Source organism: Neopsephotus bourkii, unplaced genomic scaffold (assembly GCF_033783945.1).
Source record: "Neopsephotus bourkii isolate Nb327-2 ecotype Australia unplaced genomic scaffold, CSIRO-AGI_Nbou_v1 NB_960, whole genome shotgun sequence".
NCBI classification, from domain to species: domain Eukaryota; kingdom Metazoa; phylum Chordata; class Aves; order Psittaciformes; family Psittacidae; genus Neopsephotus; species Neopsephotus bourkii.
The window spans coordinates 898,186-970,274 of NW_026901454.1; the positions used below are offsets into that span (position 1 = coordinate 898,186).

The window sequence follows — 72,089 nt, forward strand, 5'->3', positions numbered from 1 at the left end:
GCTCTAACAGGGAGAAATGAAATATTAACATGCACCTTCTGCTACCTGCCTGGAAGTCACACAGTCTCAGCATTTTAATTTGCATAGTGGTTTGTATGGTGGGTATAGGGCAGGTTTGAGCTTTCAGGTGGGGGTAGCCACCCCGGTTCCCTGGTGGCCACAATTAAATGCTCCTCAAGTCCTTTACCTTAATTGCACTGTTTCAGATTGCTCCTCATTTCATAACAACAGACTAAAACGTTCAGGCATAACCTTCCAATTCACAAGAAAATCCTGCTTAGTTTGTAGCAATTGAATCAGTTTAGCAGAGCTGAGAAACGGAATCTACACAACTTCTAGAACAGTAGAGGAGCTACATGCAATGTTTTATGTGAGCACCATGATTTGTAATAGGTTTTATGGTTATTTCCATATTGCTCAATGAAGGAGTGAAGGACTGAACATAAGCCCCAGAGCCCCAGTCTTCTGCACTACTTAGCTGTTAGGTCATTCTCTGGCTGTCTCTCCATGTCTGAACTTGGATGCAGTTTTGGCAAGAAATTCCAGAGGACAGGCAGCATGGCTAAGACTACACCAAGTTTGACTCTCTTCTGCTACTGCCTCAGTCCTCTAAATGCTATCTCAGCGGCCTTGGAACCACAGAGCACTATTGCAGACCGTCTGTTTCACGTTAGAAAAACACCAGTCTGCAAAGCTGCAACATAGGCCACATTTCAGGTGCTTTGAACTAAAACATAAATGCAAAATAATATCCTGTCTTAGGATCCAACAACAGCCAAGGCCACGTACATGCAGCATGGATGCAGCCTGCTGCAGGTCTGCTGGATTACAGTGGTGTAGATGTAAGCAACTGCACCGTTGGTATGGGGCCCTAGGTTCTCTTTCTGCAGCTGAGATTGTTTAGCAGTGTACTGAGTCCCAGGCTGCCTCTGAAAATTGGTTTTATTTACGACAATGCAAGTTTTGGGATTAACGAGTAATTTTGAGATACTGAGATGTCAACAGAATTTTGGAGACAGGCTGAGAAAGTTGGGGCTGTTCAGCCTGGAGAAGAGGAGGCTGCGTGGAGACCTCATAGCAGCCTTCCAGTATCTGAAGAGGGCATATAGGGATGCTGGGGAGGGACTCTTCATTAGGGACTGTAGTGATAGGACAAGGGGTAATGGGTTAAAACTTAAACAGGGGAAGTTTAGATTGGATATAAGGAGGAAATTCTTTACTGTAAGGGTGGTGAGGCACTGGAATGGGTTGCCCATGGAAGTTGTGATGCTCCATCCTTGGTGATGTTCAAAGTCAGGTTGGACAGAGCCTTGGGTGACATTGGCTAGTGTGACATGGTTTAGTATGGTCTAGTGAGAGGCATCCCTGCCCACAGCAGGGGGGTTGGAACTAGATGATCTTATCCTTTCCAACCCTAACTATTGTATGATTCTAAGTTGATTCTAGAAAGTATTGTGTAGCTGCTGAGCAGCAGTCCTGCAGCAGGTTTGCCAAGCTGCCAAGATGAAGAACTGGTAGAGTGCTTGCTTTCGAAGGCTCAGATTCAAGAATCAAATGGGGCTATAGGACTCAGAGCACCTGGGCGACCTCTCAAAATCTCCAGATTACTGAAATAGCAGTTAATTCCAAACCAATAGCTACAAAACACTGTCCATAAACTAGCTAAACAAGCTGGGAAGATGACAGATCTTAATTAGCATCTCACTGCATGGCACTCTTGACACACCTGGCCAGCTCTATTGTGAAAACATGCAGCCCTCACAAGCATCCCAAAAGGGATTCTTGCCATGAAAATTGCTTTCTTTGGTCTTTGTAAAGAACTTAGTTGCTCTAATCATGACAAATGCCAAAATACTGGGGATAGGAGACCCACAGCTCAATGGCATGTTTTGTGGAAAAGAGACATTTGCATACTTGCTTCATTATGTCCCCACAGTCCTTGGATGAGAAGGGAGCAAACAGCTAATCTTTATTTGCTTATGCAACAAAGTCTTCAGGAAAACAGGATTTCACAAAGCCCAAACCATTCCGTTTGAAACACCACAGACTCAAGTCTATTGCCAAATTCAAGGCAGGATCCTGGGAAAACCCAGGGGACTGGCAACTCTGGAAATTGTGGTGTCCTCAGCCACAGGACAGATGTCCCCAAAGAGCAGAGAACACTGAAAGCTGGGACAAATTGCCCAACTGAACTTCAAAGACAGTAAAGGAATTTTTCCAATAAATGAGGAACTCTTCAACAAGCTCCAGTGTGACCAAAAGCTATTGTTTTCTTAAGAACCTGCAGGGCGTATTTTAAAAGGTACTTTAAGGTGCAGTCCAAAAGCTTCACAGTGCTGATCCAGATGACTCCATTTCAGACATATGGCTTTGGGTGGAAAAAAAGCATCATTTGCAGGTGCATCCCTCAATCTGACCACAGAGCAATCCTTGGTGAGTAGCTTAGACTAGAGGACTAAACTTTCAGGCTGATGAAATTAGATGACAGGAGTCCTGCAAGAGATCCAGATATTTAAGCCTGTAATTAGTCTGAAATAGGAATCACCGGGAATCACCGGAAACACTGGGAACACCCAGGTACCATGCCTCATGGAAGCATCAGTTTTAGGAACAATTAAGAGAATTCACAGCATCCAGTGCTCTGAGCGCTAAGATGCCTAAACAAGCTGTCAGAAAATAGTGAAAAGCCCACCATCCCTTTTCAGTGCTTGAAATGTGGGCAACTTACCAGACTGGACACTCTTTCTCTCAAAACACATTCTCCCCTTTGTCACATGACAGCTGAGCAGTTTCCAGGGCTGCTCAGTAACCCAGAGACTTGAGTTACATCCTTCCTCCTGCCAGGATTCACTTGTCAAGAGAGAGCTCAGAGCTCCAGGGTGCTGTGGAAGGAGCCACTGAACACATCCCTCATCAAAGCTCAGCCAGTGATGATGACAAATGAGGACAATGAAGCACCGGGACAAACTGCTGTGCTCCAGGGCCTTCAAGACCCAGCTGAAAAAGTCTTAAGCAATGTGCTCCAAATTCAGCACTGGCCCTGCTTTGAACAGGAACTTGCACCAGTTTAGCTCCTGTGATCCCCTCCAACCTGAATGACTGAATCTGCCATGAGTGTGGAAACTACTGATCCAAAGGAAAGCTACAGCAAACAGAGAGGAGCTGGGATACTCAGGGAAGGATATTTTCATTTATGCCAAACACAGAAATAACCCTGAGATCAGGAACTCAGCTTAAACTGTTGTACACCCAAACAATATAGCTAAAACTGGGCTCGTAAAGGAACTTAGATGTTATGCACATCAGCCCGATACTCATTTCTTACTATTATGAAAAAAAAAATCTAGTTAATATGGATACTCCAGATGTGTTTAAGTGCATGTTGCTGATGCTCAGACTGGCCCAAAGGTGTATGTTTGAGCCTGACAAAATCTGTTTTACCCACATTGCAGCCAGCCATGACAGACCCAAGCTGGCTCTATACTGAAATTCCTGCACGATATTTGCCAGTAGTCCAGATACTAGAGACACAGCCTAGGAAACCAAAGACAGCTGTGCATGCACCTAGTTCAGCTGCAAAGGCCTTTCTAGATCAGGATCTGGGACACAGAATGCCTGTGCTAGCTTTTCCAAACTCAAAGCTAAATCAAAGCTCATAGCAGTATAGTTGCTGTGACTGAAGTGACGAGCCCAGAGCTGGGAGCCAAACAAGACCAGCACAGGTGTCATGCCCATAGCATTCACTGATTCATCATGTAAATATAAACTGCCACTGGATAGCTGACAGTTAATAGTGTGGCACTTTTCATTTGAAGGCAAAATCTGCATTAATTAGGAGCACAAACACTACTGGATTGCATTTTATGCATTTCACAAGCCTCAGATCTGGATTAAATCACACGAGCCGTTTAATCCCTTTTGTAACACAGATGCTGTAAAATTGGAAGCTCTAAAAAAGATGGAGAGTGGGACTGCGCTAAACACTGCACAAACATTAACGCAGGCCTCAAAAAAAAAAAAAACGCAAACAGAAAAAACCTCCTAAATAAATGAAGATTAAAAAAATCACCATTATTACTGAAATTTACAGTTTATGCCTGAAATGCAGAAGCAGTAAATGGTCTGCAGACACTTATGAAGCAAACCAAAACCAAACCTCCCTAGATTAAAAAAAAACAAGGAAGCAAAAAAAATCCAACACCACACCCCATCTTTTGATATAACAGAAACATGTATGCACATAAAATAAAGTAAGTCACTTTACAGGCAAGGATCACAGAGATCAAATACTACATATAGTACTTATATAACCCAAATATAATTATGAGGAAGACTGCACAAAAGCCACAGGGAAATAGCAACAAACATACAAAAAAAGAATGTTTTTGGATAACATTTGCTAGCAGCATATGTAGGAATTACTAAATTCATAGAATCATAGAATAGTTTGGGATGAAGGAACCTTAAAAACCATGTAGTTCCCACCCCCCTGGCATGGGCAGGGATACCTTCCACTAGACCAGATTGCTCAAAGCTGCATTCAACCTGACCTTGAACACTGCCAGGGATGGGGCAGCCACAGCTTCTCTTGATAATCTATCACTCCTGAAACCTCCCTAAGTATTTTTCATGTTCACAGTTCAAAGCAGCATGACCCTCTAAGAGCAACCAAATTAAATGACTCAGCCTTTGGGAACTACCATGTTCACCCTTTAGCTGTCTACATTGCCTAAAGGAAAAGAAACCTTCATACGAATTAAATGTAGAAAAAAGAAGTAAGTAAAAAAACCCAACATGAAAAATTTAATACAGTACTCGAAATATTTTATTCACTGAAGAATGAATTATATTTGACACATTTGGGTGTTCTGGGCTACGCTCCTTCTACAGCCGTTGCTGTTACTAGATACGCAACATCTCTAGTCAGCAGTATTTTCTCTTAAAAAGCACAAATTTTATGAGTAAAATGGTACTTCTTAAGAAGCCAGTCAACAATCTTAGTGACTGCTTTGTACCAGGTACTTATAAGGAGGCCCATCCAAGACCAGGACCAAGTGTTCATGAACACAACACATCCATTTATGAGATTTTAAAACGCATGCTGGGAGGGATGCCTTTTTCCATCCCTAAGTGAAATGGTAAGAAAGCTGCCCAGCATCATGAGATCTGTGCCAAAATACAAAGTTGAAAACACTAACTTCATTAATGCACACCTCAGTGTCGTAAGAGTTGAGAAAGCTACATGGGCCAGGCAGATTGTGTAATCCAAGACAGGCCTGAAGACTGCATTCCTGCTGGCAAGGCAGGGAAACAGCCAGAGGCATTTCCATGGGGCCAGCTACACTAATAACTGCTGGCCAAGTGCCTTCCTGGACACCTAGCTGGGATCTCCTTCTCCCTGTCCAAGTGGAGGAGAGTTTGCTATGCCAGTTGTCTTCAGGAAGAGAAGAAAACCTAAGGGCCCTTTTCACAGATAACATAGATGTACAAAGCGACTGGTCAACTGGGGAGAAAAGGGTTAAGCACTACACTCAGATATGCTCCCATCATCTCACCAGAAACATGGACTATGCCAGCTGATGCAAACCCAGAGTTAAAGATCCAAGCACACCTCCTCCCCTGTGAAAGTACAGTGAATCTCTGCTTAATACACAGCACTCTCATCTTGAACTTGTGATGCAGCCAGGGCACACAGTGTAGCACCACACACCATCCTTACACAGGAGGAGTCAGGCCAAGCCATACGTAACCTGCCAAGTCCAACACATCACACCAGCTTTCAGTCAGAATTCAGAAACATTTAAGTTTCTGAATGCATAACACTTAACGTTTTTTAATCACAGGATTATGCTGTCAGTGTTTCTTGCATTTATCATATGCCCAAATTGCAACGAACACCAGCAGAACTGGAATGAGTGTTGCGATTTTCCTACCAAAAAAAACCCCAACCAAAACCCCAAAACTTTGACTCCTCAGGAAAAAATAGCGAAACTTGAAAATTCAAAGTACAGTAACACTACAACTGGCTGCCAATAATTATTTACAATAAAAATTCCTGTTTTTGCTTAACTATAGTGTCAGACTATTCTCGAAGCTTTTAAGTGGGATGTGATTCACATTTCAGGTAGAAATAGCAGTATTTGGCTTATCAATTTAATCTGCAGAATTCATTTCCACTAGTCTGTGTATATGGAGAAGTGAACGGATAGGGCTGGCTTCAGAAGATCCTTGTTCCAAGAGGCACAGTGGTAGAACTGATGCATCAAAAATTGCTTGGCATCCTCCAAGATGAAAATCCATATAAAAACTTCCCGTGAAAGTTGCAAGAGATACTGTCAAATTAATTCACTAACTAGAGCTAAGCAATGGTCCCGCAAGTGCTCACGTTACCAATTACATGATGAATAACACTGGCTTTATTCCAGTAATGCTTCTACCAGCAAGACCTGCAGACTTTGCTCGAACACCTGGTCACCACTAATGAAAAAAATACACTTGAGACTTCAGGCTCCAGAAGCAAGCACTCCCCAACTCCTACAGCACAAGCCCAGCAATGCTACTGCAATTATATTGAACTACAAGACTCAATTAATGAACACATCCAAGCAAAGCACACTTTATAGTTATTTTACTAATAAACAACTTATAGCAGCAGTCTGTCCATGTGAAACCAGGGATTTGGAAGTCATGGGACTATACCAACCTAGAAAATTAAGAAGGATGAGCATCTGTGCAGCAATGTATAATGATGAATCAATGAACAACTTCTCATATTACACTAAGGATACCCCCACAAACACAGTGTTTCTTTAACCACAAGAAAAATTAAGAGTGAAGACCACAAGAACAGATGTAAAAATGTGGGGATAACCGTAACCATCCCTCAGGATGAAAGAACCAACGCATTATAAGATTGTTTAATATATACCTTTCCATTTTACAAACAGAAAAAGAACAACAGCTGGGGAGCCGATGCTGTTTGCAATACTTTATGAACAATTATGTATCAGAGAAATGTTTCAAGTTGACCATGCGGGCATTTTGGGAGATAAACGAAAATATACTTAAACCATATTCTGATGCTGTTTTAATTCCACTTGCACACAAAATACTTATAGCAGGTGTATTTTAAGCATTTTTCAGTTGTCTGAAAGTCACAGATTTTAAAAAGTTGGCTTACCTGTAACATAAGGAGGTATGAAAATATAAACCATCATTGCAGAGAAGGAAAAAACTTAATAATTGCCAGGTGATTTATTTACTAACTGCATACAACATGCAGTAGAGTGGCCCTCTGCCTGTCCTTGTGGGATGCACAGCAAGCGCACAGAGAAAGGAAAAGGGACATGGAAATGGAAAGGATTTGCTAAGTAAAGACATAGATGGTAAACCTATCCTCAGAATTATCAGAAAAAAAGGTGGGGTCTTGGGGCAGTGGAGAACAACATACACAGGACAAACAGTACACTGGGCTCTACTGTTTCTGGGTAGCTTATACCCAAAGCTCTGACCACACCACCCAAGTCTTGGAAGGCAGACACAGGGACTGTGAGATGAAGACGTTGGGCCAGCTGTAGGAGAGGATCGGGCTCGAGACCATCTTAAGAACCTGAACGTGCACAAGTCCATGGGACCTGATGAAATCCTTCTGCAGGTCCTGAAGGAGCTGGCAAATGAAGTTGCTAAGCCACTGTCCATCATATTTGAAAAATCATGGCAGTCAGGTGAAGTTCCCGACAACTGGAAAAAGGGAAATATAACCCCCATTTTCAAGAAGGGGAAAGTGGATGACACAGGGAACTACAGACCAGTCAGTCTCACCTTTGTGCTTGGCAAAATCTTGGAGAAGATTCTCCTGGAAGGCATGCTAAGGCACATGAAAATCAACAAGGTGCTTGGTGACAGCCAGCATGGCTTCACTAAGGGGAAATCCTGCCTGACCAATTTGGTGGCCTTTTATGATGGGGCTACAGAACTGATGGACAGGGGTAGAGCAGTTGATGTCATCTACCTGGATTTGTGTAAAGTGTTCAATACTGTCCCACAAGACATCCTTGTCTCTACATTGGAAAGACATCAATTTGATAGATGGACCACTCAGTGGATAGAGAACTGGCTGGATAGCCACACGCAATGGGTTGTGGTCAATGGCTCAATGTCCGGCTGGAGACCAGTAACGAGTGGTGTCCCTCAGGGATCGGTGTTGGGACCGGTCTTGTTCAACATCTTCGTCGCTGACATGGACAGTGGGATTGAGTGCGCCTCAGCAAGTTTGTCGATGACACCAAGCTGTGTGGTTCGGTTGATACGCTGGAGGGAAGGAATGCCATCCAGAGGGACCTTGACATGCTTGTGAGGTGGGCTGATGCCAACCTCATGAAGTTTAACCATGACAAGTGCAAGGTCCTAGACCTGGGTCAGAGCAATCCCAGGCACAGCTACAGGTTGGGCAGAGAAGATGCAGAGCAGCCCTGCAGAGAAGAACTTGGGGGTGCTATTCAATGAGAAAATGAACATGAGCCGGCTTCAGTGTGCGCTTGCAGCCCAGAAAGCCAACCGTATCCTGGGCTGCATCAAAAGGAGCGTGACCAGCAGGTTGAAGGAGGTGATCATGCCCCTTTATTCTGCTCTCAGGAGACCTCACTTGGAGTATTGTGTGCAGTTCTGGCATCCTCAACATAAAAAGGACATGGAACTGTTGGAACAAGTCCAGAGGAGGGCCACGAGGATGATCAGGGGCTGGAGCACCTCCCATATGAAAACAGGCTGAGAAAGTTGGGGCTGTTCAGCCTGGAGCCTTCCAGTATCTGAAGGAGGCATATAGGGATGCTGGGGATGGACTCTTCATTAGGGACTGTTGTGACAGGACAAGGGGTAATGGGTTAAAACTTAAACAGAGGAAGTTTAGATTGGATATAAGGAAAAAGTTCTTTCCTGTTAGGGTGGTGAGGCACTGGAATAGGTTGCCCAGGAAGGTTGTGAATGCTCCCTCCCTGGCGATGTTCAAGGCCAAGTTGTACAGAGCCTTGGCTGACATGGTTTACTGGGAGGTGTCCCTGCCCATGGCAGGAGGGTTGGAACTAGATGATCTTAAGGTCCTTTCTAACCCTATTATATGATTCTATGATATGCTAATCACATTTTAGCATGATTAGAGGAATATATTTTTCTTTACTGAGATATATTTATTTCCATACCAGAGATTATTCACTTTCCCTTCAGAAGTCAAGAAAGCAATACTAATTTCATGAGAAGAGCTTTCTGTTGAAGTGAACAACACAAGCAACCACACAGGAGAGACTAAGGTGCAGTACTATGGGAAAACATTCTCAGAAAGTGGAAAAGAGCTTAAAAGCTTTTTGATGTTATGACAGCATGTTAATAAAACCACTTTTTTCTCACCTGCTGTCATCATTTAAAGGGAGAGAAGCAGACCCAGAAAGAGTAGGGTGTTGAAATCAGGTTAAAATGTGTTGCAGGACGACAGCTGTGTCAGTACTCTAGGTAAGACAGCGAAGTGAGAGCTTGGTCACAACCTCCACTCCGTAAGAGGAGTGGAAGTGTGAGCGATGGATCCGTTCTGAAATGCATTAACAAAGTCGCAAGCTATTTGAATCATATTCAAGCTGTCTGTCTTCCTGTGGTGTCCACATGAATAAAGTAGATGACAAAACTAAAGAAATTATGTTCATACCAGTTGCTTGAATAAAATAGCAGTTTCTCTCCCCACCTCCCTTCTCCAACTGTTTTTGCCCCAAACTTCAAAGTCTTATTTGCATTCATACAAAATCTGTTTACAGTCAACTTCATTGCGATACAGGAGATTCCCATTCCCCCTTCCCCCCCCACCCCAACTAAGACACAAAGCAAAGCTGGCCAGGTGTCTCTAAACCACAGAGCCAGCTGCTCCTAACCAAGCTCACAGGAAATAGCAAGGAAAATATGCAGCATTTGACACATCTGGAATAGATTGCAGTCTTTGAAAACAGTGTCCCAATTCCCTTCCTCCTGCTGATGAGATTTCAGGCTACCAAACTGCTGCATCAACTACAAAGGATTAGATAACATGCATATGTTTTTAACCCTACATGTTCTTTCTGTCCAAATAAGGTTTCCCCAGTTGTCCAGAAAAATAACAAAATACATGTACCTGTATGAAGCTTTCTGTAAAACACAGTTGAGCAAACAATTTCATCAGAAGACTGCTGCATAATTTGGGAAAATTGATATAGTTGGGAAATAGCACTAGTTGATATTAGCAAGCATAGAAAATGAATCAATACTGCGTGCTTCACAAAGTTGTATCAATTCATTAAAAAGAATCATAGAATCATAGAGTAGGTAGGGTTGGAAAGGACCTTAAGATCATCTAGTTCCAACACCCCTGCCATGGGCAGGGACACCTTGCTCTAAACCATATTACCCAAGGCCTCATCCAACCTCGCCTTGAACACTGCCAGCGATGGAGCATTCACAACCTCCCTGGGCAACCCATTCCAGTGCCTCACCACCCTAACAGGAAAGAATTTCCTCCTTATATCCAATCTAAACTTCCCCTGTTTAAGTTTTAAGAAACGTCCTTACAGTTGGTTGCATAAAATGAGATGAAGAGTAGAGAGGATTGGTTAGTACTCATTTGCCAAGTGATTCGTCTAGAATTTCGTGTTGACACAAATATTGCAGTGTGTATTTTTCAATATGAAATATGAAAACCCCAGAAAGTACAAGTCTTAATTAGCAAAACAAAGCAATGTTTTATTATCCACTTCCTTTTTGTATGGACAATGAATGCAAAAGAACACAGAAATAAACAGATGAGTTTAGAAGGAAATCCCAATCCGATACTGAATATAATGCTAAATTTTATTCTTTCCATAAAAACCTGGGAAGTGGAGGTACCCTTAAAAGTTTCAGTCTCTGTCAGTATCTCTGAAAGATCAAGAAAATTAATAATGTGACCAGTTTATATATGTATATTTTGAACATTCATTATAGATACAAAACTGAATACAGTACTAGCTTAAAACAACATAAACCTCACTGTTCTTAAAGTTAGTAATAACGCAAAATTCTAATATAAAAAGAAAAACTGGAGGAAGTATTTGTAATTTTTTCCTCAAAGGTGCAACCAACAGCCAACGTACTTTTGCAACTGAGATTCCAGTTGTCCAAAGGACTGAGAGATGTATTCTCCTACTCAAGGAGAACCCTAAATTTCACAAACTTTAAAGGAAACCACACAGGCATGAACAGCAGGCAGTACCCCTTAAAGAGATGATATTTATAAGAAATTAATGGTAAACCTTAAACTAATCTTAAGGAGAGGTGCAACACATTTTCTACTTTCAGAGCTTTAAAAGTAAGATAATTTTTTTTCTACCTCTTTGTAGATTATTTCAAAAATTACCTTACATTTAAATTAGTTTATTATGAGGAAACGGCAAAGTATTTATTTTAAACAAGCATTGTAAGATAGCTACATGATTTTTCTTTTGAGAAGCCCTCAGTGTGGGCTTTGTATTTATAGTAAGCTCAAGACTTCTTAAACAGAACCAGTGTTATACTCTGTCTCAGGAACAAAGGTGCACCTATGGGGATTCAACTGCATAACCAAGGACTAAATATGTAAGGCTGTCCAGCCCTGCTAACATGAACAAAGCAGTGCTAGGTTAACAGTTGGACTTGATGATCTCACAGGTCTTTCCCAACCTAAACAATTCTATGATTTTAATGGGATCATGCATATGAATAACGTATTTCAGGCTCAAGCCCAAACCAGTTAGTAACAATGCATGTGAGGAAAGTTAGGATGAGACATACAACTCAATGCCTTTACCTCCAAAATTACACCTAATAGTAACTATACCCTTAATAAGCCAATTAACAAAAAAATATGTATATAGCTATAAGATTAAACAAAATTTAGAGAATATGCTGTTACAAAATATATTTTGACATATTTCCTAAGAAGCAATTCAAACAGTCATTTATGCAGTTATTTACAGGGGACTCATAGTGGAGTATCATTTTAAGCAAACCAGTATATTGGTTTGAATCTGATAAAATATTGGCAAATACAAGTTTGTGACAACAAGGAATTTGGGGGTTTAATAAACTTGAAAAGTGTTCTACACAATCATCAGATTAATCTAAATTATATAAAAAACCCCTGTCTAAATGGGTTAATCTGAATCATTTAATGCATTTCATTGTATTCAACGTTCAGATCAACAAGTCAGTGGTACATACACTCTGTGAAACAAGTTACCACTTAAATCTTTCAGACACAACAAGCACAGATTAACCGAGTTTGACAGTACCTAAACTATAGTAACAGATGGTTTGTTCTTACTTGAGTACTTTTTATTAAGCACATATACAAGTGTGCTAAAACAAAAGGCAGCAATTATAAATATTTACTAGAATGACCAGAACTAGTATTTGAGCATAAACCATCCCGTCACTTGTTTCTGAAGCCGTTATCTTCCCTAATTTGTCTTCTGGTTTTAGTAGTCTTCTATCCTATTAACTCGCAGGGTTACAGATCATCTGGAAGCTCCACACTGGTATAGGAAAGGAATGTCTGTTCGATGCAGTCTGAAGATAAAGAAAGAGCTGTACTTCAGTTCATTGCAGTGATTCACTACAAGGAGCATTGCTAACTGATGTTAAACCTAGAAGCAGCAAAGCAGCAGCCTGTTTCCCCCCTCATTGTCAGAGGAAAAAAAAGCAATACCTGTTGGTTTTTTGTCATTTCAAAAGAGCACCTGAAAATATTTTGTACCTGTAGAGGCAATATTTGTTATTTATTAAAAATAATAGTCTCCGTAGAGGAAGTTACCTGTCTATGCAAGAACAAGGATATCTAAATGTGATAGCAATTAATCTGAACTCCTTGTTTCAACACATAAAGATGCCTCAAAAAAGAGTAGTATTTGTGTGTCCAGCTCTGTCAACACTCCACAGATGTTATCAGCCCATACATCTCAGTGATGCTTACAGGTAAAGGAAAAATCCAAAGACATCTAACTCTGACAGAACAACTCATTAACTTCACATAATGCTGAATTAGATTGCATTTCGTCCCAAAGCAGAATTGTAACTGCAGGAGAGCAGAGTCACACACCTCATTATCCTATACTCTCATTCTCTTCAAGCTACAATTTTCAAATACCAATTAGTCCTAAAAATTGCTTTTTAGATAGTACTTTTAAGTTTTACTGTACTGAAAGCTAACAGATATTTTCCATCTAGTCACTAAAATTTTGGTATTCTAAAGAGGTTACCACATTACAAGGAAAAGGAGGAATACGTGACTACTGTAAATAGGAAATGCTGCCATGTAGTAACCCACCTAAATTGGCAACTAAAAGGAATTTTAAGTCCCAGTTATTTAACTTTAACTTATTGCGTAATTTTGACCAAACAGCACATTAGAAATAAATATTATGTTACAGTTACATTAAGAGACTTCTTCCATTATCAAGAACTATACTGTATAGCACAGATATTTACCATCAGCTGTTTTCAAATATCACTGTCTTATATAAAAGGAGATTTTTTTCTAGCCAAATAGCATCTCAAATATTTTTCAGGCTTCAATAATGTGTTTCTGGTTACTTCATATCAATCCTGTGAGCAATACTGGAGAAAAGCTATGAAAACCTTCTTTCTTACAGCAAACATAGCTTCTCAGTTAAGTCAAAATGCAGTATTTGAGCATTTTAATTAGAGTGCAGAGTAACGTAAATGCTACAATACTAATTTCCAGGCTTAAACTTATTTTGCCATGCAACTTAAATAAAGCTGACCACAGATGGAGACCCCTGGTTTAAATGATATAGTGACATTTCCAATAGGTCCAGCTACAGGATAAGAAGTATTAAAAAAAATAAAAAAATTGAGTGGATATGTGTCAGTGATTAGTCAGCTACCTAAAGGATATATAAAGCACACTGTTGCATTCACAGTAATCATACTTGTACACAAGTGTCTTAATCCAGTCCTGTAAAAACTCATCTATTGTTTGCATGTTCAGAACCATGTCAATCAGATTTAATATGCAGGCCGATTAGCACTTCCCAACTTGCTGACAAGAGGCTGACTCCTAAAGCTAGTGTTTCAAGACAAAGGACAGTATTCTGACAGGCAGCAGACACTGTTTCTTGCTTAGGAAAAATAACAGTTTCCTCTTCAGTTTTGTTACTGAATGTTAGTTCCAGGAAGGACTGGAAGCAACGAGGATGCCCTATTTACTTTAAAATTCCATGACTTTAAGAGACTGCAGATATTTCCAAGTCCATGTAGAATATACACGGCATTCATGACAGATGTTCAAAAGTCATGCAACTTCTGTTAGGTGACAGAAGTTTGATTATTTATTTTTAAGTATTTAGTTCTTCTCTGTTTTCCTGGGAAAGACAATATTACCACTAAAAGTTGCTTACCTTTAGTACAAGAAAAAAAATCTTGTTCTGTGAGCAGCTGCCATGCTTTCAGACATATTTCTGACTTTGAGATAATTAACAAAGCCTCGAAAGAACAGAAGGAGTCCTGAAAATGTAGAAAATCCACAAAATGAAGAATATCAATCTAAGTACACACTCTCACAGTATTCTTATTTAACTCATTAAAAATCTAGACTATACAAAGTAAAGCATGGTCTTTAAGAATCATTCACAAATTCAACAGGCAATTTTCTTGCTTTTATCTTCTGACATAAGGATATCATCTGCTAAAAAGACTCATGAAAATACTTCAAAAGATTAAGGGGGGGGGGGAAAGAATGGATGCTGCACATTCTTTTCAAGTAGAACTTTCAAAACAAGTTACCAGTGTGTTAGAAGAATACTGAAACCACAAAACATATATTTAAAATGTTTAAGATAAAGGTTTTGCAAGTCAAAGGAGGGGGAGAGAAAAACAAAACCAAAACAGACAGTACAGATTGCTGTAGCAACAAGCCAGTAGTAAATTATGATAGATTATGGCTTGAGATTTAACCGGTGAGGAAAATGCACCTGTCCAAGAAGAGGAAGAACAACAGTCAATTCAAAGAAAATTACTAAACACTTCATGATTACTTCTTTTTTTGTCAACTCCACATTTCAAATTATTTTTAAATATTTAAAACTTAATTTGAAAGAATATTTCCATTCTGATGAGAGGAACAATAGATACAGAGCAGTCACACAGAAGTTAGAGCTGCAACAATGGAACTCACTAACATGATGTTGTCAGCATCATTTTACCAATTCAGAGATTCACCGGACACGTGAACAAACCTAGAGAAACACATTGTTGCATAGAGGACACAGCTCTCTGGTCCATTTTCCACCACTAAGTAAACTTCAGATGAATCCATTCATCAGTTGGATCAGGAAGAATCCAACGGAGATAAAACAATCCTCCCAAAGAGTGGGAAGCTGAAATATGAATTCCTCATCCAGTGGAGAGAAACCTGAGCCTATAGAGCAATTCTCCTCCTTTAATGAAAACATGTATGATTATATGGATACATACACCTATGTACTAAGATTCCAATGTTCAAGTGATAAGCTAAACTTAAAAAATTTAGCAAAAGATTTCATTCTTTTCTCTTGCATCTTAATAAGCAATCTCTTTGGTTACACTGATTACTTTCTTACCTGATGCACTTTTTGTTCCTACTGCCCTGGCTGAGACACTGACTTTTTCCTATAATCATTTCATCCCTAAATGATTTTGTGATTTTTTAACCTTTTTTGTTGTTGTTTTTTTTTTTTTTTAAACCGAAGAGCCTCATTAAAACAGACATGCAAATGAAAACAACCAACCAACCAACCCTCCCCAAACCAAAACAAACTAATAAACCCCAACAAACACAAAACAGTGTGCTAATCAGTGGAACTTCGATCTAAGCAAAACAGATTTCTGTGATTAAAGTGAATTCTGTCTGGAGAAGAAGGCAGCAAGATCTGCATCAAAAGTCTGTTACAAAAGCTGCTACCCCAATGCTACTGGAGATAGTCCCATGTCCAACTGAAAAGCAGCAGAAACAGCACAAGGTGGGCAGGCAGCTCTTATGGTACTTGAAAGCATATTTTCTGCATTACACACATTGGAAAAACAGTCCAAGTTCAACCCATAGTTTACATTTCTCTAGTTAGGAGAAAAAAAACAAACAAACAAACACACAAAAACACACAAAAACACCACCCCATTTTCCATTGTGTTCCTCAAAAGAAACTGGCTAACGTTTAAATTTCAAAGTTAGACTTGTCTCTCTCCAATTTACTACATGACAGCTCCTTGGAAGTAGACCACTTCACTTTGCCATGAAGTACAAGCAGATTTTTCCAGATGCTGACAGAAGAGAGAAGATGGTAATAGGTGGGCTCAAGTATGTCAAAGGACTATGAAAAAGAAAGCATCCAACTCAGTTAATTCACTTCTGAAAAGACACCGGACATGCTACTTTGTGTACTCTAATGTGAAAGTTACCCGAAACAATGAAATACAGATCTGGTTGGCAGTGCTCTCATGACTTGACAATACTCCTCCATGTTCTGCTAAGTAGCTCTGTTGGGTTAAATTCTTCTATGGTGTTCCAGCAATCTCATTATATCCACTTTATCAGTTTAAAAACACTGCCGGCTTTTTTTTGCACGCAAAACATTTGTAAGAGAAGCAAACCTTGACTGTTGGATGCATACTGCATGCCTCACAATGCCTTTTATTCCATGATACAAATTTGTGAGTTAAACTAAATTAAAAATAAATAAAAAAACTTCAGTTAAGACTGAAAATAAGGCTTTCCCAAATCTAAGAGAACTACCTTCTGAAAAAGTGCTGCAAAAGACAGTAAAAAGAGAAATTACAAATGCACGGTTTTTGCCACAGACACAGTGGGGAAAACGTTAGGGGAAGAACACACTATTTTCATCCAAGTGAAAAAAGTGTCAAATCTCAGGCATCAGAAGGTTTGTACCTGAAGAGTCATTTCACCTCTGACTTAAATACAATCACCTCAGAGCATGAAAGTATTCAAGGGACTGATGCTGTAATGTGTCAAACTGTGCACAACAGTACAGCAAGCTGAGTATCAAGAAGGCTAATGAATGCCTTTGAAATTTACTAAAGGGCAGACAGAGAAAGTTTTAAACATAGTTTAAGATTTCAGTCATTTCTTGTGAGATAAATTGCGAGTCACAAACACCATGTCAGGTTTTTTTCTTAGTTTGGTTTTTAAATTTACTCAACATTTTATTCTAACATTTGCTGCTAGCCAGGAGTCAACTGACTCAAAGGAAAGAGTGCCACCTACTGAACTATGCTTCAAGAGCTAGAAAATAAAATGGATAGTAGCATTCACCTCTGTGAAACAAAATCACTCCAGATTCCATATTCAAATGATAAAATCCACAGTAAAAAAAAGGTACAGTAGTTGGGGTTTGGTATATCCTAATTAAAAACAGACAGAAGAGCAGATTTTGAGGTCTATAAGAACCTGGGCAGACAGACCTCTTAAAAGAAAGCTGACATCACAGGAGCACTGTGATCAGAAAGCATGAAGCCGTTCTCTTGGTCTGACTGAGAAACTACTGACACAGTATGCATTTCAAAGGACTGGAAAAGGACATTTTGTGACTTATGTACAAATCAGCAGACTGCCTTCATAGGATCAGTCACGTTTCTTAAAATTTAATACTTGCCATTCAGGTTTACACATGCACGTACTAGAGATCACTCACTTTTTAGTATGTTCTCTACATGAAGCTGAAATTTCATTATACAGTTCTGCAACCCCAAAGCAGTAGAAGCAGCTTAAAAAGCACAAACTGCAAGTCTCAGGTATGCTCATGATTACATATGAACAAAAAATTTTTGAGCTGTCGGTTATTTGAACACTCTGCAGTTCACACAAAAACACCATTATGGTAACCAATAACCTCGTGAATACTATGGAAACAAAAATGACACACAAAACTATCAGCAGCTTCAGAAAAGCACACAGCGAAACATCTTACAGAACTCTTATTTACAATGACATGATTCATCTTTAAATACCTCTACATCAAAACAGAAATGTTTTCAACCACCACTTACCAAGTACAAGAAATATCCACCAAAGCCAGTACTGTCCATTGAAATATCCAGTAAAATAATCTGAAAACTGAAATTCATACACAAAGTATGAGATATGATTAAGACATATTTAATGCATTATGCAAATACAGGAAACACAGAGGAAAAAGCAAATTCAAATACAAGTAATATATTCAACTAAAATGCAAAACTGGCATTTCTGCAGCAATTTAACATAAAAGTAACACTTCCAGTGTCAGTTGGTCTGTGGCAAAGTTATTTTAAAGCTTCTAAAAAAGTATGTATATGTATATAAAAAAATATACACACGTGCATATATACATGTATCAAAAACTTTGTATTACAGGCCAGAATAACCTGACATTTTCTACTATAATGAATCACCACTTGTCGATTTTCCTTTTTTCCCCCCAGTGCCTGCATCCCAAACACATTACAGCAGCCTGCTGCTTTAGATATTAACACGAAAAGCCACATTAGTTTAATCTTATCAGACAGGGATGTTCTGCTGACCCCTCAAAAGAAGAGCTTTTGACCTTCTGTATACCCCCTACTGTTAATCGCTGCCAAGAATACCAGCCCCATAAAGACCCCCAACTCATTAAAGTCTTTTCATTTTCAAACCAGCATTCAGTTCCCAGCAGTGAGCTGAACGCAACTAAATGAACCTTGAAGTGGCATTTCAACTGTTCCTGTTAGTGACCATGGTAGACAGTTTTGTCCTCCCTGTGATGTGGGAGGCAGCTGGAGGGCAGGGTGTGATGGCATTGGAGACAGGTATCTGTGCCTTTACCAGACTCCAGACTGTATGCTTCACAGATAAAAAGGCTAATCAAATGTCTCCAAAACTGACATAAGAAGCAGGAATGGGGAGATGTGTGAAAACTTGCCAAAAGGAATAAAATAACTATTTAATAGCTTTGCACACTTGTCATATGCTTCCCATCCTGCTATCACTCAGCATATTTACTGCATCCTGCCACAGGGCCTCCTGTTCGCCATTTCTAGGACATTTCAGTAGTATCAACCAAGAAATCAAGTAATTATGGCATGTAATTCAGTTTAAATAAAAGAGAAAGAAAGAAAAAAGAGAAGAAGAGAGAGAAGAGACTGGGCCACACATGCAACCAGATAAAAATCCAAGACATTTAGAGGACTCTAGGTATAGCTTGGTTTTATTTCAAGTAACTGTGCACCAAGATCCACATGTTTTTGCCAGATCATGTGAATTCTTTAGAGGTTTAATCTTGCAGTGTTTTCATTTATATGAGCAATCCAAGAAAAAAAAAATAGCAAGAAACAGAATTCCTGAGTTGAACTGAAGAATTGGTATTTACATTATCCCTATATAAATACTGGGATTTCTATATTTAGCAGAGTAAGCATTTTAGTTTTGACTCTTCATTACAGTATTAAATGAATACTCAATTCCCAAGAAGTTGACATTATTATAATCCCATCTGGCTTGATAGCCAGTATTTTTACTTCTCTAAACATCTATCCCAATATGCTTTTTTTTTTAAGTTACAATTTTATTTAACTGGAAAGAACATTTACTAAAACTAGCAATCCAACACTGGCACATGTGCATTACTCTTACACTTTCCTTAGGCAGAAGCAGTCACGGCTGCAAAACCTCCCTGAGAGTAAAACTGCTTTTGCTCTCTCCCCAGCTCTACCCCCCACCCCAAAGTAAAAACTGTCCCAGAGAGCATATATGGACTCAGGCTGCTTAAACACTATAAAGTTCTGTACTGATCCTGAGGGAGAAAGGATAGCACAAGCCTTTGGAGGAGCTTGAAACAAAGAAACAGAACAATTTTGTGCACACATGTGCCTGTGTATTACCATCAAAACAAAATTGTTGTTATACACCTTTATGAGCTTTCTGCTATTGTCTCTAGAAAGACAACACAGGAATGTTATAAATCTTCACTGTAACAACTAAGTCATCAAGATCTCTTTCTTCATCAAACAGGATGAGTTTTTAAATTATGTGACTCACAAACATACAGACTTCAAGTTCAGAAAGAATCATTGTGATTCATCTAGCATTCACATAATCAAGCTAAGTAACTTCCATCTGGCTAACCTACCTTTCTAAAAAGCATCTAGTCTTTCAGTGAAAATATCAGAAACTCAGCATTTTGGATGGTGAAAATGTAACAAAGTTAATATTCAATTTTGACTTTATTCTGTATGCATCTTACAAGGAATAAAAGACTCAGATACAAGGAAGACAATTTTTTCTGAACTGCTCCCTCCCCCAGATAAGTCATTTATAAATCTTTCATATAGGACACCAAAATAACAGTGACATTTTAGGTACTTGCTCCACTTCTTCTGTAGGCCTTAAGTAGTTATGCAAAGAATGAGTCATTCTGCATTTTATTTTAGTGGAAACATGAACTTAAAATGCAGATAAAAATAGATTTAACTTCAGCTTTAGTAAGCATATATGAACATAAAGAAGTAAAGTTTCTGCTAAAGTAGAATTTGGGAAAATTCTAGGCACTCTGTTAAGCACTGGAATATACTGGCATTTATTATATATCCTTGAATAAACTGTTACGGTTTTGTTCTACAAACAGTCTCTACAGCCTGAATCATGAAACATACCCGAACAATGAGAATCCATTTGATCAGGGAGAGACCAAATCCACAGATTGCACCATACCTTCCAGCTATGGTATTCGTTATACAGAAGGATAAACAAAATCCAATCCAGTTGAAAATAAATGCCACTATAAAATAAAAGAAAAACAGTAGCTTCTGTTAACCTGTATAGCTAAGCAAACAGACTTAACATTAATTTTACTTTTAAACTAATAAGGACATGCTTACACAGTCAGTAATTCCCTTCCGGTAATTCAGGCTTTGAGAGATTGACTTTGAACCCAGACATCCCCCATGGTATAGCCACTTAATAACAAAGCAAATGGTAAACAGGCTGGAACCTACTACTTTAAACAAGAGAAAATTCCAACATAAAAGGAAGTATTACACTGCTACAAAAATCTAACCAGATGACAGTAGACATGAAGGGTAAATGCAAAGCACTATAACATACAAGACTTGGATTAAAACAAAGAAAAAAAAACCTTGCTACATTTTTATACCCAAAAAATATAGTTATATGCACACATGCGTGCATGTATCAAGGCTGCATATTCAGCTTTATCCAGTTTGGATCAAACAGAATAAAAGTATCCGCTCTTGCTCTGTAAACATAGTACAGAAATTAAGGTAAGTTGAGAAGCTGATGGTTTGGTTACTGTCTTCTCTTTTAGATCTATATTTAAGCGTAAGACATAAGAAGCCCTAGAAGTTTTACACAGAAGCTTAAGAAATCAAGAAACAAAAAAGGACATTTAGCAGGATTACCACCGTTCCTTCAATTAACACTTTTACACTCCCAGTAGTTTTAAAAATTAAAGTTTCATATGTACTGGGCAATCAACAAGATCATGTGTATTGACTTCAGTCTGCGTGCACTAGGTCAAAGTATGGGAATTCCCAACTCTAGCGATATCCCAGCTTTGGAAGTAGGTGAGGACAACTAGAAAGAAACACACCCACATCCACACCCACCCTGCTCCAAACAAAAGCGCTGGGAGAAGACGACAATTCAAGAGTTCTAGAAAGGGCAAGATAGTGGAAAACTGAAACATTAGGGAAGCCCACAGTAAACACAAAAAACACTGAAGAGGCAAGGAGGAATGGAAGGGTGGCAGAGGAACAAAACCCCTGCACACAAATCCTGAATGTTTTCAAACCCCCAAATTGGGGAAAACACAAAACCCACATCAAATTCAGGCATTAAATCACCATATAAAAAAACAGTTTGTCTTTTCACTAAAAGTTTGAACACTTACAGCAAAACATTAGGAACAGAAAACTGAACAAGAGATTTCTTAAGTAAAAGTAAATTTGGGAGGATTATCTATAAACCACCTCTTTTTCTTAATTTAAAACCTTGTTATAATTCCTTCAGCAATCCACTTGGAGATGTAATGATTCGCCCACTAACGCAAAATTTGTCTGTAAAACTGCAGTGGGATTCCATGAACTGTAAAGAAATGGAAGTTTCAGGAAAGGTTTTGGAAGAGCTTACATCAACACAGTCATTTTGTAGAAGTGAGAAAACGTCTTGCTTTAGACAGAGCCATAGTAACAGATGGTGGCAATGAGAAAGCCTTCTTTTATCCTAGTTACTAATCTTAACAAAAAACAATGCCCCCAGAAAACAACCCAACAACAACAAAGGCCCACAGCAAACAACTTTGAATAAATGCTGATCAAAATTGGCATATAATAGAATCATAGAACGGTCTGGGTTGTAAGGGGCCTTAATGATCATCTAGTTCCAAACCCCCTGCCACGGGAAGGGGACCTTCCACTAGACAACACTGCTCATGTAAGAAATACAGAATGACACAGTGACCCTAACATTTGCCTATCTTTCCAAAATACAAATAATGGATTTGATAAATTCTTTTAAACACAGGATTTCCCTATCTCAAGCAAGCTCTCAAAATCCACCATCCTTTTAAGAGTAACATTTCAGAAGCCATTCTTTATTTCATATCTGTTCTTGTCTCAGCGTAACAGCTCTCCCCCTTTTTCCCCACTATTCCAAGCTATGAAGAGTGACTTTATGACCCCAGTAACAGGCATGCTAAAAGATACAGAAAATAGACATTTTTCTAATGGACTACGCAAACTAACGGAATTCCCAGAATACTTAGTTATATATATGAAAAAAATTATATTATTATATATAACATATATTTTTTTATATAATATAAAAATAGATTTCCCCACCATAACTATAGGAGGGGAAATCAAAGTTGAACACAATTGCAGTTTTACCCTTCTTCTAAAGGAATATTCAAAATAGAATCTACAGTCACTGCAGAAGTATTAGATGGATGTTTTAAGACTGAATTATTTGCGCAGCTCTCAAAAGAAAAGGCGTTGGCATGTTCCAACACTGTTAACAACAAGTATCTCCATCAAGCTAAGGTTAAAAATAGCATGGGTGGGGGGATAGACTAGTAAGAGGAAGCATCTACTATCTTCTCTAGAGAGAACTATCAACATCCACTAGTTGTATGCATCCACTCACTTTGTGAAATATAAACGGCACTGCTCAGGAGTTAAAGAGATTACCTTGTCCTTCATAACACTTCAGCTTCCCATAACATTCTCATGCAGACAATGCTCCTGGTCTGACACTAATACAAGCTTTCATGAAGAAGAAAACCATACCTAAAAGTGAGATAGAAAGACTAACAAGCTGCTACAACCATATTATCACAGAATAGCTCGGGTTGGAAAGGATCTTAAGATCATCTAGTTCCAACCCCCCTGCCATGAGCAGGGACACCTCCCAATAAAACATGTCACCCAAGGCTCTGTCCAACCTGGCCTTGAACATCACCAGGAATGGAGCATTCACAACTTCCTTGGGCAACCTATTCCAGTGCCTCACCACCCTAACAGGAAAGAATTTCCTCCTTATATCCAATCTAAACTTCCCCTGTTTAAGTTTTAACCCGTTACCCCTTGTCCTATCACTCCAGTCCCTAATGAAGAGTCCATCCCCAGCATCCTTATAGGCCCCCTCCAGATACTGGAAGGCTGCTATAAGGTCTCCACGCAGCCTTCTCCAGGCTGAACAGCCCCAACTTTCTCAGCCTGTCTTCATATGGGAGGTGATCCAGTCCCCTGATCACCCTCGTGGCCCTCCTCTGGACTTGTTCCAACAGTTCCATGTCCTTTTTATGTTGAGGACACCAGAACTGCACACAATACTCCAGGCGAGGTCTCACAAGAGCAGAGTAGAGTAGCAGGATTACGTCCTTCAACCTGCTGGTCACACTCCTTTTGATGCAGCCCAGGATACAGTTGGTTTTCTGGGCTGAGAGCGCACACTGAAGCCAGCTCATGTTCATTTTCTCATCGACCAACACCTCCAAGTCCTCCACAGGGCTGCTCTGAATCTCTTCTCTGCCCAATCTGCAGCTGTGCCTGGGATTGCTCTGACCCAGGTGTAGGACCTTGTACTTGGCATGGCTAGACTTCATAAGGTTGGCACCAGCCCACCTCACAAGTGTGTCAGGGTCCCTCTGTATGGCATTCCTTCCCTCCAGCGTATCAACCAAACTGCACAGCTTGGTGTCAGCGGCAAACTGGCTGAGGATGCACTCAATCCCACTGTCCACGTCACTGACAAAGATGTTGAACAAGACAGGTCCCAACACCAATTCTTGTTTAAAATAAAAAAGCATTCTTAACTTTCGTTTGACCATCCTCCTCATGCAGCTGGGTTCTGTGTTCATCTTCTGGAATCCTACTGCAAGACTAACCACTCTGTAACAACAATCATTTCCTGTGCCAGAGGTCGCTAGTGTTTCGATTCATACTTCAGCCCAACTTTCAACTATTGTCCCCTTTTCTTTCAAAAGTTTCACACATTTAGATGAAACTCACACTGACTGCCACTGGCATCATGATTTTGGTATCCTTCTTTGCTACTCTAACACCATACAGACAAGCAGTACTGAAAAACATAAGATTTTTGAGTTTATACATTCCTGAAGACAGCAAGAGGAGAAAGTAGGTATATATTAATGTAATTCACATAAAGAGAACATAACCACTAGAGTTACTGCCTTATCACAACACAACTCGATGAAAGATAAGAAGTTGCTTTTTGGGAGAAGGAGGGTTGGACTAAAAGCCTTTTTTAATAAAGTCTTCCTGATAGCCAACACAGCACTCAAAACAACTACACTGTACTTGTATTTCTCCTTATATTTTGCAGTAAGATAATCCCAGCCAAAATACAAAGCACAGGATGTTCTAAACCCAGTATGCAAAATGAGGCTATCCATTAGCTATATCCACAGCAAAAGCCCTCTTCGAAGCGGCAGCAGTCAGCATTGGATTTTTCATATCAAAAATTGAAGTTAGAAATCAGAAGATTTTTGTCTATTAGCAATTCCAAAGAAGCTGGAGTACAGTAATTCAACTTGGTTTTGACAAACATACCATTGCCATTCTTGATTCTCAGATAACTGCAGAAGCAAGGCAAAGATTATGTAGAAAGCTGTACTTAGTCATTAATAATTTATTAATCCATGCTAGCTTTTTGCCAGTTCTCATTCAGTTGCAAAGCAATATAGACACATCCTTTCATTACACTCCCACAATTTACAGTAAACAAAAATCCCTTAGTTTGTCAAGTTATTAAGCAATCTTGTGCAAGGTTTTAAGAAATACATATTGCAACATCTCAGAAGATATAACAATAATGACAAGCATACTAAAACAAATCTGTTTTCCTCAACTGCCGCTGCACTTCATTTGCTGATTTAACTTAGCTTTCCACGGCTACACATTAATCACCTGTCTTAAGTTTATATCCAGTATCATCAAAAGAAGCCAACAAAACTGGTCTGAAGATTAAGGTTGATTCCAAATTTTTAACAGTGGCTGTGATCAGCCTGTGATAAGTTTATAATGCCAACTATATATACATATATATAAAGCAACCATGCTAAGTTACATTCTTTATTCCCCAATTTGCTTGTCCAATGACTTATTATTTTAATATACACCAAACACCAAAGAGCTTAGTATTTCCTACATGGCCTGGGTTTATTAAGCATACGACAATAAACTAATACTTACACATCTTCATGCACCACTAGAAATTATTCTTTCCATTCCTTCAAAGAATTTACTCCATTTTTAAACTGGTACACATTTTTTGCTCCTTCCTGAAGAGCTCACCTTAAGTCTGAAGATGTTCACTAGAAGTATTTGCTATCAACTTTCAACAATTACTTTTTATTTTTCTACTCTGTGATGAACGTTCAAAAACTTCCCTAGGCAATTTATTTCTACTGCTCCATTACCCTTGTTGGTAACTTCTTCTTAATGCCCATCTAGAAGCTTCCTTGTTCCAATTATTTTTCATTATATTCAACCACAAAAGTAAAAATTTTTCTACATTAAGAAATAAGTGATTGTGTATGAAAGTCAGCCAGGCACCCCTGATAACCAAAAAGAAAAAAGCATGCCCAAACCAGCTCCTTCATCTCCTACCACCATTTGCAATTTCGGTCAAATTACTTCCCTTCCCCTTCTCCTACATGACTGATGGAAACCTGCGTAACATTCGTGATGTGCATATACAGAAGTCAGGTTTCCTACATCCACAAGACAGACCCACCCACCAGAAATTTAGACCATGCTTACCACTCCCACAGACGCATACAACCGAGGCTGTGCTAACCCTGAGCCTGTGCTACGACTCTGCCTTCTAACTTGTGCCTGCTCGAAACCCCTTAAGTAGATATCCTAACTTGTGTACAGTTTACTGACTGTTTGAAGCATCTTATAGCTTTGAAAACTGTATGAACATTGATTTATGAAATTTTCGTATGGCTATGATATGTTTTAATACAGCATCTAGGATAGTATGTACATTTTTTTCCACATCATGAGATTTATTGGTGAGAGTTGTATACAGTGTTTTAATTGTCCAGATGTTGTTCAAAGAGAACAAATCAGATCTCTGTATGATAACTTAAACTTCTGCTGTATCATCAAGCACTTTTCTCCACTTCTTCCTCCTTATTAACCCATGTGGTTCAAATTAATATCTATTATTTCAAGTTGTAAGGACAACCCAAACCTCCTTCCCATGGTTTCACAGAATCCAGATGAGACCTGTAATCCCTTCTGGGACTCACAGGTGAAAAAGCTGGTTGATATTTCTCAAGCTTTCCATATGTTTAAGGGAAAACCATAACTTTTATCACTACACAGAAAACCTCCTTCACATAACGAATCAGGATGAGTCAACCACATGATTCAAAAGGGAGATTCAGCATTAAAATCAAACTCTTTAAGTCATGAATTACTTGTTTTATCACAATTATAGCCATGTTCAAAATGAAGAAAAAGCACAGAATTTCCTCCTTTTTATTGTGCATATCAACCAAAAAATCATTCTGAGAAATTCACCTATTAACAAATTCCTCTGACATTCTGGAAAGAGTCTACTATTCTGTATAAAGCACAGCAGAGTTAAAACATGCGTAATAGAAAAAAACATATTAAGTTGACCAATAGCAATATTTGCTGCATTTCACATTCAATGCAAAATTAATATAGGCAGTAATATATTAACTTATGAAAATATTCATTTACCTCAAAATCAGAAATGGACAAGCACCAGCCCTGACCATTACAGAGCAGATTCTTTGCTTGTCAACATAATCCCTGATTTTATGAGCAACACTGATTTCTTAGATATGTGATTTTACCATATATAAGAAATAAAATAGGTTGTTTTCTAATCTTTTCTAAAGTTTCTGAATCAAATGCTAAAGGAAAAACTCCACTTGTTCATGTGAAGGACATAAAATAGGTTGTTTTTTAATCTTTTCTAAAGTTTCTGAATCGAATGCTAAAGGAAAAACTCCACTTGTTCATGTGAAGGGCTTTGATTCTTTATATTGGCTCATGCTATTTAGTTATGCTCAACAGAGCAGTACTTTATAACTTAGATGGGAAATACGTTTGTAACTCTCATGCACGTAGCTCCTAAAGCAAACAAAACCCCCAAACAAACAAATGTGGCCACTAGATGGCCTCAAGACAGCAATTTCATGCAAGTTGGGCAGCTACCACTAGATGGTAGCTACATACCACGAGTTGATTGCAATACTCGTAGAATAGTTTGGGTTAGAAAGGACCTTACAGGTCATCTAGTTCCAACACCCCTGCCATCGGCAGGGACACCTCCCACTAGACCAAGGTGCAATATACAGATAAGCTCAGCAAAAAGTTTTATTTTATTATACTTCAACTGAATAAAATGTAATAAAAAAAATGATAGCTTCATTATGTTATGTTTAAAACAAAGGCAGCCTGACCCTGCACCAGCCCTCCCCCCAGAATCTATCAGTGCTGTACACAACAGTCACTCACAGGAGGAGGTGGGAGAGCACATCTGGAACAAGTCATTCATTCCACGCTTTTCTCACTAGACAACAGTTTCTGACACTGTTCTTCTGCACTTTTAACTGAGGGAGCTTACTCTAGGCTGTGATGTGCCACTTCTACTTGCAGCATTTAAACATATCCCACCTTGAAAAAGCAACCCAAAATATAACCATACTGTAAATTTCATTTTAATTCTTGCTCTCTTAATTCTACATACATCGACTTAACAAAGGGTTTCATCTCCTTATTAGAGGGACAGGAATACATCGCCCATTACTTATGATCTACTCTACTGAAGTTAAGCTCATTTTCCAGTTAGTTCTGAAGTTTCCCTAAGAGAAGCTACTAAAAATTAATAGTACAGCTAAGTGCTCAGGTTTTTTGTGAACTCATACCATGAACACAAACAACAAGTAAATTTTCTCAATTTCCATATGTAACCTGCATCCACAACAGCCAACACAGATCCAAATTATACATACAACTCCATAAGTATCTTACAATGTGTAAGCACTCATTTTATACATTTCATTCATAGGCAAGCAAAGTTTGCAGTAACAATTTCAGAATAATTTAAAAAAAAATCTACAAAGTATTTTGTTAAATGTGTAAAAGCAGTGCTCTGTGTAGTCTCAGCTAAACAGCTATTTGAAGAGAAAGTTATCAGTTTATCCAAGTAAATGCCTGCACTCTTGAAGGTGAACACAATGTTTTGCGCACATAGTTTTGGAAAACTGATTTTATGAACTTAAAACACGTTAGAGCCAACAACGCACTTGACCTCCAAGCACAGTGCTAATGAAAGTCTGAACCAGGATTTAAAAGCAAGAACAAGTTTAGACAATGCAGAACCTAAACAGGTTAAACACAAAAAGTTATAGCACATAGTGAAGGTGAAAAAAGGGAAAAAGAAATGAAGCCATACCTGCCTTTGACACAAGATTATATACACTTTCTATGGTTCAACTACAGAAAGAGCTCAAACTATAAAACTCATTTGTTACCCTATACATGTATTTATGTATTTGTTATGAGAGGTAGACACATATTTTTATTCGAGGATGCAAGCACCCGTTGTCCCAGTACACCATAGGCCAATATGAAAAAAAGCTTTATGCTAAAGTTCTGTAACCTTCACCTGTAACAGTTAAATAAAGAGGCTGTGAAAGACAATAAAGAAAGAACTAAGGTAAGATCTATGTTGAAGGACACAAAGGAGATTTCAGTGCGTCTCAATCAGCTTTCATTTTGATGAATACTTAAAAGCTACATCCTTTACACCATCCCTGGCTTCCATCCAGGCTGCCAAACACATTTATTTCATAAAGGGAAAATATCCTCAGAAATTACAAAGAAATACGCAATCAGCAAAACAGAAGCAGCTTCTTTCTAGAAGCAACTAATAGTGGCTAAATTTAACCTTGCTCAATGCAGTACATAACTTACAAAACATGCACAGTAAACACACAGTACCTGAAGAAGTGTTACATGTAGGCTGGTTGTAATCGGACATTACCAAAGACATTTTCATATGATAGTAGTTAGCTCAACCTGAAAATGGGCATGGCTGGATTTGTTCCAAAAATCCACCCACAACTATTTAATTCTCTGCAGTAGCACCAGCAACTTTATATGGCACACTCTTTCCCCCTCCCCCGGCCTTAAAACATCAATTGTCAGATTTCTGTGATCCAGCCTTTAATTCAAGTTGGTAGTCCAACTAGAAGATGCAAGAAATCCCCAATTCATAGGTAACAGTGCAGCCTTGCTATGCCTCAAAACATTTATATGATTTTACTTTGTTCCCTTATCTGTGGCAGATACCACAGAAAAAAAGTGCAATATATTTGCTAAATCTGGAACAGGAAGCATTTATATCTGTGTACAGGTAAAAAAAAAAAAAATTCCATTCATTACAGTACATTAATGCAATTTACCGCAACTATCTTTCATATTCCATAGAATAAAAAAGTACAATTAAGATATACCTCAGTAGATCTGGGATACACGATAACTTACTGAAAAATGCCAACATGAAGATGCCATCATTGCCCACTCTAAGCTGATCTGCATCACTGAAATCATCCCGTGGCGGATACTCTTCTTCCTGGATTTACAGGTTAGTGATAATTTAGTGAAAAGTTTATTTTAGAATAACTATCTGTAGGATTAAAGTATTAATTATGTTTCTAAAGCTAAAAGAAGAAAATTTACATTTCTGTAACATGTCCACATCAAGGAGGTTTAAAGGAAAAGTAATTCGCATTGATAAAACAAAACTTATTTGTTGTTTATTTTATCAGAGCCAAATTTTTCTGTGTATGTTTCTGTAGAAGATATGTACATATTGCCTATTCATTTTCAAATTAAGCAAGAAATTATTTCATATGAGCACTTTGACAATCAAAACCAAAAGAAACCTCTTCTTACTGTAAATATCTTTACATGCAGCCAAAGTATTTTTTTTCGTCATTGCATAGGACGTTCTATTTTTTTCCTGCCAGAAAAGTCTTTTAATGTTTCCCAAAATATAGAGTAAGGCTAGTATCTTAAAATAAATTGCTGATGGAACAGCACTACACCAAACAATTTGACTGCCCTATAAACCACAAAAAAAAAAAAAAAAAAAAAAAGAAAAAGAAAACCTCTAAGGACACTAGAGGGCGCGAAAACATTGAAAGCACTTAAAAGTATTCTGAAGTACAGTGCACTTGAGTTAAGGTTAAACAAAAGCAAAGAAAGATGTCAGTCAAAACGATCCAAAGATTTCACCCATCGTGTCAAAATACTCGACCTTAAAATCCTGAAAGTATGAGGTGTTTATCCTTCTCACTACTTGATTTTTCAAATGAACTTGGCAGATCTTACTTAGGTAAGCAGTTACATGCATAACTAAAAAGATTGCTGCAACTGTAAACTGGCTAACATAAAGGTTTTCATGATGACAGCACCTACTAAAGAGAGCTTGATGGAAACTGTAAAACCAGTGAAACACACCATTTTTATGCTTAAATGAAGAACATCAAAACAATGTAAGTTAAGTAATACTGTCAGTAGCAGCAGTAATCTGGTCTTTAAAAAAGAAACCCAAAAAACAACAAAACAAACCTTGAGTAACATTCCTGAGTAACATTCTTTTCCCATTTTTCTCCAGTAAATCATAATGTATGAGAATCAAGAGAAGAAATGTCATATTAATAAAAATCAAATCAAGGGAAATCAGTTCAAGTGAGATTTATCTAGTTATTTTACCCATTGCAAACAATTACTACTGAAAAGATGCAATTCTGATTTTAACACATTATTAGTCACTATGGCAAATGTTATCATAGAATCATAGAGTGGTTATGGTTGGAAAGGACCATAAGATCACCTAGCTCCAACCCCCCTGCCATGGGCAGAGACGCCTTGTATATTAAGCTCATAACTAAAAGGGCATTAAATAGTCACATTGATCTAAAGCTCTATCGTATAACTGACATGTTCACCTTTGTCAACACAGCAAAATAATTTACAAGGGTATAGCAATTATGCTAGAACAAGCTGTACCAACTCAAGGCAGCCAACTTCGCAACATGCCATGAAATTCCAGCTGTGCTCTTACTTCAGACTAATTAGCCAAGACTCTGTACTGGAAAACTTACTTTAAAAATACTGCTATTAACATACACAATTCCAAGGAAAGTACAAAAAGCCAGCTGAACAACAATCTTGAGGGGCTATAATTCAACTCCACATAATTCCAGATGTCCCTAAATGGTCATCTTAAGTCACTATGAAAGCATTTGTTTATTTAATCAAATGCTGCTGCAGCCACAAGACCGGGAAGCAGTAAGAGGGGCAGAAGAAAAGGGGGAGCTGAATATGCATTAAACAAAAAGCTGCATTTTAATGTGCTTATCTCTAAAATATGTCACAAACATTCCTTTTTCAAGTTAGGACAACAAAAAAAAACATTGAATTTTAACTGCAGAAGGTCTGTGAAAACCCGTAACTCCATTTAAAATAATTTTTTTATTTTTTTTAAACTGCTAACTACAGAACCGTTCATACTGGCATTTCCAAACCAATTATTGAACTATGCTCCATGCAAAATGTTGCTTCAGAAAATTTTGCTTAACTACAATAACAAGTTTAGCAGGTTTCTCTATATGCACAGGTTTCTTTAAGGCTTACACATGTGAGGAACACAGGTCAATGTACATCCCACAGACATGCGAGCAGACATTTGCAAGTAGGCACTCGTGTAGTAAGTGTGAGCAAGTTATAATTTATCACAGTCCGCGTCAAAAGGAAACTGTATTAAACTGAGTTCTGTTTACTGTCTCCAAAAATTGGCATACGAAAAGTATCATAAATTGTTTCCTGCGCTTAAATCCTGTTCAACCTCTATCTATATGATTTAGTGTTATATAGTTTTATGATCAGTCCCATAGATGGAAGACACTAACTGGCCACTGCTCAAGCCCCTCTAATATTGCCTTTCACAGTGCTCTCATATGATCTAGCTGGTGTCAACTGCCCCAGTCTTTCTTTAAAATATAATTGTTTGCCACCATTCATAGAGGAAAATAGTGAAGAATGATTGTCCTCTCTGCCGATGCTCAGAACCACGTACAATTCCACAGTAATAATTTTATTAGGGATATTTTTATCAATGAGAATAATTATATATTTCTTTTGAATTAGAAGAATGTCATATAAAGAAACACACATTCATAAAATACATTATATTGTTTCAGTATCTCATATTGATTTTTGACAAATTTAGCCAGGTTAAGGATCATAAGCAGTATTTCTTATTTGCTAAATATGCTGAGATCTGTATGAACAGAAAACTTGCTGTTTCTATGACCAGAGAAAGATTGAAACACGAAAATACATTACCAACATAAATGGCGTGTCACACAGAGTAACTGCTCTAAGGAAAAGAACATCAAATGAAACACATCATCTCCTAAAGTCAAACCTATTAACTCTTCTGAAACTATAGTGCTCTCTCTGTAGTATTCTGAAAAAAAGAGGACTCTCCCTCAAATGCTTTTTAACTTCTTTCAAGTTGAAACCTAGCAGGGTGTACAGTGAGACAAAACTATTTTTAATTAAGTAAAGAACCCAAGTTTTCAGGAACCCCTTGGATAACTAGACTGACATAACTCTTTTCAATGGAGTGGATTTACAGAGAAAAACTTGTGAGGAAAGGGTCAAATTACTCAAACCCCATTCAGCATACAAAACAATATAGAGTTAATAGTGGTGGGAGAAAGGCACAATGAACCCCAGAAGCATTTGTTTGCCAGCAGGAAAATTCATAGTTAAAGTCGAAACTAGAGAGAACTATACCATACCTCTGGACGACTGAGGAATATTTCATCAAACAGACTCTTATACTCCCTAAACTGGGCATGCTAAGCATGCAAAAACAGAAAAACATAAGACAAATGCAACTGAAAAGCATTAAGTAAAAGCCATCCATTACAACATACAAATAAGTCATTTAACTGTTAGCAATACTTTTGCCCATGTTAATTGACCTTTCAAAACTGACCTTGAGAATTTGAAGGAAAACACTGAAAGCCAAGGTAACTAACTGATGACATAAGACTGCTACAATTTCTTTGATGCACTGAGCTATCTGGGAGCATTTGAAATAAATGTTTATATACAATCCATTCTTGTAAGACAAGCTACACAAAGAACTACAAAAACAAGTACTAAAAGTTTTGGTAAATGTTTAGATTGCTCATACAATCTGTAATGTAGGGCTTATGATGAAGACATATCTTTAATATGATCACATTGATGCTTTTTAAGATCCCTACTTGATCCAGGAGAAAAAAAAAAAAAAAAGGCTGTTTATTAAACGTCTGCCTTTTTATATCATTTTCTTCTCTTTTGCTCAATGAGGTTTTTGCCTTCTTTACTGCACACTTTGGATTATATCATGAAACAATTATCAGCTTCATGTATTACTCAAGGTAACATAAGGACAATTAACCTTTTCCAGCTGTTCACATTATTGTAGTGAAGAGGTAAGCACAGCAGAGTTCACATTCTTAAGAGCACTGGTTTCATGAGGCTGAAAATAAAACTCAAAAAATTATAACCTTTATGTTTTGCAATGTAGATAACACACAAGTCAGATACTGCCTCCAGCTGTCACTGCTTGTGATCTCCATGACAATGAAACTGAGAAAACAATCAACTACATACCAGCAGGCAAAGTTTAAGTCACTTAACTGCTCCTCCATGGGTATTCAGAGCTAAGGATCAAAATCCTTCTGCTCAAGATGGCAAGCCACCACTCTAACCATAATATGACACTTTTTTTAATCCAGTCATCTGCCAGATGAAGACAGTCTTATTATACACAGCCTTAATCCACCCTAGTGTAAATCCATCAGAGGAATTAAATAAGGCAGATATTTTATGGCAGCATCATGTGGTAATTAAAATGGCATTAATTAAAACTACGTTGGCACATAATTTTAATATCATTTATGAAACTGGAACGCAACTTCAGCGTTTCTTTTTTCACAAATCTCAGCTTTGCAACCTTAACGCTATTTCTTTACTACACTTTATGTGTGTGCATCCATATGCTTAAAAAAAAAAACCAAAACAAAACAAAACAACAACAACAACAAAAAAAAAAATCCACAGAAGCAAACTGAGCAGAAACTCTACCAAACTTGAGATCTTTAGCTTCCAGCAGGATGTAACTGTTCAGTACACTGAGTGGACTTCTGATACTAAGTACTGCCGTAAGTCTGTAACTTCTTAGCCAAGCCCTGCTTTGGGAGAATGATGGTGTGCTCCTACTGATTTTTCTCAAGTGAGCAAAATCCTTGAGGCGTCAGCACCTAGTACTTGGATGTCAAGTTCTACCATATGTTTTGGAAAAGCAGACTATAAAAAAGTTTATTTCTCACTTTGTCACCATATTCAACTCTCTTGCCTCTTAACTCCATGTTCCTCTCCTTCCCTAAATCTCTTCTCTCACACACCAGTTTCAGCTCCTTTCCTAGTAAGTAACCCATTTTGTCCCCACTTGGGTTTCTTTCTCCACCAGTCACAGTCCCCTCCCTCCTGCTTCCCACTTAAATCTCTGTGTACTCCCTCCATAACAATGCTCTCCATTCACCTTTGTCTTTTCTTATTTGGACTTACACCCATCCTCTCTGACCTCTGTATTCACTTTGAGCCAGTTAGCTTCTTGCACAACCAAACCCAGACTGTCTTCCCACAACACATAAACTCTAGAGGTTCAGAGTTATTGTCCTTTTTTGGTTTGTTTTGGGTTTTTGCTTAATTGTCCTTGATTTTGATTTTCCTTATGAAATTCAGGTCAAGGAAGACTGCTTGCAGGTCTGAGACTTCCATCTTATAGGGTTCTAGATGCACAAAGTTTAAAGCAACAAGAATCTTGCGAGGGAGTTGCACATGAGCTGTCTGAAGCGTCACAGGACTGGTAATGGTACCCTTAAAGTTAAGGTTTAGGCTATGTTCCAAGTAAGTTTCAAGGTTCATCATTTCAGGTTAAGTGTTCCATTCAGACCAGCATTTCAGCAGGGGTTTTTATAGATAAACAGTAAAGACAGACTACATAGAACCCATGCTCCTATTAAAGCAGTTAAAAGGTTACATTTGGATATCATCACCTCATAGCAGAAACTTGGCAAGTAACCATTTAAATGTCTCTGGTTCCCTACTGCATTCAGTAAACACATTTGCCTTCACTGGCGATGATACACAAATCCAATTTAACTTTAGCTGTGCATACCTTAGAGTGAGTGCTGTGCACTGTGATTACTGCACAGCAGCCAAGGAAGGAACAGCCTCCCGCTGAGTGAGCAGAATTTTTTTCGACAGTCACAAGCACACTGTAATTAATAAGATTTTAAATGGATCTCAAATGCAGTCACATTTGATCTCAAGGTGGAGAATTTTAATGAAAGCACTGGATGCCTAATTTGGGTGTAGTATATTATACCCAATACTATCAAACAGCAGAATTTCCATATTCCAAAACTTGGGAGAAAAAAGGGAAGAACTTTGCCTACAAAGCTAACGTTTGCCACTAATTGCAATACCAATTTCCTATTTTGAAGACTGTATTCTTTATAATGTTCATTCTTATAAAGCTATAAACACTGAATATATACCTATTACTTAATTTAGTGTTTAGCATAATTCATAGTGTGTGTGTGGGGTTGTGTTGGGTTTTTTAAGTACTTGGAACATTTCTCTGAACTTCAGTGTCAGTGCCTTTATGGATCCTTTTAAGAAGATCTACATTAACTGGGGCTTTGCCCCTTCCAGACTGTTATATTTCTCCTTCCTTTCTAATTTGGGGTGGTTTTGGTTTGTGGAGGGTTTTTGTTTTGTTTTTTGTTTGGTTGGTTTTGGGCTTTTTTTTAACATCTGAAACCCTAAATATGAGCAATAAGTCAACAAAGTAACATTAGCAAAGACTACTTAAATAAAAGATGACAAAATACTGGACAAACTATTAAAACCAGGGAAAAATTTGGCTTTTAAAGCTGTTTAGACACAAGCTATGCCTCAGAAAGGAGTGAAACTATACACTTTTCATAACACTTTACAATTAATTTGCACTATCTATACAAAACTTAAGCATCCAAAACATTTAAATCACCAGACCACTATTATTTTAATAAATAGGTTATTTGTTAGAAATAGATTAGCCTAACATTTCACAAAACTGAAATAAAGCAGAACTTTATGACTTACTCGCTGGGCAACTTCTGCTGCAGCAGCAGCCATTGCTGCAGCTTTGGCCTTCTCTGCTTCATCGTAAGTAGGAAGAGAGGTAGCTACACTGTATGGAGGTGGTACAGGATAAAATTCATTGTGTGTTTCTGTTCAAAATAAAGAAATAATGCATTTTTAAGCCAGAAAGATGTCAAAAATATTAAATTTTATATGCCCGTAATTACTGAGCTTTAACAAAATTTTTTTTCAAGAGGCTGAAATTGAGATTTGTATTTCAAGTTCCTTTAAATAAAAAAAACCAAACCCAAATTTTAATGAAATAAAATAGTGAATGGTTTTATGGTGCTTTTAGTTGTTAGGTTAAGGCAGGAACCTTAACCTAGATGCTGCATAGAGCCAACAAATTTATGGAAAAAAGACAGTTATATCCCTAAGCATTCCAACCGACAGCGTTTTTCCAAATCATACAAAAGACATGCAGAGAAATATTCCAGAAAATGCTTTTAATTGTCAACATCAACTAGTTACTTAAGTCCAGTAATAATCATGCTGTATAAAAATGGCTTTCTTAGTAACTCAAGTTCTGTGAAAATCAGTTTTTCCAAGATTTCAATTTCACCACACTCTTTTAGAAAAGTTCCTTTTATCAAAAGGGACCACAGAATTCATTCTTATATATTGAAATAGGAGAACATCATCATAGAGATTAGAATTATTAACAAAATATTAGAACTATTTAAAATACACCTTGAGCTTTCTCCTACAGCTAGCAGTAGGCTGTAACAAGAGTGCTTACATGATAAAGATATGTCAACAGAGGTCACTTGGTAAGAGATTTGTCAGCACACCAACACAAGGATGTTATACATAGAGATAGTTCTGCATAGCTATGCTTTAAACTTGCAAACACTGCCTCAAAGAACAGGGGTAGGAAACTGCTTCTTTAATCAACATGAAAAACAATTAGGTTGGAGATTACTTCTAAAATATTTATCTGGCACATGGGAGAGGCAAATTCAAGCAAATTTCCTGAACAGGGACTTCGATGTTGCCTCCTGTAAAGTCTCAACCTCATGACAAAGGAAGCAGTGAATAAATGGAGAAGAACTCCTGTTACTCATTTTCCACAAGAAGTTTTATCAAGAGCCTTTAAAGCAAAATGAATCTTTTCATTGCAATATTCTCAACAACCGATGGCATGCACTTAAGAAGTTTGAGTTTTGACAATTCAGTGCTTTGCTGGTTTGGGGTTTTGATGGTAATTGCTACTGAGGTCTAATAATGGACCACTAATCAAAGATGTAGATTAAATATGGAACTGAACTACTCGCAGGCTTAAATAAAACCTATTACATTAATTAATGAACATCCATTTAGCCTACTAATTTGGAACAATCACCACAATTTAGTAGTGTGCTTCTTTTGAAATAACTAGACAAAGGACTGTGCATAAAAGCAGAGCTTTTTGCTGCAACTGTGTGCATACAGGGAAAAAAAAGAAAACACGCCACCAAAAACCATGCCGTGGCATCATACCACTTTGAACCAAGCTCTGATTCATACACACCCCTCCCTGACAAGCAGCTATGTAAAAAAATACCTGAGGTTGCAGCTGCTTCTACAGCTATGCTACAGTACGGTGGAGGGGAAGTATCTGCTTCAGATAAGGCTGCTGTCTGGGGTGTTTGTGCAGTCTCTGTTGTAGACGTGGATGGCTGCTCAGCTGCTGAAGGCTCTGGGGGGTCATCCTCATTGTGAAGCTTAGAAGAAAAACACACAAATTTCAGACATATTCAGGGAATACTTTCCATGACAACCCAGTATGTGCAGAAACATCTTCAAAAGGAGAGAAGCTTACTCTTCAAAAAACAAACATTTACAAAACAGCAGGTGACTACTTTAAGTAGCCCAGTTAAATCCCTTTAAGCAAACAACTAAAAATTATCTTAACTGACTTTCCCACCTCCCCACTTCCATCCCCGAACTAAGTATCTTCTCACCAGTGATTTCAGAGTCTTCAAAATCTAGGGGGTTTAATGTTTACCACATGGAAAAATGCTGCCTATAAAATACTTTATATTACGTTAATATTTTAACACCACTGCATTTTTTCTAAAATATGTTCATAAAATGTGTATTGATGTTGCCTGCTGTTAAGTCTCCAACGCCCCAAAGACAAGTCACAACCTCATGACAAAGGAAGCAGTGAATAAATGGAGAAAAAGAAAAGACTCCTGTTACTCATTAGCCATAAGAAGTTTTATCAAGAACCTTTAAAGCAAAATGAATAATGAAATATTAAGGATAACAGCAAGAATTACATGCATAGAAGACCTTTCAATAGTAGGCAGGTAAATTAAAAATACAGTACAAGAAAACAGAAAATGCTTCAAAAGAAGTTAGCAATAGAACAACTTTATGTGATTTTCCTATGTCTTCTACGACACTCTCCTCCTTAAGTGTGTCAAATTAGACTGAGTAATAAAGCTACTTGCTAAAGCATTTTTTGTCTTTTTCAGGACTCCCTCCAAACACAGTATTCAAAGAGCTACAGTTTAAAGATTAAAGTGTTTATTATATTATTAAGAAGATGTCACCTTCAATGGAACTGATAGGGGCTATTGAGTAGTTCTGGGTACTGAGCAATCAGGTAATGTAATGGCTAATCAGTAATCCAGAAGAAATAATGACATGAGAAATACATATAGACATTTAGAGCAGTTAAGGCCAAAGAACACAAAACCACTTGAAAATAACCTAATACATTTAGGGACACAGAAAGCAAGCGAGAATACAAAACACTAAAAAGGCTGAGCAGGTCAAAAAAACAACTTTAGAGCTATCAATGTTATGGTTCTAAATTAAGTACAATCATGCACAAGAAAATATCTAACGTTGCAATGGATATTGCCAAAATCAAACCACTTTCAACTAAAACTGTCAACTGAGTAGCAAAGAGACAGCAGAACATTGCTGCTGTACTTGTACACTAATGGCTGGTAAACCCACCCTCATTTGGGATGTGTGGGTTGCTTTGGCAAACCCACCACAGTGACCTGGTCTATGAGTACAGGAAGTAAAGCCTAGTTAATGGATTTCTGTCTCTTAACTCCATTCTTCCTCTCCTTCTGCACTCCACTTCAATCACTGCAACATTTTTTCCCTTCCAAGCTGTAGTAGCTGCTGTCAGTATCCTGAAGACACTGAGAGACCCACAGCAGTGGGTGTGCTCAAAGAGCATACTTCTGCTCAAAACCCATTTTGCCATTACAGAGGAAATTAATTTTGTGTCTCCTACATGCTTTCTTGAAAGTTGCTTTTCTCCAAATGATCAGTAATTTCAGGACAGTTACAAATGATGGAGGTAACATGAGGATGGGAAAACTACATGCTTTTTGTCTTCAAAAACTAAGTTAACAAGTCATTTAATGGTTATAGCATTGCAATTATAAAACATAAAAATTCCATCCTAAGGGTTCCATACAAAATAGTCCCGTTATGTCCTCTAGTGCACTCAAAGGGTCTTTATTTTGTAAACATAAATGTAAAGATGAGTCATATTATCTTTACCTAACGCTTGATCATATTTAGGGACCAAGCATCTCTATTTATCCTGTCTTTACTGTACAGACCTTTTGAAAATTCTGAAAGGCATCAAGGCTATCCTAACGCTGCAAGTTAAAAATGTGACTTCTTACAGAATATCCTGTTGTAAAAAAACACAAGAAATGGATTAAGCAGCTTTAGTGTTTACAGTTGGAATAACACACAGGTAGTTCCATTAATATAGACCAACTTTTTAATAGTTCTCACTCAAGTGCCCTGTTCTCTCCTCAAGGCAGCAAGTTCAGCTCATCTTGAGGGAGTCCACTGGGGTAAAAACCAAACCAAAACAACAAAACCCCACAACCACAGCAAAACTTGCCCAGAGAACTGGAAACTGTGCCTGTGCCAGCAGGGTAGACAGCAGGTTATATCCTTTTGTCTTGTTACAACTCAGCCTTGTCTTCACAGGGCACTGACTTTCCTCTGAGCAGTCACCAGTTTGCTGGAAACCAGTAGGAATCCAACTACCTTTGAGCCTCCCCCTTCCCATTTAATTTTGGCTTATACAGGCTGGTAAATTTAGAAGTTATTTTTAGAGAAAGGGGAAGAAGCAGACTGACACTCTGAACAGGTTTCATTGCCATAGAAACCAAGCTAAAAACACTCAAAAGAGAACAGAAAACGTCTGCTTCAAAGAATTACTTATGCTACGTACATAAATGTTACCTGAAACAGCACTTAAGATACTATTTCTATATTTTAATGTTAAGATTTTCCCTCCCCCCAATACTTACTATTTTGCCCACTTTTTAAATTAAAGGACTAACAAGAATTTGCAGTTTATCCTACCAGCCCCCCAATGAACCATTACACAGCAGCAAGTAATACAGATGCTTTTGCCCAGATTACAGTCAAAACAACTGCCAGGACCTATTAAACTTGAAACAGCTGTAAATTAGTGCCTTCCCCTGACCCCCCCTCACATTTTAATAGCAGGACACAAAGACATCTTCTGCCTTCACATCTTACTCTACACTCAGGGCATCTGGCTGACTATATGAAGCTTTACAATTAAAAAAAAGGGAACATTTCATTAACAGACAGTATACTTAAACTGTTTATACAAGTATTTCAGTCCCAGCTTTCACAGCCCTCAAACTAGAGCACACTGAGGCTCAAAAGTCATGATGCTCATATTCAATATATATCTATGTTTGGACACTTAAAATTCAAAGTTCAATCAAGGAGCGATGGCCCTCTGCCACCAATGACTCAAAATCTCATGTTGACTACTAAAGAGCATACAGTAAAGGAAAGAAATACTCACTTCCTTCATATGATTTCCACCCCATATTATCTTCAGTTTCTTTCCAAGTAAAAGCTCCATAAAACAAGGATTCACTTCCACTCCAGAAGTTAAAATAATGTCAGACCTTTCAGCACCAAAATACTGTGGAAAATACAGCAATCTTTATTCATATATATATATGAAATAAATTATTAATAATTTCTTTAAAGAAGTACTGCACCTCCTCCTGCAATTTATTTCCTTAAGTCTGTTATTTTGTCTGTGTAATTATTTCCAAAGTAATCAGATGCAATGCCTTAAACCAGCTGGTACCACACAAAGAACATGAACCACAGGAAAGGCCTTAGTACAGAAGCCTTTGCTGAGAGGACTAATGCAGATGCTTTTACTGTTTCACTTTTCAAAATGAAAACTGAAACTGGGCAGAAGATTTCTTTATCTACTTCACATTTTTCATTTACCTGCAAATATACCTGGCCATCACATTTGAAAGATCATGGCAGTCAGGTGAAGTTCCCGATGACTGGAAGAAGGGAAATATAACCCCCATTTTCAAGAAGGGGAAAATGGATGACCCGGGGAATTACAGACCAGTCAGTCTCACTTCTGTGCCTGGCAAAATCTTGGAGAAGATTCTCCTGGAAGGCATGCTAAGGCACATGAAAGTCAACAAGGTGCTTGATGACAGCCAGCATGGCTTCACTAAGGGGAAGTCCTGCCTGACCAATTTGGTGGCCTTCTATGATGGGGCTACAGAACTGATGGACAGCGGTAAAGCAGTTAATGTCATCTACCTGGACTTGTGTAAAGCGTTTGACACTGTCCCACACAACATCCTTGTCTCTAAATTGGAGAGACATCAATTTGATGGATGGACCACTTGGTGGATAAAGAACTGGCTGGATGGCCGCAGGCAGAGCTGTGGTCAACGGTTCAATGTCCAGGTGGAGACCAGTAACGAGTGGTGTCCCTCAGGGACCGGTGTTGGGACCGGTCTTGTTTAACATCTTCATCGCTGACATGGACAGTGGGATTGAGTGCGCCCTCAGCAAGTTTGTCGATGACACCAAGCTGTGTGGTTCGGTTGATACGCTGGAGGGAAGGAATGGCAACCAGAGGGACCTTGACACGCTTGTGAGGTGGGCTGATGCCAACCTCATGAAGTTTAACCATGACAAGTGCAAGGTCCTACACCTGGGTCAGAGCAATCCCAGGCACAGCTGCAGATTGGGCAGAGAAGAGATTCAGAGCTGCCCTGCGGAGAAGGACTCGGAGGGGTGCTGGTCGATGAGAAAATGAACATGAGACGGCAGTGTGTGCCTGCAGCCCAGAAAGCCAACCGTATCCTGGGCTGCATCAAAAGAAGCGTGACCAGCAGGTCGAAGGAGGTGATCCTGCTGCTTTACTCTGCTCTCATGAGACCTCGCCTGGAGTATTGTGTGCAGTTCTGGTGTCCTCAACATAAAAAGGACATGGAACTGTTGGAACAAGTCCAGAGGAGGGCCATGAGGATGATCTGGAGCACCTCCCATATGAAAACAGGCTGAGAAAGTTGGGGCTGTTCAGCCTTGAGAAGAGAAGGCTGCGTGGAGACCTAATAGCAGCCTTCCAGTATCTGAAAGGGACATATAGGGATGCTGGGGATGGACCCTTCATTAGGGACTGTACTGACAGGTCAAGAGGTAATGGGTTAAAACTTAAAACAGGGGAAGTTTAGATTGGATATAAGGAGGAAATTCTTTCCTGTTAGGGTGGTGAGGCACTGGAATAGGTTGCCCAGGGAGGTTGTGAATGCTCCATCCCTGGCAGTGTTCAAGGCCAGGCTGGACAAGGCCTTGGGTGATATGGTTTAGTGCGAGGTGTCCCTGCCCATGGCAGGGGGTTGGAACTTGATGGATCTTAAGGTCCTTTCCAACCCTAACTATTCTATGATTGTATAGTAATTTTGTCTGACCTAACTGTTGAAGAGTGGCAATAAAAGCAAGTTATTGAAATATGCCAATTAAAAAAAAAAAAATCAGGGCAAAATGGCACAATAAGTTTTATGTCACTTGCACTATATATACACAGGGCTGGAACAATTTTTTCTAATATAAAGTCATTAGGACAGCACATGCTCTAGTCACAGTGTAACACAAACAGTACTATTTGTGTTACCCCATTTTATGCACATTTCAAAAGCTGCTCTTTTCCCATTGCATGATTCACACAAATCAATACATTATAAAATCATTGCAACACAATTAACTTCAACAGCACACTGAAAGCATTTTAAAAGGCTTTCTTTATAAACATACACTATTTTCATGCTATTTATATAATTCCTTTAAGTGAAGCGTAAAATTACGCAGAAGATACTGCCACATGGGGAAAAAACTCCAACTAGCCAGCTTTCTTTTTCTGTTTCCTTTTATACCTTTATTACTAGTTCATCTTTATGAAGCCAGACTTTTACATAAGCTTTTACGTAAGTTTTAGTAGTGACAGTCCTGCCTGGGGCTTCATGTAAATTACAAGTACTTTTAATGTGTCCTCCTTTCCAGCCTTTGCAATGATACTACTTTTCTCAAGATGCTTGGCTCCTCCAGTTTTGACTTCATGCCGACCAGTTCATGGGTTCTTCCAAACGACATTAAAACAAATAACAATGCACAGAAACTCTGTAATGTGGGACTTAAAATCCTGCCTTGATTAATGTGAGGAGACAACTAAGCAGATCATGAAAGTTTAACCTTTGTATGCAAACCAGTCAGTTGATACACTTCCTCCACAAAAAGCAATGCTCTAAGCAACAGAGGTTCATCATCTTCTTACTTTGTAGAAGTTACCACTTTGGTTTTCTACAGTTTTCCAGACTACGCCAAAAGGTCAACCAAAAACATCCACTTACTGCAGCTTCCAGTGCCGGAGGGAGTGAAGACAGACTCATCTCAAAACTACCAGTGCAGTGCACAAAAAGCATTCTAACATTTCTGCAGCAGATCCACAACATCTTCCATACTGGTACAGGGGTATTTATTCCAAGGAAATTCTACTGTTGTAAGTACCACAGGTGTAACCAACAGTAGGTTAAAAAGAAAATTGCCATCACATTCAATAAGCTTTCAGGAAGCTTCTCACCTCTCTGTGTCACATCCAATATTTTTATTTGCTGAAAAATTTAAAGGCCTTTTATACCTGCCAACTGGTAGCAACTGGTAAACCTGTACTAAACTGCTCCTACAAACAAGGCTTGAGATGGAGACTTGAAAGCAGAGTTCTCTACTTATGTAAGAAAAAAGCAATTGAACAAATACAAGCGGTGTATTAAATGTTTATTTTGTAACCACATTTTGCATTTGTCCAGATTTAGTGGGCTAAAAATAGGTTCATTCATCTGTAAATAGCAAAAGAGTAATCTTGGGATTTTCAAAGGAAAAAAAATAAGGAAATCTGGAAATTAAATTTAATTCTGATACAAAAATACTTCATGTTAGGGTCAGCTTTGACCTCTGTTTACCCCTCTCTATTGTTTCTGAATGAGACCTCATAGTCTCCACAGATCAGGCTATGGACTATTACATTTTGTTTTTAGAAAACCCCCTAATGCCCATACCATTAATGCATAAACACCATTCACGTGCTAAAATCGATCACCCCTAATTTAGGTCACTAGTAGGCACTGAATAATCAAATTAGAATCAATAATCTGAAATTACACTCAGGTAAGACAAGAACAGAAGAGATAAATAAAACCTTATGCAAAGTAATTGTTTTAATTTTCTTGTTTATCAGGAAAAACACATCTCCACAACAGCCTTTGAAAGAAGTATTTCACAATTTTGTAAAATAAAAGAATTTTTGAGGGGAACAAAAAAAAAATCCAAACAAATACACAAACAAAACCCTCAAACCACACTGTATTTTAACTTACTAGCTTTCTCCTATCAGTTCTTATGCTCTATCAATAAGGCAGTTTACAAAATCATCAAGCCTTTTTCTTCAGATGTCTGCTGTAAAACCAATCTACCACAAGTCTGTGCAGACCAGCCAGTAGGAAGGCAGCTATTTCCACCAAATGCACTCTCTCCCCCAACAGTCCTGGCCACAGCCGCAACACTACCAGAGAAACATCATCCTCAAGATTAATAAATACTCTACTGAAGATCTAAGTAATCAACTTTATAAAGCACTGAAGTACATTCCAGTAAACCACAAAGTCTAGCTACTACCTGCTACTTTTTGCTTTCATGTATTTAAAACTACGTGATCAAATTTGATCAGAATTCCTGACTGTATAGATGAGATCCACATCATTTTTTCCCCACCATCCCATCACTTGGCAAGCATCAGCTATAATATACCCACATCTAGGATTAGCCCTTCATGACATGGGAGTGGATTGGTTTTTTTTTTTCTTAATGCATCTCTGCAGAAAGTTTTCAAGAGTAGTCAGTATGTTAGAAGGTCAAAGGTGTTAAAAGCTGCGCTAGCAGGAGCAAAGCAGAACAAAAGTAGGCTGCTGCCATTCCACAGCTGTGTAGAAATACCAAGTGTCTGCTAAATAAGGATTAGGTACCATGGAAACCCACAACCTCTGGAGGCAAACTTCTATGTTGTAATAGAACAGCCCTTCTGCCAATGTGAGACTCCTCATACATAAATGATCCATAGCAAGTTACAGCATTTTACATGTGCTTCATAAATCACTCCAGTCAGTTTTCTCCAACTATGGTTCTTTAACCTATTGGATTTTTTTATTATTATTACTAAATTATTCAGAAACAATGCTGAATACTAGAATTCTGACATGATCCAAAAAGATTCTTCATATTTACTGTAAAATTATGAACCTGGTGTAGTTTCCAAGAGTTTTACCTATTACATTGCTATAGGAATTAATCATGAAATTTGTCAACAAAAAAAACGCTATGTCTATAAATACTAATAAAGACTATGGCTGAGACCCACATTTTTCAAACCTTCAAGCATGAGTATAAAAAAAAAATATTTCTAGAGAAAGAACTAGTAAAAGCTTAGTTTAAAGCTTGTACACAATGAGGTACTGCAACCCTGACCTACTCTAGAACGCAGAAGTTACTCAAAAGATTACCACATACCTCTGTTTGTCAAATGGTAACTTGAGAACAGGTTGAGGAACTTTTGTAAATTCTGTAAACAAAGTATAAAATTTCTGAATCCTTGAATGCTTTCTGCTTAGAAGTGAGAGATCCGTTAATAAGAAGAAAGTAAACTACTGAGACCAGCAGTTGTCTATGGAAGTGTTCCGTCTCCATCAGGAGGTACATGGACAGCACATGAGCCTTAGTCCCATATTTCCCACCTATTTTCCTCAGACTCCCCTGATACAGCTGTTACAACTGTAAAGTGTACGTCTCTACCGACCCCATTTGTATCCATTACAAATCTGATGTGCTTGAATTTGTGTTTCTAAATCTGCTAGTACTGTCTGCCTCAATGACCTTGTGCATTAACAAACCACATATGCTAGCTTTTCCTTGTGTACTTTCTTTTCCATTACTTAAACCAAGCTTCACTAAGAACTCTCCAGTTTTAATATTGCACAATTTGGTGAACAGCTCCACAACTGCTTCATCCACTGCCTTGCCGACTCTGAAATGATGATCACGTTCAACACCCACCACAATTTTCAGACATCATTTTTCAGAAGTCTGTTCCTCTTTACCTTCTGTAGCTCCTCCTGTAAGAGACCAAAACTGCATATAATGTCCAAAATGCAGGCAGGTCCCAAGTTTCATACCGTGATGCTTCATGTTCATTCTCACTATCTTCCTGATGACGGATAATGTTTCATCAGGATTTGCGTGGCAGCTGCCGCTAACCAACAGCTTCAGCTAACCACCAGTGACAGTTCCAAGAACTTCAACTTAAAAGGTCACGTCTTTACTTACCAGCAGATTTAGAGAATCAGTACAGAACATAGATCCCAGTCACTCTAAAGTTGCATAGAACATGCAAAACATGCAAACTTTAAAAATAGGAGGATAGGAAAATATGTAAAATTAAGAAATGGAAAAGAGCAACTCAATATTCAACAGTTAGTTCCAGCTTCCATTTCAGTCTACACTGATCTGGGCTGAAAAAAATCAATGTTGATTGGAAAGGCTGAATATTTCTCTAAATACATTATGCATGTTTCACTTAAAGGCCCAAGTACAGTAGAAGGGCTCATGCATAGAACTCCCTAACAAAGACAATGCAGGAGGATGCTAAAAATAGCCAATTCATTTTACAAGGGGAGGGATACAGAAAAAAAGGAGTTTCTTCCTGGAAAAATATCATGGAAACTGAACTGCAGAAGCAGTATACAGTTTTCACCTCAAGTCCCTGACTTGAGAGAAGCAGATAGAAAAGGACTCAAGTTTGTGCCTCCTGTATCAGACATAAGTAAATGTCCTTAAAAATTCTGCAGGAAAACTCCAAGAAAAACTTCAAATGTCTCAACTTCGTTGACAACACTAAGCCTTATTGCTTGTGTCTGTGAATAAAGCTACTCAAGAACAGTTTCCTACTTCACAGTACACAGGAGCCCAAAATGAAACATTAAATAAATCAGTAGATATTATTAATCAGTAAGAGCAAATACACTCTTAGTAAGTCAATCATGCCTGACTTTCTCAGCATAACTCATTTTCTTCGTAGCTGGAAACAGAGTACTCAAGCTCCTCAGTTTACAGAGATAACACAGACAGAAATTTCAAAGGCTTAAAAACCCACACACATACACAACACCAGCTGAGCACACTTACTGTGCATCACATGCAGAAGAACAGGCTCTGCTGGAAAGAATTCTCATTTTGATTTGCCTTCTTTCTCTCCCTTCCATTATGGGACACACAGCTTTAACAAAGTTTAGTAGCAAAGACAAATACAACTCGCACAACAGCAATGAACATTAAGGGCCCTTTCTTTAAAGAATGTATGTGTCTCAACAGATAGATCAAGTTTTTCCAAGCCTACTGTTAAAAGAGTGCCAACTAAATATTTTAAAGCAAACCTATAAAATATGTGGCCCAAAGGCCAACTCTCTGAACCTCTCAGTTGCTACACAGATGATGCACACTTTTGGAAGGCACTTTCCAGCAGGCAGCTAAACAAAACCAAAACAGAAAAAGCAGCAGTCAAAGAAGGTCACCTCTTTGGAAGAGTGCACAAAATGACCAACCAGCGCTACCTCTAAACCATAGGGAGTATTTAAAAATACAAGTAGAAGCAAGAATTAACTTACATGAGAAAGGAACATGGGCCACACCACTCACCATCAGCTGAGGCCCAGCACTGCATGGCTTCAGCTCATTTGTTCAAATTATGCATTCTCACTCTAGAATTTGGAATAGTTCTTTAGGTTTGTGCAAGTCTTTTTCCTAGTAATTTATTCTACACGTTTAATGGAAGTCAATTTTATGACCACAACTCTGGACTTTCAATTAAGAGCCTTAATGCTTGAGTACATGCCTTAAAAATACCTTAAGTAATGTTTCCCTTAAATTACAAAATATGACAATTGATTCAAAGTACTGATCGAAATAGGCAACTGGCCTCAGTACCAGTCAAGACTGTTTGCCCTAGTTGTCTCATGCTTTACCATAGGCATCACTCACTCCTCAAAGATGGCAAGTGTTAACTACACTAACCATTACCAAAGCAATGCTTAAACATGAGCTTGTGCTACTTCACACAAAAACAACCCAAAACCCACAAACAAACAACACACAAAGAAGAAGGTCCATATTATTTTCTGCAATAAGCAGATAAGTGATACTGTCAGCATCCTCTTATCAATAAGATTTCCTCAAGGCTGCCCTAACACTGGGGATTGCAACCACATGATCTTTAAGATCCCTTCCAAACCAAACTGTTCTATGATTCTATGATCTTTTCGGATTAATCAGGGAAAAACAAAAACCACATTCAATAATTCAAATATACATCTTTAGCAAGGACATGATTCTTAACCCTCCCACAATGAGTCAACATTAATAGAATTACTATCTAAAGGTAAAATATTATTCGAGGCTAAAATTGACAAACTATGGTTGTGAATATGTTAAGTTACCATACAATAGGTGGGAGAACTTTTTTTCCTCTTTTTTTTTTTTTTTTTTTTTTTACTAGAAAGCCACATTTTACAAGAAGGAAGGTGACAAATCTCAGCCAAGCACTCCGCTCAGTAACTCAATAAACAGAAAAATGCGATTACAAACAGAAATAAAGTAATACACATCTTATTGACCAGATTTTTTCATGTCTACCACCCAAAGTTTGAAGGCTTTTCTAAATCCTTCTGTCTGTTCCAAGTCAGTCAGAGGAGGCACAGACTGACACGGGGCTGGGGAGTGACTCAGTATCTAATATTTTGGCTACAGGGTGAACAAGCAATAAATTAGACTATATCAGTTTTGGGTTAATCTTAGCCTGTGATAATGGAAATTATGCTTAAGTGGAATAAACAGTTAAATGTTAAAATGGAAATGTACTTTCCACTTTCACTGTAAAACTCAAAGCTGCAAGGCATCCACATCCTGACATGTGCTGCGAGCCCTGGCTTTGCAAGTCTGAAATTACTTCAGCACAAAACAGAAGTTAACCATTTTCACTAAAAACACAGCTGAACAAGGGGGTGCCCATTTTACTAAAACCAGGTAGCTATGACAGTACTTGTCTAGGAAGTGGGAGACCTAAGCCTAAGGCAGCTCAAGCCCACAGCCTTCACTGTGCAATAGCTCAGTTCCAGTAGAAAGAGTTGGCAGTGCCTCTCCGACCTAACAACCTGCCAATTTTTTCATTGCTTTCTTAATCGTTATTTCTCAGCATTATTTTTCTTCTCTGTTTGAAAAGGGTTTACCTAGTGTAGGTGTACTGGTACACAGCCAATTGTTCATTCCCCTTTCCAAAGCAGCTGATGCACGTGAAGTACAGAAGGAGGTTTGAGGCTATGAAACTCAACACAACATTCAAATCTACAACTGTAAACTGAGCACTGAGGTCTCACAGTGTTAGGTGAGATGACATTACCAGTTGTTACATCTTCCTTGTTTTGTCAACACTGTCACTGGGAAGAAAGCTTCAAAATAAACCTATAATTAGCCATTTTGTCCAAGTAGCATGAAAGCCACATCTAGCTTGGCCACATCACAGATGACTTCTGCTAAGAACCCTGCTATTTGAAGGCATTTTATTCCTGTTACTAAACTTCAGCCCTTTTAGTAGGATTAGAAGACTTACTAGGTGTGGCATGTATGCATGCCACAGCCTGAAGCTGTCCTTTTACATTATATGAGTTCGTGCCACTGCATACATCAGGTAACTCTTTCTTCTGGTTTTGTGCCTCTTTTTGAGAACCTAAAAATCCCAGTTTCACAAGATAGACTCAACCACAACAACAGCTTGCTGCCACCAGAAAAGACAGTCCAGTTCCTACCCTGTCCTCCTGCACTACCTTCACAAAGAGTCAACCTTAAATTTTGTCCTACCAAGACCTTTAGAGAAATACCCAAGTGCAGCAACATAGGTACATTTTGCTGGGTTTCGCTACTCATTTTATTTTGTTCAGTAGGGTAGAACTGATGCCCTACATAACCAGTTTGTGTGTAAACTATCTCAGGTCCGTCTGTGCCCACACCAAAAAGAAACTGCCCACATGCCACAACCTGTGCCCACGTAAAGAACCAGAAAGCTACTGCAGCTGCTGTTACTCATCTTATACTAGTGAGCCAGCATTTCTTCCTGTAAATCAGTTGCAGATCTGGGTGTTATATCTATGGCCCCCCAAAACAGATCCAAAACTGAGACAGTGATGGCAGTACACAAAGTTAAACCAGCAATTTACAATGGATTGGAATTGACAGAAAGGATATTAACTGATCACGTTGACTTAGGAGACACATAAAAAGAGATTGGAAGTTTATTTCTTTGTTCGCATAAAACGTGAAAGTGCTTTGAAACTTAACTAGAAAGTGCTTTGAAACTTAACTAAAAAGTGGGAAAAAAAAGTAAAATACACTGGCTTTTAAGCACTAACTGCATTACTACTGTATATGCAATCATACCTCAACATCTATAAACTGTCTTCCTCATTTGTGGCAAGATTCTTCATAAAAAATAGGGAAAAGCATTTATAAAACTAGTAAAGCTACTCTGTCAAGAAAAAATCCACTATGTTTAATAGAAAAATATGCCACAGATAAAAATGCTACAGAAATACAACATTTTAAATGTTTATCATTAAATTAAAAGAAATCCATTAAGCTGCAAGGAGAGCCTGCTATGTGAAAGCATCATTTACCTCATTTCAGAAGACCCTCATTTGCCCTTCTAAATTAATAAAGGCCTGTGCTAGGTGTTTCACGTGCAAAAAGCCAGTGCACGAAGAAATTTTATCTTCAACAATTAAGAACTTAATATCACTAGATATAACAGTACAATGTTACAAGCAAGCAACAGTAACACTTATCACTTCATGCATCTTTACACAGTACTTTTCAGCATTATAAACATAGTCTCCTAGATGCTGATTTTATCTTCCAGCTACAGCATCACCACAGCATCAGTGGAAAGCGACAGAATTTCCATAATGTAAGCTAGCTCGATCTGTTTAGTAACATAGATTACATAAGAGTTCTCCAAAGACAATAATTACTATATAAAATCTGGTAGATATTTTCCATGGGGGTGTTATATCAAGGGTGTACAATAAACAGTATTTATTTTATTTGCCAACCACTATTAAGGTCAGTCCCATGAAAAGAAAGGAGGAAGAGATTGTTCTTTGTGCACATTTCCTGTGTAGGCTGACTTTCATGTTTTTGAGACCTACAAAGACAACTTGACTTTGATGAAGACTTCTAACCAGGTAACACTGCCAGAGTAAAGAGTCAATGACAATGGCGTTCGGAGATACAGAAAATTAAGCCTTTTTTAATTGTAAAACTATTCACAACATGCAGCATGCAGGCAAACTGACCGGAATAGTGTTTACAGTGCCAATTTTCACCTCTCAACCCCAGCAACACAACTTATATTCATACAAGACTGCACATCACACATCACTGACAAATCCCACCAATCCCAGTTGCTACACTGGCATGGCAAGTTCAGTGACAGCTAAACCGACATCTGTGTGGACTGCTGTCTTTGGCTTCATCTGTCCCAGTTTGCTACCTACCCATTCTACCACTTACCTACCTCACTCTGACCACCCCGTAAATCAAAGACTAATGCCTACTTGACCCCACACTGATAGCCCAAAGCTTTAATCAGGAAAATCTGGGAGGAGCAGCAAGTTGACTATAATTCTTAAGCAGTTCAGCATGTAAATCCTGCACCATTCAATGTGATTTCTGTGTCTAAATCACTCATATGCACGTGAAGTCTTTCCTTGTGACTCAGTTAACTCGAAAATCACATTTCACAGAAGAAAAAAAAAAAAAAAGGGCAATCTTGACTTCTAATACTTAGTTGCTTACCAAGTTTTATGCACTGCAAAAAACGGCTGTGGGTTGTTTTTTTTTTTTTTGTTCCCAGTATAGATTCACAGAGCATGATTCAAAACACTGTTTCTGCAAACAAAGTGGACTAGGAGCAGACATTTTAGACAAGATAATACTGCACAAATGAAGGTCAGATGACAAAAAGCTGGAAGCTAAAAAGAATAAGAGGAAAGAGCACTGAAGAATTTTTATGTGATTTTTTTTCTAAAGTTCACGCCTCAGCTCCCTTACCCAAAAAGCAGAATAGGGGGAGAAAAAAAATACAATAAGGAAATGACACAACTGAACTGACTACCTACACCTGGAAGGAATGTAAAACCTAAGACACGTTTATCAACAGGACTGCTGCATGCAAGTGACTAAGGGCAAAAAAAAAAGGGAACTAAAGCAAGAGAACAAAGGTTGGCTAATTTACTTGTGATGTCATATTGCTTCAGGGAAGCATGACAAATTCTTACCCATCAATTAGCTGTCTTTTTGCCTTATGAAGAGAGGACGAGGAAGGAAGGGCGGAAAGCAGTGCAGATCACACATGCCCATGACAGGCAGTTACCTAATGCTGATGTACCGCCTGCTCTCTGCTCACAACACTTTGCTGCAGTCCCAAGTACCAGCTTCCCAATAGTTGCCTGGTTTCAACATTTTTATATTGCTCTTTAAATAAATCACAGGCACGCAAGGAAGAGTAAGATGCAGAACAAAGCTTTAGAGCTATTTCTGAGATAAAACCCAAGAGAAGCTGAGTGCTAGCTTTATGATTAGACATTTTCTGTTTCATAAGAAGCCATAAAACTGGTTAGTTGTGCTAAAGCTCAAAGTTAAATTGCCTGCTATTCTGAAAAGTCTTTAAGTTGCTTAAGAAACGACAAATAGAGGCAGCAGTGAGATGGCTCTTCAACCCCACTGAAGTGCTACTGTCACTGCCAGGAACAGATATGCAAGTCAGTAAGTAATTCTTTTATTCTTTTGATAATAACATACTATTGCCTATAATTCCATTTAGAAGAGGACTTGCCCTGAATAGAGTAAAACAGACCAGTGAGAAGTAAAGGCAAAATTGCGGGGGGGGGGGGGGGGGGGGGAGAGGGGAAGGCATTTGTTATCATTAATAAGAAAACAACCAAAAAAAAGGCATACAGTGAGCATAACAGCACCCAGATTTTGTAAACTTCGCACTAGGGGGGTGGACCATCCACAACACCAGTATTAATCACATTAAGTCCTATTTTTCTTCTATATTTTGTCCTTAAAAATTAGGACACTTCCATAAAAATCTGCAATAATCTATTACTTACTACTTCTCACACCCATTATGGATGCAAATACATCATAACACTTAATATCACACAGTTGAATAATCAGGTGCTAATCAACTATATTTGCAATTGCCTTACTCCTTCCATTCTCCGACCCAACACACAAAGTCAGTAACATCACAAAAATCTCAATGTCTGAAATCCAGCTATGACAGAAGATTAAACATCACACTCTTTCCCATGGAATAGGAATCAGTAAGATGGTATTTTAAATTCTGGAGTAAATCAGAGGCTAAGACAGCACTTTCACTGTGTTTTAAAACTAATTCAATGGAAATTAACATGCTGTAATTACTAAGCCTTTAGAGAACACTTTCGTAACAAAATCCAGTGACACAAATTGACCACAAAGTTTCACATTCACAGCCAACTGACTAGGCCAACTTCTATCATCAAATACTAAGATAAACCGTTTTGGAAGGCCACACCAAAAAGCATTTATCCAAAATTGGGCACCAGCACCATCGCTAGATATTCCAAATGAAATGCAACATAAAAACAATATGCAGGCAAATTATTTATTTGATTCATCTTACCATATTTTTTACCACTCCTTTGGGTAACGTAATTAAAATTTTCTTGTACCTGTCTGAAGTGTAATAGCATAAAGTCTTAAGGCCTTCTAAGCCATACACAGGTTACTTCAGGCCTCAGGGAAGACAGCATTTGTAAGCTCTTAAGAAAAGGCTCTGCCAGCATTTATCATTCTCCACTGCAAAGGAGGAGGAGTGACTTCGGGAATTCTGCTGATTCCAAGTCATAGTAGCATGGTGCAGGAAGAGTACCATGCTGAAAAGCACTGACCCATAAAGCACTTGGAGACCGACTAGCATCCTCAAATCATACGTCATGCCTGAGGCAGGGTGCTCGTCAGCTACACAACAGTCTCAGTGTATCATCATGCAAAAGCACAAAGATTTACCACACTGTAACACTATCAAAATAAATATTCCAAACCCATTACAAGGGATTTACCTTTTTGTACCTTTTTAGATCATAATCTAGGAAAAATCTGAATATAAGAACCAGTATTTAGCTCTGTACACGCACAGAAGTAAACATGATTACTTCCATGGACAGCTTACACTGCTCAAGCTGTAAAACATGAACAGCAAGATAAAAAATTCAGGATTTAACAGAATACTGTAGTAGAAATCTGAATTACAGACATCAGCAGAGATTTCAGACTTCTACTGTATACCCTTACACAGCAAAGCCACGAAGCACAAGGGGACTGAAGGATAAAATTGAAACTGCTAAGGAGTCTGACTGCACCCAAGTTACTTTTTGTGACCAGTAACCAGAAAAGCTTACATATTTTGAGTATAACTGACATTAAGTTAATGACTAAGTTAAAATAACCAATGTTAAACTAATGGCTGTTAGAAACAAGCAGTACACTCAATTCGGACAGGAGGACAACCTTTGCATCCTAAATGATTATTACTGTACCTGAATTCAGGAAGGAAATCACGGACATTAAAATTGAATGCAATGGACTGCAAAGCACTGAGGACTGTTCTTTACAGCAAGACTCGTGCCTGTGCGTGTGTATATACACGCACTCAGCGGGTTACTGAAGGCCAGTCTCCTGCATTTCACAGCCCCTCCACTTAACCTAAAGTAAACCAGTGTACACGTGTTTATGTACACAAACACACACCCTCTTAAAGATGACAACATACGTACACGCATCACCCTCTGTCCCTGTGCCAGACACCCAGGAGCTATGAAGAGTAACCAGGTCCCAGAGCAGACGCTCGGCTCGCAGGAAAGCACTGGCTCACCGGCAGAGCGAAGCCTGCCCTTCCCCGGCTGCGCAGCGGGGCAAACGCGAACCGTTGTTCTGCTCGGGCTGCGCTTTCCCAGAGGCCCACCGCTCCGCCGACACCGGCGGGCCAAAACCCGCCGCCCCCAGACCGGGACCACCCGCCGAGGGGCAGCTAGAAGAAGGAGGAGGGAGCGGACGAAGCCAGTTTCTCCTGCAGGCCAGCGACGGGGCCGGCCCGACACCCCCCCCCGGAGACCCCGAGCCTCGGGTGGAAGGTGGAGAGGAAAGGCCACTAGGGCCGCGCCACCCGGGCAAGGCCCGGCTGTCAGCGCCCCGCCGCCGCCGCCCGAGGGGACTGGGCCGCTCTCGGGCTGGGCCGTCATTGGAGGAAAGCCAGGGGTCCCTGACAAAGCCCCACGCCTGAGAGCCAGGAACCGGGGGGGGGGGGGGGGGGGGGGGGGGGATGACGAAAGGACACCCTGATCTCCCTCTCCCGCGCCGCTCCCCCCAACCCGACCCAAGTAGGCGCGGGAAGGCCAGCGGGGCCTTGCCAGGGACGCCGCACTTACCACTTGGTAACGGCTGGCGGGCTGGTGGTGATCCATCCTGTCCGCCCGCCGACACGCACCGCCACGACCGCAGCTGCTCCCACGGACACCGCGTCTCCTTGCGTTCCTCGGCCGCCGCCCCCCCCCGCTCCACCGGAGCTGCCACCGCCCCGGCCCGGCCCGGCTCGGCCCCGCCCTGCCCCGCCGCGACCGCCCCTCTGCCCGCCCCGGGGGCGGAGCCGGCGCATACCCCACCCCCAGACAGGGGAGCTGCCTGGGGATTCACGTCGCACGTGTGGCGTAACGACGCTGCCTCTCGCACATGCGCGGAGGTGGCTCCGAGCGCTGCCTTGGCGAGTGAGGAGCCATTGCGAGAGCTGTGCTTGTCTTTGTAGCGCTCTTGTTCCTTTCTCTGCCGCCCCAGCCTCGTCCCTCTACCCGTGTTCCCTTCCATCGCCCGTCTGTGCGCATCGTCGTTCCTCTACCCGTGTTCCCTTCCATCGCCCGTCTGTGGGCGTCGCCGTCTTCACTGCCGCTGCGGAGGGCACTGGGACTTCGTGCCTCCTGTCGATCCCCCAGGCCGGCGGCTGCTAGAGGCTCTGGCTCTGCCGCGGGCCTGCACACTGTGTTGTGCTGAGGTATGAGGCGCTGAACCCGCTGGCTACGCTTGCGGCTGCCCTCGACCTCTTCCCAGGTGGTGTACGTGCTGCCTAGCTCATGACTTGATTGTGCATCAGCCCTTTCACTTTACTGGGCAGCACTATCCCGTGAGGCTGTTGTGTCCCAAAACCCATGGCTTGGTTAGACACTTAACCTCCTTGGGACAAGAAGTAGAATAATGCCACAGAAGACATCTTGGGGACCAGGAGTATTGATAGTATTGACTTTAAATGGGTATCTGTGTAAAGTAATTATGAGTCATGAGCCCTTTTGCTGTCCCGTTGAAGATGAAACACCACTGTATGACAAGAATGTGTGACTTCTCGCTTCTTCCATAAATCTGTAAATGCTTATATGTTTATGACCTGGGCTAAATCAGTGGAAAACTACCTGTAGTGGCGTATCATGAGAGTGACTTGTCCCTAGGTTCCCAAACTGTCAGACATGCAACAGTGGTATGAAACAATTCAGCAATAGCTGTAGCTGCAGTTCCTGCTTTTTGTGCTGGAGTATAACAGATCTGCAAAGTAAATGCTTGCACAGAAGCAGCTTCCTGCTGTCAGTATGTCTCACATGCAAAACTTTATTCCATGGCCCAGATCTGAACCTTCGTGCAGGCTGCTTGTCAGCATGGAGGCAGACCTGTGCAGCAGGGTAAGTGTTTTTGTGCAGGCCGTCATTACAGGTAATCTGGATGAGGACTCAGGGTTGTGGAGTCACATTCCAGTGTGTGCGAGTAGGAGGGCAGAGAACTGGGAGCCAGCTTGCACTTTCATTTCTAGACAGGGTGGGAGTGAATGGATGCAGGATTCTGAGCGAGGAGGAGGAGGTAGAAACATGAGGCTTTCTACGTGTGCTTGCAGCCAATATCTGGCTAATGCAGCAGTTACTGAAACTACCCAAACAAAGCAAGTTTGGGAAGTTCAGGCCTACTCTGTTGTTGCTTGTATTTATTATGTTCCTTATACAAGAACTCTGCTACACATCAAAAGCCTTATCAGGTACTTGGCAGAGAAATATAGGTTAGAAATGGATTATTATTTTCCTATCAGGATTTCCTCATTTTTCCTCTTTACCTCTCCACATAATGAAAGTTTCTGTGTTTAATTATTCTGGTTTAAAAGGAACAGTTATTAGTAGAGGTCATACTGAGGTTAAGAATAGTTTGTACAGAGTACTGCACTGTGCTTCAGTTACCAAATAGAAGGAAAATGGCTTAATTGTATGACCAGATTTCACAGGAAATGGAATTTGGACCTTTTGTGTAATGGGTTTAACTTCTAATATCTCCTATAGTGTTAGAAACAAACTTCCCCAAAGTAAACTATTTCTGAAGTGTTGCATGCAACATCTGAGCCCAGGAAAGTGGGGTTCAAATCAGAAATGGAGTGTTGATCTCGAAGTCTGAAGAGGGCACCTGACGTCCATGGTTCTTGCAAGTGGTTTTTTGTATCTCAGCTCTGTGGAACACACTGTCCTAGAAACTCCAATTTGGGCCCCAGTTAGTAACTGCCAAATAGCACTGCAGTCTGTAAATGTTAGAATACAATTGAGCAAGCATTTATTGAGGTGTAACTTTCAGTTTTGAGCTTGTTCAAATCACTTTTAATGGGAGAAAAAGCAGTAGGCAAGAACCAGAGTATCTGTAACAGGGAAAATAGAAAATATTCCATAGAGTTTAGGAAAAGAGTCAGTTCAGGTAGGGATAGATTTAGTACAGGTAATAAAGGTGTGTGTGGGGAAGTAGTTCCTTATTTGGGGACAAATTTTGGATTGGTGATACAGCTTAGGAGATACTCAGAGACTCAAGTTCTTTTTCTTCAGAAATGTTATCTTCAGGAAGTGTACTTACAAGACATCCTCCAAACAGACAATGTGACTAATTTAGTCTTTAAGTATGTTCATCTTTTAGTTCTTATTCTTTTTGGAGCATTGTACTTTTTTTTTTTTTTTTTTTTTTTTAAACTAGGTGAAAGGCTGTGTCATTGTGATGGTAGAAGGCTGAAACAGGATGACCTGAATTTCTGCCAGGTCTTTTTATTTTCAAAATAGTGCTATTTCTATATTTTAATTTAACTGTTTGCTTCCAGAGGTTGTGACTATGGCACAATACTAACCTATAATGCAAAGTAATGGTCAAGCACTAAGGCATTTTTGAATTATAAAACAATTGAGGTTGGAAGTGACTTCTTGATGTCCTCTGGCCTAATTTCCCTGCTCAGGAAGCCCAGGACCATGCCCACGTTTTTGGATATTTCTAAGGATGGAGAAATGAGAAGCTCTCTGGGCAACCTGTGCCAGTGCTCAATCATTCTCACAGTAAAAAAAAAAAACACCACACAGTAAAAAAAAAAAAAAAAACACACACACCACTTTTCCTGATGCTCAGAGGGAACCTCCTATGTTTCAGGTTTTGTCCATTGCCTCTGCTCCTGTCCCTGAGCACCAGTGAGAAGTGCCTGGCTGCATCCTCTTTGCACCCTCCCTTCATGTCTTTATATACACTGATAAGACGTAGTAATAGCTGTTGCAACTCAGATCTGTGAAAAGTTGACTTGAAGGATGTGATCTGAACTCAGACAAGTCTAAACGTAAGTGCACACAAGCAAGCAGTACAAGACTTACAAATTTTAAACTTGTTTTTCATTCATTATTGAGACAATGGCCAGCAAATAAGAACTATATTGAACTTTACACTTCTTTGCCTGTATAAGTCTATTCAATTTTTTAAGGTTTCTGATGGAACTTATTTAGATTCCAGAACTAGGTTCATTTTATCATTATAAACACAAAAAAAAACATACTGCGTATTTCTGTTATTCTACAGTTCTGTACTAAAGTAAATATTACTCTTACTGCCCTATTCTGCTGGCTTTATAAGGCATTTAGAATAAAAGCTTCTATATAATGTCTATTCAAATACGTAAGAAAGAAAAGATTTCAGGGTTTTTTTCAGGATAGCTTTATTTTGTATCTTAAGCATTGGTTTTGAAACCTCAAGTACAGGTAATTCAGTGGTAAATAAATTTTTTCAAATGTAAATCTTAATGTAATTAATGTACCTAATTTATTCATTGACTGACATGAAACCAGGCTCAGAATTTATTGACTGTATTTGTTTACCTCACTGTTTTCATACTCAGTTTATAAAGTCTTTAATTCCATGTTCTCGGTTATGTAAACTACACAAGATACCTGATCACTGTATGGGTTTAGATAGCTACTTTAAGCAGGAAGTTGGCTTAAAGAAACTACCGGGACAACTTTTAGAAAGAAACAGCAGGAGGTTGGTTTGCTTTGCTTCATCTTTTTCTCTCCTTTTTTAGGCAACATAGGCAATGACAGAGGCATCATTAATAGGAATACTGGGCTACTTTTAAGATTTCATAGCTGAATACAGATTTTCAATTACATTGTCATCAGATATTTCTGTTGAGTGTGTATGTACGTGTGTTTAGTCTTATAAATCTGGTCCTTGGATATGCCCAAACACCATGCTGATATACCTGAACCAGCTTTAAATATCATTGCTGCAACACAGAGCTCAGGGTGGGAAACCTCTCAAATATTTGCCTTGGTCTAGGGTTGAATTTTCAGTCTGCATGGATCTCTGTACTGCCACAGCTATTTCCTGTTAGTCACAGAGACAGTTTGAAACTAGTTCAGGTATATTCTGACTAGCGCGTCATAGCATGTAGCTGCACTTTGTCTAAATCAGTAGCATGCTCTGATCTCTGTGTCTCTGTTGTCTCTCTTAAAACCTACATTAATAACTTTTACTGTAAAGCAGGAGACCAGGGACGTGAAGGAACATTATCTGGCAGACGTAGCTACACTTCAGACAAATTCAGGGAGCTAGTGGTCACATTAGCAGCAGCACAGCTTCTTCACTGTAGCTTGGTGGTTTTGCAGAGAAACAAGAACATAGTGAGCTGGCACTGGAAGACAAGTGCTTAGCCAGCATTGCAGAATAAGCTGTGAATCTAGAGGAAATGGTACAGAGTCCATATATGCTGAGGCAGCATGTGCTTGTCTCTCTGAGTAGATTTTTCTTTAAAACTCCTATTTCCACATAATGTGATCCAGACTGAATGTTGCTGTGAAGAATGGATGCAACAGCTGACACCATTTCACACAGGTGACAGGGAAGTGTCTGACGCTAAGTAGGAAAGACCTGCTAAGTCCTACCTCTTTGGAGAGGCATGTGGTCTTTCAGAGAATTCAGTGCAAAGCAGGAGAATCCCAGGCGTAAACACATGAATGTGTGCCAATTTGGAGTTGTTCTCTTTAAAACTATCTATCTCCTTTCTTTAAAATCTGTAAGTTTATAGCTTATTTTTTGTAAATGCCTTGTAATAAAACATAATAATTTGAATACTTGTATGTAACAAACATCAGTGTTGGGTACTACCTGAAAAAAACAACAAACAACAAAACCAAGAAGCAATTGCACTTCTATAAAACTTACATGGTGTATATAAATATATAAAGGGGGAGTGTCACGAGGATGGAGCCAGGCTCTTCTCAGTGGCAAACAATGATAGGACAAGGGGAAATGGGTACAAACTGGAACACAAGAGGTTCCACTTAAACTTGAGAAGAAACTTCTTCTCAGTGAGGGTGACGGAACACTGGAACAGGCTGCCCAAGGGGGTTGTGGAATCTCCTTCTTTGGAGACATTCAAAACCCGCCTGGACACGTTCCTGTGTAACCTTATCTAGGTGTTCCTGCTCCAGCAGGGGGATTGGACTAGATGATCTTTTGAGGTCCCTTCCAATCTCTAACATACTGTGATACTGTGATACTTTTTCAGTGTTTTTTTCAGATACAGAACTGATGTTAAAAACATAGTCTTGACAATAGCCAACATGCTGCTGTGGAAATAAACAGTGTTTAACCAACAAAAAAATCCCCATCTGACTTTGAAATTTCCATTTAACAAATGGGGTAGAATGGAATGTGCAAGAGTAAGGCAGAGTCGATAAAACTGGTGACAGTAGAGCAGAAATGCAGCTATAGAATGTAAATACACACCAACCTGTGAAGGAATGTGGGAAATTTGTGAGAAAATACTTACAGTTAGAAAACAACAACAAAAAAATCCACAAACCCTTGAGATCTTTTGGAAAAAATAAATAAACTGAGGAAATGGTAGAAAATACCAGTAGCAATATGGTTTGTGCATGGAAAGCCAGTACAGATGGATGATACAAGAAGAAATATGTTGCTGTTATGAAGTCTTATTTGGACAAGACATTTCCACTCTGATCTTGGCAATAATTGTTTGGGGGATTTTTTTGATTACCAATAAGATATGATTAAGCAGAAAGATTAATGTGTATTTCTTAGGAAAAAAGTTATTCAAACATTTGTTCAGCCATTAATCTGAAAGTGACTTTTTTTTTTTAAATTGGTTGTACACAAAAAACCCAAACAGTTATGGACTGGATGTCATCTGAAAATAATTTTACCAAATAATAGATGCAGAAGTAATTCCATGCTCTTGTAGTGCCAGTATTGCTTCAAAATAGTAACTGTAATGTATGGTCTCTGTCCTACAGGAACAGAGAGAAGCTGAGTATGTTCATGGTAAATTACTGCTAGGTCAGTAAGTCTGATGTATTGGCATTTCTCCTAATGCTTATAACACAATACAAAAATCTATTTGAGAAAGCTATAAAATAAAAATTATCTTTTCAGTATCAAAATTATGCTGATCATTGAAATTAGATGTCCTTTGACACTGTCCTACAGAGCACTGATAATGGTTTTGTTCTAAATAACTTTCAGTCTGCTCATCATTATATATGTTTCCCATATATACAGCTCCTGAGCAGGCTTTATGCCCAAATCGATTTTCTTTATCTAAAATAAAGCTCTGCATAAATAATAAACCCCTTGGATTAGGAACCACCCTTTTACTCTGTGCTTGCAATACAACTGCATTAAAAACCACAGTGTCACGCTGTTGCAGTGGTTCCTTGTAATACTAGCTTAGTTTCCTTTGAACTTATGTCAGAATATAAACAAACCCAAAGCATTGCTATGTCATTAACCACCATATCATCAACCAGACCTAGCCAGCTGCAGTGCTAACTCAGCCTAAATCATGTCTAAGGCCCTGTACCTCGGGTTTCCTGTTGAGTAAGCATTCTGTATCTTGCAAAGCCCTTGAGATGACTTCTAGAGGATTTCTGACATGCATAGTTTCTACCTATTAGCTAGACACATGAGATTATGTGGTTGTTAAAACTATCTGAATATGACTGCGTACCTCAACTTGTTAAACATGGAGAAAAATGTTATTTTTCACTGGTCTAATATACTGACAGTCAAACATGTGCCACTGTCAGAACGCACTGTACTATGTCAGCTAGAGGCTGACACACCTCAGGAACTAGTAATATGCAAACAGACAGTCACAATAATTAAAATTGTTCAAGTCCTTCCCATACTGTTGGTTTCAAAAGCACGTAGGTTTCTGGGACAATGCCTAGTTCACTGAATCTGAGTGGACATTTCTGTCAACATCTGAGTTAGCTAGGACTACAGTGGCAGAAAGTGATCTTTGGATATGAACAAGAGATCACCTCCTCCAAGCTGAAGAAAGGACCATTCCAGCAAGTAGGAGGTCGGAGGCAACAGAGGCTTACAAGGAGCTCCAAATGAATTCAGATGTAAAAAGGAAGCACACAAGATGAGGAAGCTGGCAGGTGGCCTGTAGAGTGTGGAGGACATAGTAGCAGAAGGTACTTCCTCTCAGTGTTGGAGCTCTTTTTTTTTTTTTTTAATTTTTTTTTTTTTTAAAGATACTTCATTTGATTAGCCTTTTCTGGCTAGAAAAATCAAGGTGAAGGCTAATTAATGGCTAATTTTGCTCATGCCAGAATAAGGGGGAAAAGATGGAAAAGGAAAAGGATACTCAAGAGTTAAGTTCTAGGCACAGGAGACTAGTCTCTTCTACTTACGGAACTGTGTTCACATGCCAGCCATACTCTCTTGCAGGTGAAAACCTTGTGGGCACCAACCACAGTGCTAGTTCTGCCATGTAGCCATAACAGGAAAACAACTATCTCAGAAAGGAGAATGAGTGCCCGAGGATCAGGACCATGGCATGTTCCAGCCATAAGTCTATAGATTAATAAGCACACTGAGTAAGAATTGAGGTTACTTCCTTGTCATTTGGAATACCCTGCAGTGAGAGCTTCCAGAAGTGCTGAATCATGTGCTGACAACACTACTGTTAAGCTGTTTGCATTGACAAATGAAGTAAGAAGCAAGATGGTGGGAAATAAAAATGGAGACGTCTGTAAAATATGCAGGTGATGTTAAATCTCAGAAAGAAGGCACCAGATGAAGAGAAACAGGTGAAAAACTATTTGCAAGAACCTGTGGAAACTCAGAAACCAACAGATGTGAGAAACTACATTGGCTAATACTTACAGAGTTTGACTGGAACTAAGAAGTAGTCCTCTGCTCCCTATATGTATGGATCTAAGCTTGCTTTCCCAGGTCCTGTTTCCCTTGACCGTATCCCAACTCCATTTGAAGGACAGATTCAGGGATGCATTATACCAAATTTCCAAGCCTTTGATATATACCATACCAAGTGTCAATAGAAGCAAAGCCCAGAATTGCAAGTTAAATGGGGCCATAGTGTTTACCAGCGTTCTTTTTTTTTCTGGTATCTACAATTGGAGATGTAGATCTGGGTCTTGTGTAAGACTGAATCTACAGGTAGCAGGTATAGTGACAAAGTGACAAGTCAGCAAGTACTACAAGAATATGACTGCACCTCAGTTGTTAACCAGCAGCATAGAATGTTGTCCAACTCAACACACAAATATACACCTGGAATTACGTGCTGGTCTTGACTGTTTCTGCTCTGAGGCGAATGTCCCAGTTATGAAGAAAACATGGTATTTGTTGGGCTATTTGGACATCAGAGATAGGAGTGATAGAAAAGCTCTTTTCCAAATGTGTAATGAACCAGTTCTGATGTATGAGCTCTCACACAGGTAAAGCATGTGTAGATAAGACATTGGTATTTGCATTCCAAAACAGTTTTGCCAAATATGTGCTTTTCAGGATGACTTTTTGAAATGTTGTTTGATCTTAGCACTATCAGAACTAGGTAAAGAAAATGTTCATAATTCACTCTCCTCGAAGATCAAGGATGCATTGTCATGATTCAGAACACATTCAGGACACTATAAGCGTGACTGAACTTTTCAGATGCAGACACAGTGAGCTGATTAGCAATCCAGACTCTTCAGCCTTACAGCACAGTACATACTGTGCTGCCACTACAAGGAGCAGGCTGCAGGCCCTGTGTTAAGATGACAACACAGTCCGAACAGTCAGGATTCAACTGGACTTGACCTGTCTGGAGGTTGGGTTTAGTTTGTTTAGATGTAACAGCCATTGTCTGATAACCATGTGACTGTTACCTGATTTGTTTCAGCCTTTGCTTAGCTTTGTACAGTCAAATGGTGTAAGGGTTATTGTAATACGCATTTTTATAAGTAGTTGATACAACATGTAGTTTTTCTGTATCTAGTTATCTGTTTATCACATAGAATAAAAATGCAGTGTACAGAAGTACAGGCATAAGATGTTAACTGGAGGCTTGAAAGTGCAGACACAGGATGATTAGCAGAGGCCCCTGGGTTGTAAAAAACCTCAGCACTAGTCAGTTACTGGCTGCCAAAGGAAGCTGCAATCCTGGGAGCTGGGTAAAACAATTTAGGGGCAGCAGAAAGAGCAAAGAACAGGTATCTGATATATGTAGAATATAACAAATATAGTAGATGTGGATGTAATATGGGATTGGGAACCAATAAATAAGGAGCAAGTGGACTGCATTATCAAGTGGGCAATAATGGCACTAAGCAGACACAAGAGTAAGGAAGAATCTGTCAACACCAACATCGTATTTCCAGAGAAGAGAAGGAAGAACCCTCCCAACATCATGCTTCCTCCATGGATGCCTTGCCATGACAAAGAAGCCATCAACCTTAGGATGTGATCTGTGTGTGTTACCAGCATGATAGTGGATAGGTGAGCATAATTCTAGAGAAAGGGACAGTGACTACAAAGTTTGAGTATTTTGCTTTTCTCCATATCACTATTGGCATGAGCCATAATGTTTGGATAATTTGAATTATAATTGGTAGTATCATTGTACCCAAACTAATAATCATTCTTTCATTAGACTTACAAGACTTTAATTAGACTAGCAGTAAATTCCCAGTTCTGCATAAAACATGTGTGACCCACATAAACTGCACAAATTGTAGCACACCAAATTGGCAGGAGTGACCTAAGCTGTAATTTAAACACAACAAGTTAGTGACAAGTCTGTGGAGAATGTGGGCAGCCTAGATTCTTAAGGTGTGGTGCAACTATTGATTATTGATTTGATTTCCACTGACTGTAACAGGAGCTTGGGCATCTAACCTGTATGTAGGCACGTGCCTGTATCCTGTGTGCTTTCAAAAAGCTACTGAATCTGTGTTTTGATGTTTTCATTGCATAACTGAAAAGATCCCAGATAAGTGTGAGAAGGAGTTGTTTTACTCCTACCAAGGGATTAGCAGTGGATTCATGGATGCTAAATACAACATCCAGACTCACAGAATCATGTAGGCTGGAAGGTCAGCTGGTCCAACTCTGCTCAGAGATGGCGCAGTTAGATCAGGTTACTCAGGCTTTGCCCAGTCAAAAACTGGGTATCTGCAAGGATGGAGAATCTGTTTCAACCAGAGTCCACATTTACTCTGTTGTCTCTTTTGGCTGTAAGAAGGGCTTCTCTGATAACTTTAGACAAGCCTTAATGAAGCCTTGAGGAGCTCAATGTATAGTCATGCTAGCACTGTTGAATAGTCAAGTGCTGTTTATCAGTGTCAGAAAGGATACTGATCTAAATGTTTGGGTTTGTTGTTTTTTTTGTCTGCCTGAGTGTACTGCTTTTACACAGCCTTAGTTTTCTTCCTCCTTCAGCAGTTTTTGGAGATACAGTCATAACTGAGCAAGCATCAAATGGAGGAAAGCTCCCCCTCATATAAACTCCTCATGTATTTTTTAGAAAAAGAAGCCCATGGACACAAAATATTTGGAATCGTGTCACGGTATGAATATAGCACCAGATGCTTGAATGAACTAAAAGAGCCTTAACTCTATCAGAACCAGATGCCCATAAGAACAGAGCTAAGAAGGGAAGAAAGACAACTTCCCAGACTTTTGTTCTGAACCAGAGAAACAAAGGTACCACTTAAATAGGAGGGAGATACTATTTTTTCACTGGGAGTATAGGGATATGTCACAGAATTAACCTCTACTAATTCCGAGGAGGCTACTTACAGAGGCTGAAGGTAACTGATGCATAGTTCAGATTTAATAAGGGAAAAAGCAGTATGGATCTTTGCTGTAACGCTCTTGTATTTCTAAACATTATACCTGACATTTATTACTGAAAAATGTAGTGATTCATATGTCAGAGCAAGCAATAATGAATCAGTTGGTATTCAGGAAACCAGTGCTGGTATCCTCTGTCTCTTAGGATAAAGAGCTCGATATAACACTCTCTTACACTACTTTTGTCCAAATCTAGCTGGCAAATTAATATATCCAATAGATCAAGTTGCTAATTCATTTCACTGTTATTACTGTTGCCACAAAAGGTAATTACGTTTAGTGCCTGTGTTTGTAAACTCCATTAAATTGGATTATGTGATCATCATCTCGCAGCCATGCTGTAAGAGATCTTAAGTCTGAAAGGCTTAGTTTAAATACCTATACCAAGAAGAAAGAAAAAAAGAAAGGACTCTCTATACAAAAGCAAATGATTAGGGAAAAGACGGCAGTGAGTGAGTCTGTCCATGGCCCCAGTAGTAAATTACTGGCTTACTTCCCAACAGCATGAATAGGTAAAAAAAAGCACTCAGTGGTGGCTAGGCTTCTTTCACTTTTCATGTGTTCAGAAATCTGGCAATATTCAGGACATATGTGTTGCTAACTAGAATAGGTCTTAAATATGAGTACTATGTACACCACAGCTGTGATATTCATAGGCAAGTGCTCAAACTTGGCTCTTCAGAAAAATAAACCACTCTGTGCTGACTTTGTATTGAATGTCATGAAGAGTTCAAGATTCTTGCCTCCAAATCTGTGAATAATTTATGTCCACAATAGCCAAGGGAGGATGCAGAACCACAGATGCTCTCTGCTGTTTTCACAAAATGAAGCAAGCAAAAGTGGGTGTAGCCATTGCTCGTGATGTTTGAATAACTGAGTTTCTCTTATAGACTAAAATCTGCCATGGCTTTCTCTTCTTTTTGCTTCAAAGGTGAAATCTAATTTTCTGTCATAGGAACACACAGACAATAATACAAACTGTCCAGTTTCCCTTTTATGAGGACAAAACAGAAGAGGCAGCTGATGTGCAGCACCTTGGCACCAGGTATCTTATGAAGGGGGTTATGATGCATGCAAAAAGATAAGGTAGGAGTTTTGGGTGGGTTTTGAAAGCACATAAAGGTATATTTCTAGGCCATAGGAGGATCTTGACTGGCTGTCTTGATTTTAAGACAGCTAAACATATGTGTAGTTGACAGCAAAAAGAGCCTAATAAGGTTATCTGTGAATTGCAGGTAAATGTAGTGGAATTATGTTATTGTGAACCATGGTATATCAAATTCATAAAGGTGAAGGAATTAACTTTTTCCTGAAGGACCATTTCCTTCCTGTAAATTTCTATGGAACAAAAGCAGATTTCCTGCAAAAGCTCACGTTCACCTCAGTGATAGCAGAATTAGGTACTTAAAAAGAAAAGAGGATAAAAAACAAGGTTACTTAGCAGCTAACTGTATGTAAATGTTTTCCCTGGCTACTACAGCAGAGCTACTACACAGTCTGGTCTTCCCCTGAAGCAGCATCCTTGTCTGCACAGAGGCTGGATGGAAGCTCTTGCATCACCTTTTGTCAGAGGGGGGCACAAATGGTAAAGATGTTGTGCCAAAGTACACATTAGTATTTGATTTTTTTAAATACCAATGTGTCCAAAGCTAAGGAACAAATACAAGTTTATATTTTTTTTGTACCTTGGTACAATAACATGTTGTCACTTCAGCCAAGTATGAATAATTCATTCAGTGAATCACTATAATTTCTTTTTAAATGAGCCTGTTGTTCTGCAACAGGTTAGTAACACAATATTAGAACTTCCTAATGTTAAAATAAGCAAGGCTAAAATAAACATCTTTGAACTGTAACAGCCAGATACTTTGCACGTCCCTAGCTGTTTTGATATGGGCAGAGGCATGAAGCAGCTATAAAAGCAGGATTGGTAGACCCCTCTGAAATAAATTGTTAGGCGCATCAAGTTGCTGTATTGCTTCAAAACCTTTTTTTTAAATAATTATTTTCTGGATTAGAGTAGGTATCCCATAATCAGAACACAGACACTGGATTAATAAAAACCAAACGGCAGCTGCAAGATGCCATTAACTTATGGCAGTTATTAAACTTGCTCCAGTTCATGGGAAAGTAAGGCTGGATTATTGCAATTATTTCCTTTCCTTGCTCCCTTCCCATTACAGTTGTACTACATAACTTACCAAATTGACTGGAAATGCGTGATTAAAAACAAAGAAACCAACTCACACTTTTCCCATCATTTTAGACTTTAGGTGAAGTTCATCTGAAATGCCCAAGAATACTCAAGACAGCCTTATAGGGCTGGCTGCACCTAGGAGATACCTCAGCTGTTTGAGGTAGCACCTGTCTGAGATACCTGCAGGCCTTCAACTTAGCAACATAAAGTTGAGGCAACTGAAATAGCCTTTTCTGTCTAATTCTCTTCCTTCTCCCTACTCATCTCAGGAAGGCTGTTAAGAAACTGAGAAGGAGCTCAGAGTAACAATTCATTTTATAATTGATAAAATTAATCTGAGATAACTTAAAAAAAAACCCACAACAAAACACCAAAAGTTCTAAAAGGTTAAAAACGGGCAGACTGGCTTCAGTTATCACAAATCATCAGAAAATGAAACAGTAACAAGCTGACAAAAAGGCCCTGCAGATGAGCAAAATCCTGTATATATCCGTAACTACTTCCATTAGCAATCTGCTGTTACAAGGAAATGCCCAGACAAATAATGAGTGATTTTAAATTATGCAGCTGTTCATAAAAGGGGAAAGGTGTGTAGGGAGAGACAGAAGCCTGACAAAGGACTTTTTATGCTTGCCTGTTTTCCCATTCTAGCAGTGATCTAGTAAGTAAAAATCTCTCTCCCACTGGTCTTGCCACATTTCTGTTCTTGAACTGTTACAAAAATCACAACACTACTTCCACACATACTTTAAAAAACAAATACATGGTAAACTTTAGAGGAGAGAGAGCAAGAGATCAAGATTACTGAGAACAGCCAGGACTTGAGCTGTCAGATTCTTTCCTAGCCATAAAATGTCTGAGTTGGAAAATACCTTTTTTCCCTGGGATTTGATGGATAACAAAATTTGGGCCTATAATATATCTTCCTGGAATCTGACTGCATTCCAATCAAATGTGAGTGAAAACTAAAAGCTATGGACAGTAATTGGTGGTCTAATAGCCTCTACCTCTCAACAATGTAATATTTAAAGAATAATTTCAGCTTGCATTACTCATGTTGACTGACTTCTATTTTACATATGTCAAATGTATAGACATGCTTTACATACAGAAAATGATAAGTCTAGAAGATGCTTTGAAAAATTATGACAACAGCTGCTGGCCACTTAACTTTTGTCTGTAAGAATATTAACAAGGGAAGTAGACTGTGAAGCTGTAAAGCAATGAAAGGCAGTGAAAAAAGCCACAATTCCAGGCCTTAGCACTAGAAAGAATGGAAAGAAATAGCTGAGTTGCTTATAAAATAGAGTGTTTTGGAGGAACCCAAATGAAGATAGGGATGTCAGATAATAAGGCTTACGGATTTTAACACTATGTGTATATTATGGCTGAACTTGACACAGACAAGGAGGCTGTTGGATAGCATGGCAACTGTAGTGATACAAACAGGGTTTTGATAAAGGCTGGAAAAGAACAGCTGAGAACTGATGTGCCTCAAAAATCGTATGTCTTTGTAAAGAGAATCTCCTGAAAAATATGCTAAGACATAAGAGAGGCCACATCTGTCTTTGGCCTCTAAGTCACACAAAATGTCCCACTCCCCCAGAATCTTCCTTCCAAAAGCTGCCAATAGTAGATGCACAGAGAAAAGGGAAAGAACAAGACAAGTATATAGTGACACATCCCTAGACACTTCCAGCAAAGAAGGCTTTGTGGCTTACAAACTGTATGCACCATCTTTGTATCTACCAGTCCTTAGTAAGATTTTTCTTCAGTAAATTTGTTAATTGTTTTTTGAATTATTATGACATTTTAATATTCCAGTGCCACACAACCAAGATTTCTACATTGTGTGAAGAAGTATTTCCTTTTCTGCTTTTTTGTTTGTTTTATCTGCCATCCACTACCTTTACTTGATACCCCTTATTGATTTGTCTTGAAGAGTCGTTGATCAGTTATTCTCTGTTCA

General features: G+C 39.0%; 1 protein-coding gene across 1 annotated transcript; it reads right to left on the reverse strand.

Moving 5' to 3' along the window:
- Positions 1 to 10,734: 10,734 nt before the first annotated feature.
- On the reverse strand, positions 10,735 to 57,022 carry NDFIP2 (Nedd4 family interacting protein 2). The gene is made up of 8 exons (XM_061358965.1): positions 56,868 to 57,022; positions 38,447 to 38,606; positions 36,865 to 36,992; positions 30,130 to 30,217; positions 20,707 to 20,831; positions 18,088 to 18,154; positions 14,448 to 14,553; positions 10,735 to 12,597 (listed from the first exon to the last, which is right to left on the reverse strand). Exons 1-7 carry the CDS (start codon positions 56,901 to 56,903, stop codon positions 14,450 to 14,452), a joined length of 708 nt encoding a protein of 235 aa, XP_061214949.1. The 5' UTR covers positions 56,904 to 57,022; the 3' UTR covers positions 10,735 to 12,597; positions 14,448 to 14,449.
- Between the last annotated feature and the right edge of the window lie 15,067 nt (positions 57,023 to 72,089).

What these genes read in the sequence shown, in the direction of transcription:
- NDFIP2 (XM_061358965.1), bottom strand. Translation starts at nt 56,903, where the DNA reads ATGGATCACCACCAGCCCGCCAGCCGTTACCAAGTG. An exon ending in CAGCAGAAGTTGCCCAGCGA is followed by an intron (nt 30,218 to 36,864) that starts GTAAGTCATAAA and finishes CTGTAAATCCAG; the next exon opens with GAAGAAGAGTATCCGCCACG. An exon ending in AATGGATTCTCATTGTTCGG is followed by an intron (nt 18,155 to 20,706) that starts GTATGTTTCATG and finishes TATGAATTTCAG; the next exon opens with TTTTCAGATTATTTTACTGG.